Source organism: Ornithorhynchus anatinus, chromosome 14 (genome assembly GCF_004115215.2).
Source record: "Ornithorhynchus anatinus isolate Pmale09 chromosome 14, mOrnAna1.pri.v4, whole genome shotgun sequence".
Lineage (NCBI taxonomy): Eukaryota > Metazoa > Chordata > Mammalia > Monotremata > Ornithorhynchidae > Ornithorhynchus > Ornithorhynchus anatinus.
In genome coordinates, this window is record NC_041741.1 from 22503385 (window position 1) to 22575262 (window position 71878).

Genomic DNA, 71878 nt, shown 5'->3' on the forward strand with positions numbered 1-71878 from the left:
CAAACCTTTCTTTTAAAGAAAGGTTGCCACAGACCGTCAGCAAATCCTTCCAGCATTAGGGGTTCTAAAGTGGACAATCAGGGACCCGGCCCCGATCCCAATATCCGGCCCTGGCATTCCGACCGGGGGCAGTTAGGCGTACCCGTTGAAGGAGGAGGCAGAAAAGGCACTACTCGACCCACAGCGTGGGCTCAGGGATAGGTAGAAGCCAACAACTCAGGTCTCTGCTCTGGCACGAAACCCAATCAGAGATTTTCAGCCAATGAGGTGGAGGCATTCCTTTTTTTTTTCCTTAAAGTACTGCTATCCCCATGGTTAAATATAGATGTCAAACTTCCCTTACCTGGAAATGAGGATCCAAAGAGGCAAATTAACATATCCGACAAAAACGCAGGGGCCCTGTCGGGGAGGTAAAATGACCTATTGCGCCTCAAACCTCGGGTTAAAAAAAACAAACAAAACCAAAAAAGCAAACGGCTTTTCCCCTTCGGTGGACTCGCGTGGTCCTATCGCCTTCTATTTGGCAAACTGAGCACAGTTCAAAATCGGAAGCCTCTGTTGGCCGTAGCATTCCTCATCCTGCCCCCAAATGAGCCATCACATAGATGTGCTGCTTTTTCAGGTAATGCTTTCTGTGCCTCTGCTCCGTTCTGCCTCTCCCCCACCCACCCCATGGCGTGACCCGCAGGCGACCCAAGTGTCAGGCTGGGAAGGGAGAGCAGCTTGGTGATCCTTGCTTTGTTGACTTTTTTTAAAAACTCTAAAAACAGAATTTTCCAAAAATCATTCCAATATCTTGCCCTCAAACGTAATGCTATTTTTCAAAGGATGGGCTGACGTTCTGCGAGCTTCTGAAAGACAGAGAAGAATAAAAAGCACAGACAAACCCTTAAACTAAATCCATGCAGATAGGAAGTGAATCTTGGCCCCAGAGCATTCAACAACATCAACGGTTCCGTTTGCATCAAGATGTCTCTGTGCCGGGTAGTTTAACTCTCCTTTCCGTGTCCAACAGAAGTGTGTTTGTTCTGACACATCCTCTTTGAGAGTTTTCCAGAATCCCTCAATGATGGGGTGACAGCAGAAACTAAGCTCTGTTGTCTTCTCCAAATCAAATGTCCATTTAACTCTTCACTTCCGATTTTCAGGGTTTTGTTAACCTAGCATCAGAGAAGTCAATACGCCTTTTTATCAGGCAGAGACACCGACCGAACAGCGCGGACTCTCTAGGTACGAGCTAAGCGTTACGCAGCCTTCAAAATATTTACACAACTCAGATTTAGACTGGGAGATTCTTCAAATCCCTCCTTGGCTGATGTTTTGATGGGGAAATGGGATTTAAAGCAGAAATTCAGACACAAAAATATAACGATTCTTTTTTTTTTTTTACTATTTTTAGGAGACAAAATAGATACATTTTTTTTCATCGGCTACATGCCCACAAATCAAAATCGGAGAGCCTACGTTTTTTCGAACATCATGACATTTCGCTCCGGACTGGTCTCTTTCTCCCCGGGAAAAAATGGGCCGTAAGTGAAATCCGATAAGTCCGTCCTCCGACCGGGACTGTGCTCTAACAAATATTTTGAAATCAGATGACAACCCGACCCCTTCCCCACCGAAGCAGTTCCTCGAAGAGTGGAATTCTCACAAGGATTCCGAATCCTTTCCATAGGTTGTCCCCCAAATATAACTTCGGAGAAAAATCAAGGATCCGACGGATCGGTCGACACCGCAAGATATAAACTGTTCGATCCCCCATGTCAGGGAGTGACCACCCCCCCGCCCCCCGAAGCGGGTTTTCTAACATCTTCTTTTTTTTCTTTTCTCCTCCCTCCCCCCTCTCGTCCCTTTTTTCTGCTTAAAAGGCATCCGGGGGTGCTGATGAATCATTTGCTATGTGACCTTGGGGGGTTAAGGGCCTACATTCAGCAATGTCTGAAAACAAGCTTTTTAAAAAAAAAAAAAAAAAAAAGAGAGACACAAAATCCTAATAAATAATGGTACATGAAAATACATTAAAATAAGATTAGGCTGCACGCCCTGGAGGGTCCACCGTAGTAGAAGATCCATAAATAAAGGAGTTAAAGTCTGGGTGCCCGGGGGTCCCAAGTCCGGTGGGAGGAGGGTGCGGGGGCGGGAGGGAGGGCGCGGAGCGTGGGGCGCAGCCCCCCGCGCCTCGACATGCGGGCTAGGCGGGGTTGGAGGCGGTGCGGGGGAGGCGGGGGAGGCCGGGGCCGTGCGGGGGCGGCTGGCCGAGGTGCTGCTGCTTCTGGCGGGTGGACTTGACGGCCAGGATGGCCTGGCGGTTCTTGTACTGCACCATCTGCAGGGTGATCTCCGCGTTCCAGCCCTGGTCCTGCGGGCAGCGGAAATCGATCTCCTTGCCCTCGGCCATGACCACCGTGAAGTACATGTACTTGCCCTTGCGCTCCACGCAGTCGACCGTCTTCATGTTGGAGAAGTGCAGCTCCTTCAGCTTGGCCGGGGGCTCGGCGGCGGCGGCGGCGGGGGGCGGGCAGGGCCTGGGCGGCGGCGGGGGCGGCGGCAGGGGCGGCGGCAAGGACTGGTCGGGGGGTCCTGCGGCCGGCGGCGGGGGCGGCGGCGGGGGCTGGTGCTGCTGCTGCTGCTGCTGCTGCAGCTGCTGCTGCTTGGCCGGGATGAGCAGCAGGCCCTCCTCCGTGAGGATGCAGCACTTCTTCTTCCACAGCTGCAGCAGCCCGTCGCTGCGCTTCTCCAGCACGCCCTCCTTCACCGCCTTGCAGCCGCCGCCGCCGCTCTCCAGCATGGTGCCGGCCGCGCCCGGCGGAGGCGGAGGCGGAGGCGGAGGCGGAGGCAGCAGCAGCGCCCGCCCGCCGTCCTCCCGCCAGCCGCTCCCGCCCCAGCGGAGGAAGGCGACGGCGAGGGACCGCACAAACGCGCCGCGGGTCCGCGCTCCCGTCCCGCTGCCAAGCGCTCGCCGCAGCCGGCCGGGCGGGTCTGGCCCGCCGCGCCGTCCGCTCCGCTTTTCAAGGGGCCCGCCCCGCAGCGACCCCTAGCGGCCGCTCTGACGTCCGACCCGCAGCGACCCCTACCGGCCGAGCTCGCTCCGCCGCTCACCCACTCACTCATTCACTCATGCAATAGTATTCACTGAGCGCTTAGTACAGTGCTCTGCACAGACTCTGCAGAGCTCTGTACTAAGCGCTTGGAAGGTACAATTCGGTAGTAGATAGAGACAATCCCTGCCCGATGACGGTCCCGACCGCCCCGTCCCGTCCCGCCCCGCCCCGCCCCGCAGCGACCCCTACCGGCCGAGCTCGCTCCGCCGCTCACCCACTCACTCATTCATGCAATAGTATTCATTGAACACTTAGTACAGTGCTCTGCACAGACTCTGCAGATACTGTACTAAGCGCTTGGAAGGTACAATTCGGCAGTAGATAGAGACAATCCCTGCCCAATGACAGTCCCGGCCGCCCCCTGTCCCGCCCTGCAGCGACCCCTGCCGGCCGAGCTCGCTCCGCCGCTCACTCACTCACTCACTCATTCAGTAGTATTCATTGAGCGCTTACTCTGTGCAGAGCACTGTACTAAGCGCTTGAAAAGTACAATCGGGCAGAGACAATTCCTGCCTACTAACGGGCCCGGCCACCACGCCCCCCGCCTCGCAGCGACCCCTACCGGCCGAGGTCGCTCCGCCACTCACTCATTCATGCAATAGTATTCATTGAGCGCTTAGTACAGTGCTTTGCACAGACTCTGCAGAGCACTGTACTAAGCGCTTGGAAGGTACAATTCGGCAGTAGATAGAGACAATCCCTGCCCAATTGTCACTGTCATTGTCCCTGCCGCCTCCTGTCTCTCCCCGCCCCGCAGCGACCCCTACCGGCCGAGCTCGCTCCGCCACTCATTCACTCATTCACTCATTCATTCATTCATTCATGTTGGTTACTATGTGCAGAGCACTGTTCTAAGCGCTGGGGTAAACACAGGGGAATCAGGTTGTCCCACGTGGGGCTCACAGTCTGAATCCCCATTTTACAGATGAGGGAACTGAGGCCCCAGAGAAGTGAAGTGACTTGCCCACAGTCACACAGCTGACAAGTGGCAGAGCTGGGATTCGAACCCGTGACCTCTGACTCCAAAGCCCGTGCTCTTTCCACTGAGCCACACTGCTTCCTCTGTGCAGAGCACTGTACTAAGCGCTTGGAAGGTACAATTCGGCAACAGAGACAATTCCTGCCCACTGACGGGCCCGGCCACCGCCCTTCGTCCCGCAGCGACCCCTACCGGCCGAGCTCGCTCCGCCGCCCGCTCACTCACTCACTCACTCACTCACTCACTCACTCACTCACTCACTCACTCACTCACTCACTCATTCATTCATTCATTCATTAGTATTCATTAAGCGCTTAATCTGTGCAGAGCACTGTACTAAGCGCTTGGAAGGTACAATTCAGCAACAGAGACAATCTCTGCCCAGTGACGGGTCCGGCCCCCCCACTCCGTCCCGCAGCGACCCCTAGCGGCCGCTCTGGCACCAGCCCCGCAGTGACCCCTACCGGCCGAGCTCGTTCCGCCATTCATTCATTCATTCATATATATTCATTCATATATATTCATTGAGCGCTTACTCTGTGCAGAGCACTGTACTAAGCGCCTGGAAGGTACAATTCGGCAACAGATGGAGACAATCCCTACCCAATGACGGTCCCGGCCGCCCCTCCCGCCCCGCCCCGCCCCGCCCCACAGCGACCCCTACCGGCCGAGCTCGCTCCGCCACTCACTCACTCACTCACACACTCACTCACTCACTCACTCACTCACTCACTCACTCACTCACTCACTCATTCACTCATTCATTCAATAGTATTCATTGAGCGCTTACTATGTGCCGAGCATTGTACTAAGCGCTTGGAATATACAATTCGGCAACAGATGGAGACAAGCCCTGCCCAGTGACGTGCCCGGCCGCCCCCCTCCGCCCCGCAGCGACCCTTAGCGGCCGAGGTCGCTCCGCAGTTGGTTCATTCATTCAATAGTATTTATTGAGCGCTTACTCTGAGCAGAGCACTGTACTAAGCGCTTGAAAGGTACAATTCGGCAACAGATAGAGACAATCCCCGCCCAGTGACAGGCTCACAGTCTATACGGGGGAGACGGGCAGCAAAGCAAAAGAAAACAAACCAAAAACAAGACAACATCATCAAGATAAATAAAATCAAGGGGATGTACACCTCATTAACAAAATAAATAGGGTAATAAATGGTATATACAGATGAGCACAGTGCTGAGGGGAGGGGAAGGGGCAGGAGCAGAGGGTAGGGAGAGGGAAGGGGGAGCAGAGGGAAAGGGGAGGCTCAGTCTGGGAAGGCCTCCCGGAAGAGGTGAACTCTCAGTAGGGCTTTGAAGAGGGGAAGAGAGTTAGTTTGGCAGAGGTGAGGAGGGAGGGCATTCCAGGACAGCGGGAGGACGTGGCCCAGGGGTCGACGGTGGGATAGGTGCGAATGGGGGACAGTGAGGAGGTGGGCGGCAGAGGAGCCGAGTGTCCGGGGTGGGCAGTAGAAAGAGAGAAGGGAGGTGAGGTAGGAGGGAGCAAGGTGATGGAGACCTTTGAAGCCAAGAGTGAGGAGTTTTTGTTTCATGTGGAGGTTGATAGGCAACCACTGGAGATTTTTGAGGAGGAGAGTGACATGCCCAGAGTGTTTCTGTAAGAAGATGATCTGGGCAGTGGAATGAAGAATAGACTCGAGTAGGGAGAGACAGGAGGAAGGAAGATCAGAGAGAAGGCTGACACAATAATCCAGTTGGGATATTATGAAAGCCTGTACCAGCACGATAGCTGTTTGGATGGAGAGGAAAGGGCGGATTTTGACGATATTGTAAAGGTGAGACTGGCAGGCGTTGGTGACGGATTGGATGTGTGGGGTGAATGAGAGAGCTGAGTCAAGGATGACAACAAGGTTGCAGGCTTGTGAGACGGGAAGGATGGTGGTGCCGTCCACAGTGACAGGGAAGTCAGGGAGAGGACAGGGTTTGGGAGGGAAGATAAGGAGCCCAGTTTTGGACATGTTGAGTTTTAGGTGGCAGGCTGGAGGCAGGAGGAGATACGAGCCTGAAAGGAGGAGGAGAGAACAGGGGAGGAAATGTAGATTTGGGTGTCATCTGCATAGAGCTGGCTGTTGAAGCCGTGGGAGCGAATGAGTTCACCAAGGGAGTGAGTATAGATGGAGAACAGAAGAGGGCCAAGAACTGACCCTTGAGGAACCCCTACAGTTAGTGGATTAGAGGGGGAGGAGGTGCCCCCGAAGGAGACCGAGAATGTACGGCCAGAAAGATAAGAGGAGAACCAGGAGGGGACAGAGTTTGTGAAGCCAAGGTGAGATAAGGTGTGGAGAGGGGATGGTCGACAGTGTCAAAGGTGGCTCAGAGGTCAAGGAGGATTAGGATAGAGTAGGAGCCATTGGATTTAGCAAGAAGGAGGTCATGGGTGACCTTTGAGAGAGCAGTCTCGGTGGAGTGGAGGGGACGGAAGCCAGACTTGGGGGGGGGGCGTCCAGAAGAGAGTTGGAGTTGAGGAATTCAAGGCAGAGAGTGTAGATGACTCATTCTAGGAGTTTGGAAAGGAAGGGTAGGAGGGAGATAGGATGATAACTGGGAGGGAACAGCTGTGCCCTACCCCTACCCCGCCGCGCAGCGACCCTTAGCGGCTCCACCTGCCCTCGTCCCTGGCTGTAGGGGGCCTGGAGAGTCTTTTGGGGGGGGGGGGCTCTGCCCCTGGGACCCCCAGTGTGGGGGGGGCGCTGCAGCGCTGAGCGAAATTGTACATTCCAAGCGCTTAGTACAGTGTTCTGCACATAGTAAGCGCTCGGTAAATACGATTGGATGAATGAATGAATGAAATCCTCACGGCGATCACTACCAGTGTTTACCAGTACTTGCATTGTACTCTTCTAAGCACTCAGAACAGTCCTCAGGGCACAGTAAATACTAAGATATCATAGATAAATGATAAATGCAGGCAAGCTGTAGGGCCATCTGGGGCAGTTCAAACACACCCTGGCTTCCTCCAGCTTTCAGGGGGAGCAGACGGAGCTTCAGCAACCACATTCTCTATAAGCCAAACTCAAACTATGGTACGTATTGACTCTTTACTTTTTCCATGGGTTTTTTTTTAAGCACTATTATTATTATTATTATTGTTGGTATTTGTTAAGCGCTTACTATGTGCCGAGCACTGTTCTAAGCGCTGGGGTAGACACAGGGGAATCAGGTTGTCCCACGTGGGGCTCACAGTCTTAATCCCCCTTTTACGGATGAGGTAACTGAGGCACAGAGAAGTCAAGGGACTTGCCCAAGGTCACAAAGCGGACAAGTGGCAGAGTCACCATTCGAACACAGATCCTTCTGACTTCCTGGCCCAGGCTCCTTCCATAGCCCATGCTGCTTCTTTGCTTCCTTACTGTGAGCAAAGTGCTTGGAAAGGTACAATATAATAGAATTGAGAGACACGTTCCCTAATCACAAGGAGGTTACAGTTCGGAGGGGGAGTCTTGTTTTATGTTCTCGAGTGGTTTCCGGCCCATAGCGACTCCATGGACACATCTCTTCCAGAATGCCTCACCTCTTCATAGAGTTTTCTTGGTAAATATATAGAAGTGGTTTATCATCGCCTCCTTCCTCACAGAAAACTTGAGTCTCCGCCCTCCGGACTCTCTCCCGTGCCGCTGCTGCCCAGCACAGGTGAGTTTTGTAGCAGATTGCCTGCTGCTTGTTAGTGTCGAGTCCCCCCAAAATCACATCACAGCAGCATAACATAAGGGTTTTTTTTAATTGCAATATTTAATACTGATCTGTATGGGAGAGGACAGGCGGATTCTATTGTTTTAAAGGTGGGCTCAATCTCATCCCAAAGGGGCAGACAGACATTAAAAAAATTACAGATATATCCATGTGCTGTGGAGCTGAGCATAGGGTGAATGCCAAGTGCTTAAAGGGTACAGATCCCAGTGCATAGGCGATGCAGCAGGGAGGAGTGGGGAAATGAAGGCTTAGTAGGGGAGGACCTTTCAGAAATGGGATTTTAGTAAGGCTTTGAACGTAGGGAGCATAGTAGACTGGTCGGATAATAAGTGAGAGGAAGTTCCAAGTCAGAGGGAGGACGAGGGCAAGAGGTCGGGGGTGATGAGATCGAGATACAGAATGGAGGTTGGCATTAGAGGAGCAGAGTGTGTGGATTGGACTGTAGTAGATCAATGAGGTGAGATAGGAGAGATAGAGGCTTACAGCTGAAGGCAGTGAGTTTGATGAAGACATGGTTGGGCAACCATTTTTCAGAAAAATGAGAGGGGAGAGATGGGGAGAACAGTGGTTTAAGAGAGAGAGGGAGGTGGGGAGGTCAGTGAGGAGGCTGAGGCAGTAATCGAGGTGGGATAAGCATAGTGGCAGTTTGGGTGGACAGAATTATTTGTCAAATAGATATTATGTGCCAAGCACTAGGGTAGACACAAGATAATAAGATTTGACAGACCCTCCTCCTCATGGGACTCAGTCTGGGGGAAAGGGACTGGGAGAAGAGGAATTCAATCCCCATTTTACCGGTAAATTCTCCTTCCTACTTAGACTGTGAACCTCATGTAGGACAGGGATGGTGACTGACCTGCTTAACTCGTATCTACCCCAACAACTTAGAACAATGCTTGCCACGCAGAAAGCGTGTACCAAATACAACACTAAAAATGAGCCAACTGAGGCTCACAGTTCAGAGCCAGGATTAGAACCTATGTCTCCTGACTTTCAGTCCGGGTCCCTTCTTATTTGGTCACGTTGTTTTTCTAAACAACGGCTTGAGACTGCAATCAGGCCCTAGCCCCGGAGCCCTGCAGGGATTCCCAATCCCCTAGGCTACCGCAACTTCCAGCATCCTCATCCTCTGCCATCCAGGGAACGGCAGCAATGTGAAACTGGGGAGTCCGTGGCAGTGGCTTTGAGTAATGGACTCTGAACACCCTGTCCTGAGCTCCAAACAGCTCTGCACCACTGCTGCTCCTGAGCCACAATGCCCTATTGCAGGAGTTGCTGTCATGGATTTTGGTTTGCTTTTCCTTTTTTGTTTCAGCTCTCCTTATTATGTCCGTTGTCCACCTACTCTTCCCTCCTTATTTTAATACTGAGTCTCTTGGGGGCTAGGGGCTATTCCATTTTTTAAACAAGTATTTTTTCACGGTGTTCTGCACACAGAAGGCACTTGATAGAATGCTGTTGAATGAAAGAAGGAAGGAAGGAAGGAAGGAAGGGGATTCCGCGGCAGAATTTGCCCACTGAGCTGCCCACCCAGGGCCAATTGTTGGGCAGCGTGAACATTTTCAGAATATCTAAGATATTCAGATGGCTAAACGGTGAAGTGGAAGCACATGAGCTTGCTGATTTTGCAGCCAATTCTCATCACCTCGTCGGCCGTCTCGGAGGAGAAGAAACTTCACAGCAAATCCCCATGGTGCCGCAGTCCTGTCTTAAAACCGTGCTTCAAGAGCGAATGCAAAAGACCCTGACTCCAATCACAGCTGCTCAATTCTGAATGTTGCATGCCACCATAAGCTGTCCGTTTGCTGCGGTCACCCATCACCGTTATTATCAATGGCATTTATTGAGCGCTTATCCGTGTGCACAGCACTATACTTTGGGAGAATACAACAATTGGAAGATGCGTTCCTGGCCCTTAACGAGCTTAGTCACCCATTGATTCTGTAGTGGGGCAGGCAGCATGGAGGGATAAAGAACACATAGATCACCCAACCCACAGGCATCCAGGCAATATTACTTCCTCCTTCCTTTCCTGGAAAGAAGTCTTCTTTTTTTATTTCCCTTCCTTCTGAGCCAGAGCCTAAATATAGGAACATGGAACTACAGGAACATAACATCCCGTGGCTCTGACTTTTTTGTTTTTTAATTCACTTATTCAATCGTATTTATTGAGCTCTATTGTGTGCAAAGCACTGCACTAGATTCTTTAATGTACCAAGGCACTGTACTGAGCACCAGAGTAGATAACAAAAATAATAATAATGTTGATATTTGTTAAGAGCTTACTATGTGCTGAGCACCGTTCTAAGCACTGGGGTAGATACATGGTAATCAGGTTGTCCTACATGAGGCTCACAATCTTAATCCCCATTTTACAGAGAAGGTAACTGAGGCACAGAGAAATTAAGTGACTTGCCCAAAGTCGCACAGCTGACAGGTGGCGGAGCCGGGATTAGAACCCAAGACCTTTGACTCTAAGCCCGTGCTCTTTCCACTGAGTCACGCTGCTTCTCTAAGCTACGCAGGTTGGACATGGTCTATGTCCCACCTGGGACTCCCAGTCTTAATCCCCATTTTACAGGTGAGTAACTGAGGTACAGAGAACAATAACAGTAATAATAATAACGATGGTATTGGTTAAGCCATCGCTATGTGCCAGGCATTGTTCTAAGTGCTAGGGTTGATATGAGGTAATTGGGTTGGACACAGTCCCTGTCCCACACCAGGCTCACAGTCTTAATCCCCATTTTACAGGTGAGGGAACTGAGGCACAGAGAAGTTAAATGACTTGTCCAAGGTCACCCAGCAGCCAAATGGCAAAGCCAGTATTAGAACACAGGCCCTCCTACTCTCAGGCCCATGCTTTATCCACTAGGCCGTATGGCTTCCCTCCTTTACTCTTTCCCCCTGGGCTTGGTCCCTCAGCCAGTTCAAATTCTCCCTCTTTTTGCCCTGCATTTTTGCTTCTGCAAAAGGCAAAATTCACCCCCCGCCAAATATCTAAAAGGAGATTTGCTTCATTTTAACTGAACAGCTATTTGTTTACTAAAACCCCTTTCCTGATTTGAGACCATTTGATAAAGCAACATAAGGAATAAACTGAGCATGAAAACTTCTTTTATATATTTGTGAGGCTCCTTATAGTTCTTTGTGGGCAGAGAATATGTCCGTTTATTGTTGCACTGTACTCTCCCGAGTGCTTCGTAGCCAGGAAGCGCTCAACAAATACACCCATATGAATGAACCTGGGCCTTGTATTAGTTGGATGTTTGCAGGAGTTTCTTTTTGCTCATTTGTCCCTCTGACCCTGATATTTTCCCCTGGCCAGTTTGTTTTAAAAATGCTGATAACCCTCGTAGTTAGGTGCAGAATCACGTTTCTCAGGTGTTTTGGAGTGAAAGCATCTAAAATATTAACCTATTTACAAGTTTGATTTCAGGTATAGTATAGCTAATGTGCAGGCGCCCCCTTGTGACCAACTACAATTCCACAATGTAGGAGGGCAGAGGTAGCAAAGAGGTACGTTCTTTTATTCCACATTTAACACCTAGGAATGTATTTGAATTACAAGTTATTTCTCACTTTCTGCCTGTGAGGTAACTATAATGTAATCGACTTGAAAGGATGAAATTGGACTATTTTAAGCCTATAATCTTGTAGCTGAAATTAGACTAGGAAAGGAAAAATATGTAAATTAAGATCATGCAACACATTCGCACTCATTTCTTTTCGTATGAATTTAAATAAGGCAGGACAGTACAGAATGAATGTACAGAAACCGAAAGGAGACCAAATGGATTAATATAGATGGCCTTAAGAAAGCAAATTTTACAACATGCCAAAACCTTCATTCACCCCAAAGGTCAGGTGCAGTGTTTCAAAACCACCATCCTTGAGGAAATGGGTGGAATAACTGGAAAAGGTTCAAAGCAGAACTTGGAAGTGTCCTTTGAGAAAAAGGAAAAGGAAATGGGATTTCTTAGCTTAGCCCTTCAAGGGCTGTCTCCTTACCTATCTGCTATTCAAGCACTCCTCGCTCCCATGCTAAGCCCCTAATTCTTGTCCCCATCTCCAAGAGGAATTCCCTTGATTTTATCCCATATTCTTGGTCAAGTCATCCATCTGCTTACCCTGACACTCTTAAGTATTCAGTTTATTAATATCATTCATCTACCTGCTTATTATTTTTCTCTTTATCATATTTATGCTCTTTTTAGCTTATGCATATTGGCAATCTATGCCTCATCTCCACTAGAGTGTAAATACCTCAAGGCCAGAGATTGGGTCTTTCATTATCTTCAGGCACAAAATAAAATTATGGTATTTAAGCACTTACTATGTGCCAAGCACTGGGATAGATATACACTCATCAGGTGAGACACAGGAGAGAGAAGAGATAGTTAAATCCCAATTTTACAGATAAGGAAATCGAGGCCCAGAAGTTAAGTAACTTGTCCAAGGTCATAAATCAGGCAAGCAGTAGATCTGGGATTATCACCCAGATCCCCTAACTCCCAGGTTCAGCCTTGCTCCATCAGGCCATAAATTTTAAGGTTGGATCTTGACCAGGAGAAACCCGAGGACTCTTCCAGTTTTACTTAATAATAATAATAATAATGTTGGTATTTGTTAAGCGCTTACTATGTGCACAGCACTGTTCTAAGCGCTGGGGTAGACACGGGGAATCAGGTTGTCCCACGTGGGGCTAACAGTCTTAATCCCCATTTTACAGATGAGGGAACTGAGACACAGAGAAGTTAAATGACTTGCCCACAGTCACACAGCTGACAAGTGGCAGAGCTGGGATTCAAACTCATGAGCCCTGACTCCAAAGCCCATGCTCTTTCCACTGAGCCATGCTGCTTGAATGAGGAGCTGTAAGAATCATTACTTTGCATAGGGACTCTGAAGACTATTTTTCAGAGTTACTTTTAATTAAGCTTAGTTAAAAGAGTTGGGAATGCAGAGTTAAAAGATAAACAATATTGGCCAATAAGGGATTTACAATCCAATGAAGTGGGCATAAAAATTTCACATCAGAATGCAGGATTCAAGAGAACATTATAATAACTAGTGAATGATGTCCTAAATGAAAGCTGATATAAAGTTCCTGGCTCATTGAACCTCATTCACAGATTTGTCAGAAGCCAAAAGCTATGAAGATCTCAAAAAAGACTAGTAATGTGAGAAATAACTCTTGTACTCTTCCCAAGTGCTTAGTACAGTGCTTTACACATAGTAAGTACTCAATAAATATGATTGAATTGAATTGCAATTCAAATAAAAATGCGAAGCTCCTAGGAAAAGAGAAAAAAAATTTTTTTTTAACACTAGCGATTTCACCCAGGAAATCATAGGCCTGTCAATGTTCTTCCTGGAAGTCATAGAACCAATAAAAGATTCAAATTGTAAATAATCGAACAGTGGAAAAACCAAGAGGATTTGTAAGGAACACATTTGTTTTGAGGATACGGAGAATCAATTCTCATTGATTTTCATTGGAAGCATTAACTGTAGCCCAGTGAATATCAAAAATACTTTCATGGCATATGTCAGTTTCCAGATGCACACTGTTGTTCTTTAAGTGCTTAACAAATAACCTTCATTATTTATTTGAATAGATTGGATTGTTCTCTTGCCTTTCCCATATGCCATTCTGCATTTTTGTTTATGGTTTTTTCAATTAACCATTCTTTTGTGTCCTCCTGGTCCCTTAGACTCAAAACCAGCAGTCTTCCACACAGAAATAGTCAATTCTAACTCCCACAGGATGCCAACCTCCCGCTACTCTCAGCCGTGATCCTGTCCCCTGTCAACATGGACAATTTTTTGTATAGGCAAGAAGCGATTTTAAGCCGACTTGAGGTGTATTTCTAAAGTGGTGACGAAATGTATTTACTAAGCACTTAGTCTGTGCCAAGCAAAGTGCAAATTACAAGGAAATCACATGGCTCCCAATGCAAGAGGGAGGGAGACATGGTTGTTATCCTCACTCTACAGTTGGGGAACAAGTCCATGGACGTGACAAACAGCAGCAGGGACTTAAGCCTAGAGTCCTAGTCTTTTGTTTTTCCACTACGCAGGACATGAGATTTGAGGACATGTTCGCCTTCCATCTGTCCAAACCATACTGAAGAAAATAAAGGCATTTTTATTGTATCTATTTTTATTCTGTTTATTTGCACTTCTTCAAAGGTACTTACTGCACACTTACTGTGCGCAGAGCATGATTGGTTATATGTTTCCCAACGTCTCTGCTCTGTAAAACTGTGTCCCTCTTGACGTGTTTATCAGTTAATCTCTCGGCTGGGGTAACCTTTATCAAGCATTAACAAACTGGAGTGTAAGCAAAAACAGAAAAAACAAAAACAACTCAAGTGAACCCTCCCCCTAAAAGATCAGTGGGGGGTGGGGGCGGGCGGGGAGCAGTCCCTGAAAAATCGAGAGTCCATCAAGGCTTTTTATTAGAGCCTAAAACAAATACCGTTAGGAGATTATATGGGACTATATAGGGGTTTGGTTTTTTTTGTCTCAATGAGGGAAAAACTGGGCAAAGCAAGGTGGTGTGAGCCATAGGAAGGGTAAAGGGGATGGGGAGATTTGGCTCTAGTCCAGAAAATACTAGTTTTATTTCAGCACACGCCCACTCCTTAACAAGTCCCATGGGAGCCTATTAATTTCTTCAGCGCAGCAAAAAGGGGCAGCCCCATAAATTTTGCAAATATGAAAACTACAAAGCTACAGATGCTGGCAGGAAGGTCGGTGTGGATGAAGGTTGCCTGCTGGAAAAATCAGAAGAGGACGAAATGAGCTGGAAGAAAGAGAAAGGAGGAGCAGCTGGTCTCTAAGCACCTTTGAAAAATATAAGGGGGAAAGTTTGCCGTGGCAGAATGACCTTCATTCGTGGAAATGTGAGAAGATGCAAACTGAGGAGGAGTGGCGTCTGTTTCCCCCTCTAAGCGGGGAATGTGTCTGTTCATTGTTATATTGTACTCTCCCAAGTGCTTAGTACACAGTAATCGCTCAAAAAATACAACTGAAAGAATGGATCCTTTGACTGTATCTCAATCTTGTCTACCTTACCACAGATCCCACATCCTCCCTCTGGCCTGGAACTCCCTCCCCTCCTATATACACTCCTCCTCACCTTCAAAGCCTCATTATAATCACATCTCTTCCAAGAGGCCTTCCTGGTCTATGCCCTCATTTTTCCTACTCCCTTCCCTCTGTGTCCTACCCTTTAAGCATGTGCTAATGCACTCCACCCTCAAGGTCCACAGCACTTTCTGAATATCCATGGTTTATCTTAATGTCTGACTCCCCTCTAGACCGTAAACTCCTTGTGGGCAGAAAATGTGTCTATACCAATTCTCTTGTACTGTACAGCACTTAGTACAGTCTTCTGCATACAGTAAGTGGTCAATAAATACTATTTATCCTAAGACAGATGGCATCACTTTAGTCCACTGACCAGCATGATGGCAGACAAAAATTCAACATGACAAACTCTAGTTGTCAAAAAATACTCGAGAAGCACCTGAAGAACAAATCACATTGGGAAAAATAGTCACAAAAATGTCTACCATATCAGCCTTCACTCCTCTCCTAGTCTCTATACTTTGCTTTCCATAATCCATACATTTCTCCATTCCTCAATAACTTCAGAAAGTTGCCATTCCCCTTTTGATGAAGGTTCTCAAAACCATTGCTTCAGCGCACTCTTATCAGTTCTCTCCCTCCTACTTACTCACACCTCCCAGGCTTGTCGTTTGCTCCTTAAGGAAATCTACTCACCATGGCTCGTATTTGCCTCTCCTGCCCTCCCCAAGACTACAGCTCTCCCCATCTTCAAAGCGTCTGAGACCACATCTCCCCGAGGCTTTCCCTGAGTAATCTCTAATCTTTCCCAAATTTCTTCCCCTAACTACTTATTAGCCCTATTACTTCCCTCGTCTCAATTTAAGTGTCTGTCTAATCTGTGGGACTCAGGGAGCAAGTCTTCCGTTTGGTATTCACTCAAGTGATTAGTGCAGTGTTCTGGACTAGTGGATTAGTGCACAGTGGGTCCTTGAGAGATGCTACTGGTGATGGTGAAAACGACGTTGGAATTCTAGACATGTTGGAGGCACTAAACTTTTTTTAGTGGCATTTTTTAAGCACTTACTATGTTGTACTAAGCGCTGGGGCAGAATTCACTGCATATTCACTGTCCCACATAGGGCTCAGTTTAACTCCCCATTTTACAAATGAAGCACAGAGGGAAGTGACTTGCAGCATGGCTCAGTGGAAAGAGCACGGGCTTTGGAGTCAGAGGTCATGGGTTCGAATCCAGGCTCCACTGCTTGTCAGCTATGTGACTTTGGGCAAGTCACTTAACTTCTCTGTGCCTCACGTGGGACAACCTGATTACTCTGTATCTACCCAGCGCTTAGAACAGTGCTCTGCACATATTAAGCGCTTAACAAATAGCAACATTATTATTGCCCAAGGTCACAACACGCAGCAGATAAGTGACCGAGTTCCTTACGACTCCCAGGGCCTGGGCTCTTATGTTTTAAACTTTCCCATCAGTGCCTTAATCTCCTAAATCAGTCACTAATGACCAATACTCTGGAAATCTGTCAACATCATCTGACTCTCACTCAATCTTGGTACAGTGCCTTGCACACAGTAAGCGCTCAATAAATATGATTGAATGAATATTTATTGAAAGCTTACTGTGTGCAAAGCACTGTATTAAGCACATGCTCTTTGTAACTCAAAAGGCAAGTCACTCAGCTATACAGTATGATTAATATCATTTGGAGATTTAAAATGTTAACTGCTTAAGATTTTCCATGGCCATGTGCCACTCATACTTTTGTACCCATTTGCTAATTCTTTTGCATTGTACCTAATTCTGTTATAATGTACTCCCAAGTGCTTAGTACAGTGCTTTGCATAGTGAGAACTCATAAATACCACTGATTGATGGCAGATGTGTGTGGTCCCACTTTTTGCCTGCCCTTTCTTCCACTGCTTTACTACATTTCACCAGTCATATTTTTGAACGCTCCACCTCAAAAACTGGGTCATACCAGAATGTGTTTCTGTTCACAATCCTTGACTACCGTTCTTGCTGAGGGCTCACATGCTGTTTTCTCCTTTGGCCATCACTTCTATCTGGATCGCTTGGATTATTTCTCTCAGCCCACCCAGGACGACCAGCTTAAAGCTTTGAATCTCATCCCTCTAGTCCATCATAACTCCCCAATCCTGAATGGCAACTCACAGCTGTTCATTATGCCTTCAATGTAATTTACTGAACAACCCATTCATCAACATGATCAACACTAAAATGAATTTCAAGGTGTCATATCCTTATCACACAATGCATCATATGAATCGGTTCACTTTGGGAGGTCTCTCAGAGATGCATTTTTTATATCTGTATCATTCTATACACTACTACTCTGCATTTAAGTTAACGATAACTGCATTTCAGTGGCATTATCGGGGGAGATGTCACAGACAAAGCATCAAGGCTCATTTGGAAATCTAGAGGGCCGTCAAATCTGGGGATCGTGCCATTTTTCACGGTGCTGGCTGTCGTGGTGAATTCAAGGGTTGGGACCGGTGCTTCGGCTTGTTGGAAGGGCCTCATCTCCAATAATGGAACATCCCCTGAATCTGCTTGAGTTTGGTCTACCCAACCTGGTTTCGCAGGCTGACAATTGTAGAGCAAACCCAAATGGTGAGGCAGAGAAATTACTCCGAGTGTCACGCGCATTAAGGATTTCACCTGCCCCAGCTTGGGCAAGCTCGTGCTCGGTTCAAGTCTTCTGACATTCGAAGTGGCAGGAAGCTAGGCCGTTGCTGAATGTGGCCGGCATGCACAATTTTTCCCATGAAAAAATGTTAGCTCCAAGTATTCAAGGAATCTTCATTCTAAAAGATTATTTGGCAGACTAATAAGAGAATAAAAAGTCAAAACAAAAAGGAAACCAGGCATATTTGAACAGTACTGTAAATCAGTACTAAATAGGACCAAGAGGAAAACCTGGGTGGGCAGGAAAAAAAAATGTGTAGGTGAACTGAATATCCTTGGGCAGGTGAGAATTTTTGTTGGGTGAATAATCAAACCTACTTTTACCAAGCTGCAACAATGCTTAGGATCTCCAGGTAATTAAAAACAACCCAGGTGATCAGGCTTTGGTTCATGACTGAATTATTAATCTGCCTTTAATCAGCTACAATTTATGAAGGTCCAAAGACTTCCTCAAATTAAAATGCTACCTGTTTAATTGAGTCATTCTTTTAGAAAGTTGTGAATTTAGGACTTAGCAATAAAAAGGTGAATAAAACACAGGACCACTGCTTCAGATGAAATTTGGAATTGTCATAAAATCAAAGCCCATTTCTGAAGACCCTTAAGATCAAAACACACATTTGTTAAGTACGGAAAGCCACAAGACGGGGCTTTCCTGGCTCACTAGAATTTTCCAAACAAGAATGCTAGGCCAAGTCCTTGTCTTTTTCCCAGTGTAAATTTTAATAACTGGATGCTTCAATCAGGGTACAAAATTACCAATATGCATTTAAGATTGACTTCCCTTAGTGGGGTCTAGTTTACCAGTCGAGGGCAGAACACTGTTCTAGACAATGTTCTATAGTAACACATCACCTATAACTAGAAAATATATCAAAATTAGTATTCTAGCAGGACTGCATATTGATAAATTTCAGTGGGAATGAGAATCTGGAAATCTGCAATGCCTGTCAATTGGCAAATATATGGTAAATTGTCTTTCCCCTCAAATACATCCTTTTCTGAACCAAAAATACCTGTCTGTTCTACTCCTACTTGTAGTTATTCGGACTAGTTGCAATTATGCACACATTTCCACATCAAATTAAGAAGCTCCAATTTTGTTCAAAGTATATGGATCTACTGGCCTAAAAATGAACATAAAGGCAACATCCACCATTAATTAGGTCTTGATACCAGAGTTCAAAAAAAAGCCATGAAATACTTGCATATTAAATGTTTTAATATTTTACCTAAGTGAGTGTTTTGGGAATGTTTCCGCCAGTCATAGCTCAAAAGCTGTACTTACAGGTTTTGCTCACTGTCCATTTTGAACCAAGAAAAGCCCCATTTCATAGTCTCCTATAAGCAGCAGTTATGTAAACACTGGAAGTTTAATTGATTTTTAGTGCCCCTATAGTAACCACTGAACACTTGACCATTATCGTCATTTAGAGCTCAAGGATAAAGGATTCTACTGATTTTTTTTAAAGGAAACAGCTAATTTTCTAGAGCTAAGGGCAAGAATGGCATAGCAGAAATGAAACAGGAACAGTGAAGGAACACAGTATTCAGAAAAATGCAGAGAACCATGGAATACAATTAGCTTCACAGAAAAATGATGGCCGGGGGGGGGGGGGAGGGGGGGGGGAGGGGAGGAGAGAGAAAAATTTAAAATAAACACCTTCCAGTAGCAAAGCTAATACACAACTTCAGTATGAGCAGTTAGGGATTTCCAGAAGTCCTACTAAATTCTCTCAAATAGTAAACGGATGGCATGATGCAAATACCAATAATTTGACTCACTAAGATCGCGGGACTATGTAAAGTAAAGCATTATAACTCCTTGCTTTAAGACCCAGAATCAAACTGCTTCCCATCTCAAGAACTGACTGCAGGATAAGTTTGAAGTACATCACCAAGAAATGAACAGTAAGTAGCCTGAGGTATTTTTAGTGTGGCTCTGTTCTCCCAAATTAAAAAAAGGACCTAATATCTCAATCATTTATGTAATCACTCATTTGTACTGGTAAATATTCATCCAGAAGGGCTGGCAAGAAATGTGGATAGCTTTCAACTAGTCTCCAGAGACTCCGAGGAAGAGCCACAGGAAAATCTGGCATTGTAAAATAGTTCCGTGTGCACAGCTAGGAAGAGGTACTAGTTAGTCAGTGTTTTCCAGTCTGATTATTTAATAAGCTGCCAAATACAACTAGCACATGCACTGTGTAGTGGGTTCAAATTTCTAACCCTTTACCTCAAAGAGAAAGAACTACATAATGTAACCTAATCAGCCTCAACATTTCTGAGAGGTAGGTAAGTAAAAAGCACTACCCATTTAACAGATGGGCAAATAGAGGTATGGGTAAATGACATGCACATGTTCCCATATTAAGTAGGAGAACCCAGAGATTCTGGCCTTTCCACAGCTCCCTGCAGAAGATTATGTTCTAATCTTCTAAAGAACAGCGTAATTTCAAGTTTCCGGTCTCTTCCCTCTGCCACTCGTGTTATTGGTAGATGCAGGACTGCCTTCCAGGTGACACAGAAAATTGGTCACAGCCATTAAGAATTTATTTCAGTAAGTGAAAGCAAGACACGGTCATCCTTTGAGAAACAAAATAGTGCTTGACATTTAAGTTATTTAGTAGGTGGCCATTTTAAAAACTTGGAAATGGCTTCTCCAGGTGATGCCCAACCGACCACTTCCAGTGAAGGCTAATATGTGCCACCCCAAAGGAAAGACCTTAAATAACAGGGTTCCGTAGACATAGTACAATAAGATGAGGCTAACTTCTGAAAATACTAGGTTTTATTCACACCCCAGTGGTAAACAATATCCTTAATATGGTGACTGGGCTTTTTTGTAGAACACTATGTCACATAATACAAAAACCTATACCATAAACAAGTAGACAGTTATGAACGTTAGATGTGGTCTTACTGGAAATTCTTAACCGTATACTAGTTTCTTCTCAAGTAGTCAAATCCAAAAATTGTCTCCAAGTTAGTACAAGTCACTGCATTTCTATAACAAAGTAATGAAGGCACAGCTAGTGCAAGCAGACTTAAAACCCATTCAAACTATTGGGCTGGAAAAACAAAATACTTTGGTTGGTTCCTTAGGAGAGGATTTTTTCTAAACAAATATTGGTCTCGGTTGACGGTTCTGATCATTTCCACGGCTGCAATCTAATAGCTACGTGACAAAAGACATCACAAGAACCAAACTATGCAGCAATGAATGAACGTATTCATGCTTTAGGGGTTTACTGCATTCTACGTATCTGGCAGAAAATCAAACTATTAAAATGCTAGGTAGAATGAATCTATGTTTTGAACGGGTTCCTATACGTTCAATTTCATCTTTAACAAAAATTGTTTACTTGATTCTACCAAGAAATTACAAAACATAAGGCTGTAAGTAACTAATAGTTGTGTTTAGGCTATTACAGTGCAGGTTATCCTCAAGGCCACAGACACACTGCTTCACTGCTGCTTACACTCTGCTGGATTTTGATCTTTCTGTTAAGGAGAACACAAAAATAACCATTAGTACCTCTTTTAGGAATTCTTTAGCAACTTATAAAAAATTTCACTCTTTCACACCAAGTATTTCAACAACTTTTGTTGAGAATATGGACAGCCAAATCGGCTATCACAGCTTCATCACTGTGACTGGATGTAGCTTACTAATTTTTGGAAAGGTGTGATAAATACACGTAACACATTTTAACATGAGTAACCTACTTAAATGATGTAATAGTCCGAGCGTCGCCAATACCACTGGGAGCCAACAGACTCTAAGCTCCTTTAATCAATCAGTCAATGGTATTTATTGAGCGTTGACAGCACTGTGCTAAACCCTTGGGGGAGTACAATGTAGGAGAGTTGGTAGACATGGGCCCTGCCCACAAGAAGCTTACAGTCTAGAGGGGGAGATAGCCATTGAAATAAATTAGATATATACCTAAGTGCTGTGGGGCTGAGGGTTGGATGAAACAGGGTACAAATCCAAGTGTGCCCAAATGTACTTTCTAAGCGCTTAGTACAGTGGTTAGCACACAGTAGGCACTCAATAAATACGACTGAATGAAGTGCAAGGGAGTAGAGGAAATGAGGGCTTTGTGGGAGAAGGCCTCTTGGAGATGTGATTTTAATACGGTTTTAATGAAGGGGAGAGTGATCATGTCAGATATGAAGGGGTCGGAGGAAGGAAGGGGCTCCAGGCCAGAGGCAGGGGATGTGGGCGAGGGGTCGAAGGTGAGATAGACAAAATCAAGGTACAGTGAGTAGGTAGGTATTAGGAGATGGTAGGACTGTAGTAGGAAGTCAGCGAGATAAGATATGAAGAGGTAAATGTTCAAATGCTTTAAAGCCCATGGTAAGGAGTTTCTTTTTGATGCAAAGGTGGATGGGTGGGCAGGAATGATCTAACAATAGTTGTGATATTTGTTTACTGCTATGTGCCAAGCACTGCACTAAACAACGTGGTACATACAAGATGATCAGACAGATAATTGTTCTCCCCGACTTCAAAGGCTTATTGAAGATACATCTCCAGAAAGCCTTCCCTGACTGAGCCCACTTCTCTTCTTCCACTCTCTTCTGTGCCGCTCTTACTTGCTCCTTCATTCATCCTTTCTCCCTTCCCCACAGTATATATGTAATCTCAATATATCTGTAATTTATTTATTTTTATTAATGTCTGTCTCCCCCTCTAGACTGTGAGCTCGTTGTGGGCAGGGAATGTGTTTGACATTATATTGTACTCTTAAGCACTTAGTACAGTGCTTTGCACACAGTAAGTGTTCAGTAAATATGACTAAAAATAATAATTCTCTTGGGTAACAGGGTTTGATGCTTCACTCATATCTGCAACACTAAGGAATGCCCTTCTAAATAAACTTAGCCCTACTCAGACATTTAGATAAAGGGACTTTCACTGTGGAAATACTTTATCATTAGTTTCACCCTTAATGTTAAGAAATAACCCTTTGGATCCTCTGAAAAAGCAAGCAGCATCAGGCAGACGATGGAAAATTCAGGTCCTAGCTTACTTCATTGTGCAACTAAAGTGTTATTTCTCCAGGTGTCAAGTACTACCAGATGATTATATAATCATTTTTGCTTCTACAATGGGAAACTAGTCTTATAAAAAGGAACCAAATATGATGGAAACCTAACTGCAGAAACTTAAGATGGGTCCGAAGCACAAGGGAAAATACCCTAAATAGTTTGCAGAGTGGGATTTGGGGAATAAAATCACTTAGGATACGTAAGATATGTATGTATGCAAGAATAGTTCAAGATGAACCTATTATTGCACTTTGAAAACACGACTCTGGGCAACAGCTCAACTTTAAGTATTCTTAGGAAGAAGAATTATGTTAAAGGTGCCTATTTTTTCCACACACGATAAAGTTACTATTAATATCGCTCACCTTCGGGTCATAATCTGGATCGTTTTCCTCATCTGCTTCTTCTTCCCCTTCCTTTATTACAGAAGGTTAAAATTTAGCCATAGAAAGTAGACAAAAGAAATTCCTTAAAATAAATGTCAAAGAACATTGCTAATTTAAAGTACCATGCACATGAAAAACACTTAATTTTCTAAAGCATCTGTGTTATTGAATCACTTTGAAAATGAAACTTTCAATATGTGAGTGTTTATGAAAGTTTTTGAGGTAGATTATAAGCTCCTTGAGAACAGGAATTTTCTTTTGCCTCTACGGTAGTCTCCCAAACACTTAATGCCAAAATACTTTGCACACAGAAGGCACTTAAGAAACACTAATGACTGGTTTGGGACAGTCTAATGACATCATGTGAACACTGCCCCCTGTGGAACTTGTGAAATGTGGGCATAAGACTCCTTGTGTAACAGCCCACTGAGGAAGAAATCAAGACTGGCATCTCAACATTGGGCCTCCACCCCCCCAAACCCCACCCTCTTTCCCCTGCCCAAGCATCTGGTGGATTGTGGGTTGGTAGTTCAACAAGTGAGCCGTAGGGTACGGATCCATGGAAGTGGCGAGGCAGGTAACTGGAAGGTACCCCAGTGCTCAGGGTGCTCTTTCCATTTTATCCCCACTCCCATCTACCAGGTGGCATTTTCATGGGAGCTACATGCAAAATAATGCAGGAGCAGCCCAGCCTCTACTTACTGAATCATATGGACATGCGTTCCCACACGTACAGGTACACAAACACATCCACCCACTCCTCCACCCCACCCCCACAACCACTCTCTGTATTTGACCCCAAATTTTCTGTTTCAAATTCCCTTCACCAAACGAGCCTTATTTTCAAGATGAGCAAAAGAACACATACTCCACCGAAGATTCCAGCCCTTCATTTACAAGACACGGGCCAAATTTAACTGAGTAAAATGTTCAGATTTACACAGTCATTTGCCAAAAAGTACCTCATCATCTGCTTCTTCACCTTCTTCATCGTACTAAAAGAGAGAAGAGAGAAGTAATATTTTATGGCCATAATCAACTGTCATTCGCTCCCTAGCTTCTTGAACAGTATAAAGTAGGTGTATTACAAACACTTGTTAAATGACTGGGCTAATGATCCTAATTTTAAATAAGGCAATAAATAAGGAACAATCCTATTGTTAAAGGCCATGCAAAAATGATAGCAAATGTCAAGAGCAGCAATCTGTTACAAGAGATTCTTTCGATGGTTCTGTTCCCCTCCACACCTAACAGAACCTCCTAACTGCTAGCTTCAGTGTATGCGCTCTTACCTACCCACCCTCATCCTCAATTATACTCCAGCTTGCATTCTCCATTCCCCCCTAAATGACCTTCTCAATCTGCCTCATTTTCACAACTCGTCTGCCTCAAATTCCTCCTATTGTTTGGAACTCCCTCCCCCTTTCAATGTGAGCCCCATTTCAATGTGCCGGGCAGGGACTATGTCTGACCAGATTTTCATGTAGCTACCCCAGAGCTCAGTACAGTACTTAGCACATAGTAAGCGTTTAACAAATACCACAGTTATCATCAGACTCCAGCCCTCCCCTTAATCAATGATCTTCCAGACCCCCACCTCTCAAAAGAAGCTGGCCATTACTTATTTTTCTTCTCAAGTTACATTCTTGTTATAGTGTTACACTGTACTCTCCCAAACACATCGTATAGTGCTCTGCATAGTAAGCGCTCAATAAATATGGATTGATCCTCCTAAGTAGTTCAGCACTTCTGCCGGCCAATTTTATATTGTAATTTAGAACATACAGATTTAAACACGTCTTGCCATCTGTAAACTCCTTGAGGCAGAGATCACTTCACCTACTTTATTGTACTCTCCCATGAGCACAAAAGAGTGCTGTCACATTAGGGGTTCAGTATATTCTACTGATTGATACAATACAAAATTGGATCATGTATTTTAGTTTCATCACTAAATCAACTAACATAAAATAAGATTTGAATTCCCCAGTGAAATCCCCATTTGCTGTGAATATGCAACAATTTTATATTTCAGGAATTTTATAGCCTTTACTGTCCAGATCTACTGCAGTCAAAGCATACCAAATGGATTTGGATCAAAAGAAATTTCAGAAAATGACCTAAAATTGTCCCCAATTACTCTTTTGGAAGGACAGAACCTATAACAGATTCCAAACTCTTAAGTTAGAAGCTAGGAATTGCAGTTCACCAGAAAGCCTTAAACATCACCACTATGTCTTTAGGAATACAAGTCAACTTACATCATCATCATCGTCTTCAATAGCTTCTCCTGTGAAGTATAATACTGATCGTGGAACTATACGCTCGCGTAAAAAGTGACCAATTTCAAAGTCTGCAGCAAGGATAGCTTCGGCATCATCATCCTATATAAGATGACAGTACTTAATAAGTAAAAAAACACACAAACAAGAATAACTCAGTTAAGCAATTGCTTCATAAAACAGTATACCAATGGAGGTCAGCCATTTCACGGGTAAAAGTACCTGAAAGGTAGATAGAAGGTAAATCAGGCCCCTAAAGAGGGCTCGCAGTCTAACTAGGAGGGAGCACACACACTGAATCCCCATCTTTGCCAATGAGGTAATTGAGACAGAAATTTAAGTGGTTTGCCCAAGGATCACACAGCAGGCAAGTGGAGGATCCAGTATTAGAACCCAGGCTTTCCAACCCTCAGGTCCATTCTCTTCCCACTAGGCCGTGCTGGCATCAGAAGTGCAGTATCAAACATTATCCACAATCAATTACCTGTATTTATTGAGTGCTTACTATCTGCAGAGCATTGTTCTAAGTGCTTGGGAGAGTACAACAGGATTAGCAGATACATTCTCTGCCCATAAAATAGAATCCCCTATTTTACCTGAGTGCCTTCTTCCTCTCATGGGCATCTCAACAAGAAGACACACAATGCAGACCAGGATTGAAAAAAGCTAGCTTTTATACCCTCATTTGCCCTTGGTCTAACTAAGCCATAGTTAACTGGCCAACATCACTTCAGTTTGAGCACTCCTTCCTTCCACAGTGTAATCTGACAGCTTTTCCAGATTTAATATTTATTCAAAATGTGCATGATTACAAAAAAACAACCCACCTCTGTTGTACAGGGATACAAATGACTACCTTCATTTGGGAAAACGAATGCTACAACTCCTTTAAACTACCTATCAAATCACACTACTATACTGTGCAAGATCATAGCCTGTAAGCTAGTTGTGGGCAGGGAATGTGCCTATTAATTATATTGTGCTCTCCAAAGCACCTAGTACAGTGTTCTGCACACAGTAAGTGCCTAATACAGACTGAGTGAATGTACTGATGGACTCATTGGCAATTTGCTATCTCCTGCAGCACCTCCTCAAACCATCATCCACCAGAGAAGCAGCGTGGCTCAGTGGAAAGAGCACGGGCTTTGGAGTCAGAGGTCATAGGTTCGAATCCCGGCTCTGCCACTTGTCATCTGTGTGACTGTGGGCAAGTCACTTAACTTCTCTGTGCCTCAGTTACCTCATCTGTAAAATGGGGATTAAGACTGTGAGCCCCACGTGGGACATCCTGATTCCCCTATGTCTACCCCAGCGCTTACTATGTGCCGAGCACTGTTCTAAGCGCTTAACAAATACCAACATTATTATTATTATTATTATTATTATTATTATTAAAAAGACCAGCAGGCCGGCTGCCCGATGGATTTCCGTATTTACAGGCCTATAGTATAAGGGCTGTAGTCCAGCAAATCCCCATATTATCCAAAAACCATCACACCGACAAAAGTCTCAATGAGAAATAAGGGTGATGGTTCAGAAACAACTGACAAGTACAGGGCACCTACCACTCTGAGTGAAATTCAAAAAGGCAGAAGACAAAGAAGTCTTACAGCTCGTTCAAGACAAAAACTCTACTATGTCTCGTTTTTAACATTTCTGACCATTAGTTACTAGACAGCTGGCTTGTTATTGATAGCTAGGGCTGGAACAAGGAAGAAGAGGGGTAACATGAAGACACTATGATGGCAGGGGCTGGGTCTTCAGCAGCAATAATAATAATAATAATGTTGGTATTTGTTAAGCGCATACTATGTGCAGAGCACTGTTCTAAGCGCTGGGGTAGACACAGGGAAATCAGGTTGTCCCACGTGGGGCTCACAGTCTTCATCCCCATTTTACAGATGAGGGAACTGCGGCACAGAGAAGTTAAGTGACTTGCCCACAGTCACACAGCTGACAAGTGGCAGAGCTGGGATTCGAACTCATGACCTCTGACTCCAAATCCCGTGCTCTTTCCACTGAGCCACGAGCAATAACTACTGCTAGGATAGAAGTCTCATAAAAAAAAACTGGAGAAGGGACAGGGGAGATATAGAGGAAGAGAGAGTTTTGGGCCAGTGGGGAGGAGGGATTTAAAGTATAATATTTAATTTACCACTAGGTACAATCACACAATGCAATCACCTCTCTGAGGAATCTAAACCCCCAAATACCGAGCAGTAAATGTATATTTAGCCAAACAGCATGAAGCTTCTCCATCTAGCCCAACTTAATCAAACACACAATATCTGTCTTCCTACTGACGACCTCAAAAATATCATTTTAGGATTATTGTGACAAAGAAAACTACCACTCAACTTACCAGGTCTCCACTTTCAGGAACTGCAAGAGGGTGAGGGAGGGGGAAAGAGGGGTGGGGAGAGGGGGGAAAAAAACAGAGTGAGAAACAAGTTGAGTTTTTAAAATGTCAATAAAAACACCAAGATCCCAGCCCTCTCGTGAGGCACTATTCACCTTCAGGAGGACAAAAGAAGTTGAAGAAGGAATCATTGGAAACTGTTTTGGTTACAGTTCGAACAGTTCCTCGGCCCTTGTGTTTCTGCTTCTTTTTAATTGTCTTCAAGGTGACGTTCTTTCCTTTTTTCCAATCTATCTGGCACCTTCAGAAATAAGGAAAAAAGTTTTATCTACCTGTCAGTACACAGGATTCTACCTTTTTTATTGTATTAAGAAACTCAATTTTAAATTATAGCCACATGGTATATTTTTTTTAAGGACGACACTTACCCTGTGCAACCCATTATTTCTGGTCCATCAAAGGAGAAAGGATCAGAATCATCGGGTTCTGATCTCAGTCTATATGTCTTTGCCAAAACTTCATTTGTGAAATATTCATTTGATTCGAAGTGAAATTCTAATATAAAACTCTAAAATTGCAAAGATTAAGATTATTTGCAACAATTTTCAAATTAAGTTTCTAAAATTAAACCCCCAAATTCAGTAGAAATGAATAAGCATTAGGAATGTTGTGTGGTCAATTTTCCTAGGAGTTCAAAGGAGCTGAAAAATCTTCCTCAGTTTCCAGAGTTTTGAAGAACTTCTAGGTGTCGACAGATATCAACTAAGCACGAGTTCGTATTCACTTGACCGCAATACTTTTTCATTTCTGATTTCCACCACGCAGAACAAAAATACTTAAGTGTCTGTGATTCTGTTAAGCTTTAAATAAATGGGCTAAATAGTTCTGTGAAAAGAAGTTTTAGGTATGCCAGCATCAATTTAAACAGGCTTCAATACTGTTGTCAGTACACAGCAAACTGAAAAGCCAGGGCACACCTCAAAACAACTCCACTCTCTATATAGCCACTAGGACCAGAGGTGGAGCCAAGATGGCGGCTCCCACTCTTGTTCCCTGAGGGCAGGAGGACAAGGATGAGATTCCACCTCATGGGTCATGGGTCAAGACTTGAAGTTCTAGAGCGGTAGCGGAGGTAGCCACTGTCAGACCAGGCCTACGGATCCTGGCCCAGGAATGGAGAGAGCTGGGTGGGTTCGTGGGGCATGTCTTCCCATGGCAGTTGAGGCAGGGGTTCAGGCACATGCCCAGTGAGGCAAGACAGAATCTTGGTCCCTCTTTTTACCACTCTCCCTCCTTTCCTTCCTCTTTTTCATCCTTCCTTCTTCCCTCAGAGCGCCCAAGCTCAAAAGGAAAATTCTACATTTCTGTTCCAGGCTATTTAAGGGGGCAAGAGGAAATTAGGGTGTATAAATTTTGCCACAGTATCTTTTCTATGGCAAAATACAATTCTGAACACATGATTCAAGAGTAGCAGGAAAATTTAAAGCATAGTAATTTTCTCTCTCCAATAAATAGTATCTACAAAAGGGGGTGATCAACGGTTTAGTTGAAAAGTAGATTAAAATTTTAGAAAAACAACCAAAGTACAAGATAGGCTACATTTAAAACTCAATTTACCATAGGCTGGCCAGCTTCTGAGAACTTCACTTTAATATCCTTTAAATGCTTCAGAATAGGTTCATCATGTTCCTTTAAAAAAAAAAGTTAACCCAACAGCGATTTGGGTCAAGTTAGAGAACAATTTATAAAAAACAGCCATTCAGGACAGTGCTCTCTCTCTAGATTGTTCAATTTGTATCTATTCCAACACCTGCACTTAACAAGTGTCTCACACAAACACCATTATCATTCTGCTCTGATACTGCAGGATCGTAAACAGCCAAAAATGCAGCTCTTGAAAGAAAAACGTGCATTACTCAGTAAAGAAATCTAAATTAAAAAGCATTTTCAAAATGCAATTTCAACAGATGCCATTTAAACGTCTCTGACAACAGGCAAAAATTACCCATTACTGCCAGTTCAGTAGGGGGCAGAAATCAAATCAATTACTACTGAATGTCTTTAGTGTACACAACACTCTACTAAATTTTTAAGACAGCACACGGCAATTATTAGACTGGATCCCTGCCCAAGGAGTTTACAATCTACGGGGAAGAGTCAGAAGATTAAGAGCACCCTTACCAACCCAGTCTTCTTAGCCACCTAGGTACTTTCCTTCCCATTATTGACACCTAAACTCACTCCTCTCTATAAATCCCTACTCTTTTTTGTACCAGGAAGATAAGATGACCCAACTCCTGTTACTCAGCAGAGCCAAGCATATGCAGCTTTTTCCTCTCTTCCACTCACGGGTTGTTTTTTTTTCCACTTCTGTCAAAAAGGTGAGAAGGCAACAAGGCTCATTTCCTTCAAGAACCACCTGGGAATCTACCATAATCATAATTACTTCAACAAAATTAACATTTGCATAAAGCAACCTAAAAACCCAAAGTTTCTGCCACCATTAGAAATCATGACTTGAATGACATGAAACATTTGGCTGTTTAAGTCCGGATCAAAGGGCAAGAAATGAGTTGCAGTAATTATTCAGAATCAATTAATGAAGGTTTTGGTGTAAAAAACAAGAGTATCAAATAGATACCATTCAAAACAAACAAACCATCTACAGTTTCTGCTATACATATGTCTTCCTGTGATATGAGAGATACAGCCAACTCCCAAGTGCCCTCCTATATTCAGGACTGTTTTTCCCTACCTACCCAGCCATCAACTTTTTGGGATTTCCAACTTCTCATTACTATTTGAGCTCTTGGGAGTTCCCCTCACAAGATCCCCACACAGGCTACAGGACTGGCTCTCCACCACCATGCGTGGCTTTGGGCTGTCCCTTCATCCAGCTCTGCGTGGCCACGATAAAACACCCCTTCCAGGTGCCACAGGGAACTTTCTCCTGGGTCACACAGCCAAGGCAGGGGCCTCATCCTAGTAACCATCAAGATCGAATGGCATAGGTATTTTCTTATGTCTGTGACCATTTGACCATCTTTAGGCAGATGAAAGAAAATTTCAGGACCATTTCAGGACCTCTGCATTAGTGTGGATCACTAAGATTAAGATACCATCCCATATTTTGTTATGTCGAGCATTAGCTCTCTTACCTGGACCATATCACTGAGCAAATCAACATTCTTAAAAACAGTCAGCCAAAATTCAGGAATTCCCTTGGGATCTTCTTTCTCTTCGTCCTTTTTTTCTTCTTCAAGCTTTGCCTTTTCTTTCATTTCCTCCTTGATAAAATAGAAGCATTACTCTTTCTAGACTTTAAGGGTTCAAATTGTGCTAACCTATTAGAATGATATTAAGGAGAAGTGCTCTATGTACGGAGAGACTCACATGGGAGTTATCCTTCCTAAGCTTTATTCAGAGTCACCATATTGTCTCATAATAAAGAGGAAGAATGAAACCAGGCTTTCACTTTCAGAAACTCTAAAGAAACAACCCCACAGTATTATCGTCTCAGATGCTTTCTTTCATGTCTCCTACAGAGTTATTCCTTTTAATTTCAGAATGCTCTTTCTACTGCTAAGTTTCCAGATCACACTACTGACTGAACACATGCAGACATTGTGAAAATGACTTCAGAAAACACAAACACAAATTTGAATAATGGGTATTTCGTACCTTTGTCCACAAAATAAATAATAATGGTATTTGTTAAGCGCTTCCTATGTGTCAAGCACTATTGTACATGCTGGGGGAGATACAAGATTATCAGGTTGTCCCAGGTGGGGGCTCACTGTCTTAATTCCCAATTTATTGATGAAGTAACTGAGGCACAGAGATGTTAAGTGACTTGACCAAAGTCACAGCTGACAAGTGGTGGAGTTGGAATTAAAACCCACGACCTCTGAACCCCCAGCCCCTCCTTCTTTCCACTAAGCTGTGCTGCTATTCAAAAATGTCATGGCCTAGTGGGTAGAGTGCATGTCTGGGAACTAGAGGAGGGGTTCTAATCCCATCTCGGACACTTGCCTGCTGTGGCCTTAGGCAAGTCACTAAATTTCTTGATGTCTCAGTTTCCTCAACTGCAAAATGGGGATTCAATACCTGTTCACCCTCCTACTGCCAGTCCAATAGGGGGCAGAAATAATAATAATAATAATAATAATGATGATGGTATTTGTTAAGTGCTTACTATGTGCCAAGCACTGTTCTAAGCACTAGTCAAATCAGAGGTAATCGAGCAACATCAGTGTACACAACACTACTAAAAGAAGCAACGTGGCTTACTGGAAAGAGTATGGGCTTGGGAGACGTTCTAATTCTGGCTCTGCCACTTGTCTTCTTTGTGACCTTGGGCAAACCACTTAACATCTCTGTGCCTCAGTTACCTCATCTGTAAAAATGGGGTTTAAGACTGTGAGTCCCACGTGGAACAGGCTGATTATCTACCTCAGTGCTTAGAAGAGTGCTTGGCACATAGTAAGCGCCTGTAAATACCATAATTATTAAATCATTAAGAAAGTACAAAATACTCCTGTGGGACAGGGACTCTAGTTACCTTATATCTACCCCACTACTTAAAACAGTCCTTGACACATAGTAAGGACTTAACTACCATAAAAACACCCCCCCTCAGTTTCTACCCAATTCTACCTACTATACTTGGAAAACTGCTTGAACATGCCTGTCACTTGAGGTTTAAAGGCGATACTATATAAAAGAAAGTGAAGGTACTCACTGAAATTTCTTCTTCGTCATCTGCTTTCCATTCACATTCTTCCTCTGTTGGTTCATAAATAGCATTGATGATTTCACTTCTCTACAATGAACCATTAAGTATGTTAACACTTAAGAAAAGTATATTCGGCAGCACCAGATTTGAAGGACCACTCTTCGATTGGTTAGCGCTCTTTCCCCACCTATCACTGGGCTAATTAAATGCTCATCCAGGAGGTGACAATAAACTATCAATTGCTTCGCTTCTCATTTTAACCTTAGAGGGGAGAGTTCTTCCCTGCAAAATAAACACTTCAGCAAAAAACCTCCAGGCATCACCCATCCCCTGATTCCGATTAGGACAAGGGCATCAAATTCTCTCAGAAAGAAATGACCTTCTTCTTTAGGAAGCAACCCCAATGCCGTCTTTCAGCTTTCCGGGATTCTACAGAGGGCCGACAGTAAACGCCATTACCTTATCAAATAAAGGCTGGTAGAGGGCAGCATACTTTCTTTCCAGCTCATGAACTTCCTCATAGAACTTGGCTTCTACCTGGGCACATTTAACTTGAAGGTTTTTGAGGGCATTAACACGTCGCTTAACTACTTTAGGCAAGCTGAAAGAGAGAGAACCATGTTACTAATGTTCCATAAGTAGAAAGTCATTCTTTCTTAAAAGCTACTTCTCTTCCTCCTCACAACCTGAATCACTAGTCCTAAACAGTTGATAAAAATAAACTGAGCCAGAATTACAGGGAGGTGAGAGAACACGATAAAAGATTTCTTTCGAATCAACAATAGTATGCAAAGAACAGGACTCATCATCCCTCCAAAATTAAAATTCAAGGGCGCATTCATGTTTTAGCAGCGTATGTTGAATTAATCTCCATAATGAAAAATTGTGAGCTAAACTCTAGTTCTGCAAGAGGGAGCAGAATGTGTTGTCCTTCCATTTGGATTTCCACCCTTTATTCACCCCTCCCTCAGTCCACATTCCCCCTCTAGACTGCAAACTCATTATGGGCAGGGAACAGCTCTACCACCTCTGTTGTACTGTAATCTCCCAAGCGTTTAGTACAGTGCTCTGCACATAGTAAGCACTCAAATACCACTGAGCAATCGATACCCATAAATTTGTTTACATAAATGCCTCCCTCCCTCACTCTAGACTGGAAGCTCCTTGTGGGCAGGGAAGTGTCTACCAACTGTCGAACTGTCACTGAGAAGCAGCGTGGCTTAGTGGCTAGAGCACGGGCCCAGGAGTCAGAAGGACCTGGGTTCTAATCCCAGTTCCACCACTTTCCTGCTGTGTGACCCCGGGCAAGTCACTTAACTTCTCTGGGCCTCAGTTACCTCATCTGTGAAATGGAGATTAAGACTGTAAGCCCCATGTGGGAGAGGGCCTTTGTCTAACCTGAATCACTTGTATCTACTCCAGTGCTTAGCATATGGTAAGCGCTTAACAAGCACCATATTATTACTCTCCCAAGCATTTAGTTCAATGCTCCACGCACAGCCAGCACTCAACAAGTACCATCGATGGACAGATTAAAGTTTTACCATAGATTTAGGTGTTCTCATTGGCAAGTAGCCTGTACATGGTCTAAAACATAAGATTTACTAAAATATAAGAGCAGCCATTTCAAACCCAGAAGGCTCTTCGGGTCAAGTCCACCGGAACTCGGAGACGCCTGTGACCCTTCGTCAGAACGGTAAATCTGATAACTGGCTGAGCTATACCTTTCTATGTAACCTGTTGATGTTCCTACAAGGCCATCGAGTCTCTCCTGAAGCGCTGCAAGAATCTGAGGATTTTGCATCATCTGAACAGTCAGCTGACGAGCTAAACAGCCAGGAGATAAGACAGATATTTATGAAAGGAGCAGAACACTGACCCGTAGACAAATCTAGTCACAGTGGAGTGGAATCCGTGCTAGGCTACGTAGTAATTGAGCAGGAGACCCGAAACGGAAGCAGGCGGGGCCAAGACACCTGGTATGTCCATCGCTTCTGGGACGCTGCAGCTCTAGCAAGTGAGCAGAAGTCTGGGCACCTAGAGTGGTCCGCTCTCCCACCTACCACAGCCTGGTGCATTGGCAAAGTGAATGTACCCCAGAGTGAGAAAAGGGGGCGGGATGAGTTTGGCCATTTTGGCCTGAAGATAGCTGGCATGTTGGTAGATAAAGAAGACAGTGGGATGCTGATGGGGGCGATGAGTCTTTTGGGGAGGAATCTGGAACGTTCGGTAAGTTTTCAAGCTTTCTCCCAGCTAAGATCTCTACCCAAGAAGAGCTGTTGGCAGGAACTTGGTAGAACCTGAGCATGAGACTCCAAGTGTGATAATGGTGAATTTGGCGAATTTTCAGAACTGCAAGGAGCCATGAAAACTCCTTATTGAGTTTCAGGACTCCATCCAGCCCAATGTCCGCCACGAAACTAAACCCGCTCCTCAAAGCTGTCAACAAGGATTTCCAAATCAGACAGAAAAGCTAGCTTTGGGGGACTAAGGGGTAAAACAAAAAAGGAAGTTGAGAAGGTTCATCTAAGATAAGGATCTAATGGAATATAAAGCAACCGTGAAAAAGGATTAATCTTCTGATGTGCAGTATCGTTTCATTTGACTATAAAAGGTGAGAGCTGAGCCACCTATCTGGATTTAAGCACTCAACCCTGGGCCCTAAACCGGAGGATTAAATCAGAAGTTTTTTCGTTTTTCACCCTGCCTTTCCCATTTGAAAAAACACAGATTAGTAATGCTTTCAAAATATTCCACTCTGTTCTCAACTAATATGGGCCCAACTTCTATCTGTTTACCTTTACTGTTTGCATCTTCACCTGCTTCTTCCTCTTCCACATCTTCAACATCCTCCATATCTTGTTGATCAAGTTCAGTCTGCTCTTTGCTGTAATATTTCACAAATATCACACCAAATTCAATGTACTACTGACCAAGGAAAAGCTTCCCCCAAATCCCTTCCTTATTAAATCACATTTGTAAAGCAGCAGGTGACACGTGGGACTGTATGTGTTACAGATGCTATTAGTTCTCTTGGTGGCAAAGATTTCTATTGTGTGAGGCCCAGGTGCTTTCTGGTGCATTTTTGGTGATGTGACAAATAGCTCTTCTGAACAGCAATTTACACAGGAATGTCTAAAAAAACCAACCAATTAAAAACCCATTTATTGGTATATATTCACACTATTTGATCTTGAAATCATAGATGTCAATCAACTCCACGGGGACAAAGTGGTCTTTGGGTAGGTGGGCAGCACAGCCAACCTGACCCATTTCTTGGCATCAAAGGAAATCCTATCTATCTCTGGTAGCAGGAGAAGGAAGGGGGTGGTGGAGGAGGAGGAGACAGAGAGCAGAGTATGGACTGAAGTTGGGGAGAGCTGGAAGCAGGGAGACAGGCAAGGTGGCTGATTCGACAATACAACTATGATGATGATGAGCACGTCAACCAAGGTAGTGTCTGTCTGTGTGGCTGGAGGGCAAAGAGCAGATGCTTTCAGGAAAAAAAGAAGTCAGCAGGCTTTACCAGTAGGTTGGATGCGTGAGTGGGATGAGTGAGGAATTAAGGAGACGATGAATGTGGGCTATGGCCACAGGGAGGAGGGTGGTGTTGTCAGCTGAGATGGGGAATCTGGGAAGAATGTGGGATGTGGATTGTGTCCAACCTGATTAGCTTGTATCTACCCCAGTGCTTAGTTTCAGTGCTTAGCACAGGGTAAATCCTTAACAGATACCATAAAAAACTGGGGAGTCAGCCACAAAGAGATGGTAGCTGAAGCCATGCAAGTGGAAGAGGTCCCTAAGAGAATAACAAGAGGCAGAAGAGCAAGAGACTCAACTCAGCCTTGTGGGACAGCCAAAGTGAAAAGATGAGAGGTTGAAGGGGCCAGCAGAGCCAGACAGCCAAGGGAGTTCTACAGAGAAGGGGTGATCCATGATAGGAAAAGTAGCTGAGAGATCAAGGGGGATTAGGTCAGAGCAGGCTGAGTCCCCGTGACTTGGCCATGGGGAGTAGAAAGGGAGGAGGAAGGTGGGAGAAAGGATTTTTGAACATGAGGGGAACAAGACCGAGAAGGAGGAGCCATTCCAGACAGCAGTAAAGGAGTGGAAGAGGTTGGGAAGACCACAGGTGTTATAAGAAATGAGAGGAAATGGAGTGTAGAGGGAAGCACTACAGGAAAAAAGAATGGAGTCTGAAGTCATTCCCTCTGTGTTCAGGTGGGGAGGATGCAGATGGTAGAGGTAAACCACAGTTGGAGGTGGGGGGGGGGGGGGTAGGGGGGTGGGGAGAAGTGAGAGTGTCAGTGGGATAAGAGAGCAAAAGGGTTATGTTTTGTGGAGGGGGCAGAGGTGAGGGCCTGGACTTTAGTATCAAGGGAAGGGAGGGAGGGAAGGAGGGAGGGAGGGAGTGCTGGAAGGGAGTTGAGTATGGGAGTGAAAACCTGGGAAGGGTTGAAGAAGTCCAGAGTCCAGGTCATGGAGTTGGGTGAGAATAGAATTTGAAGTTAGAGGATTGGTTGTGGGTGAGGTGGGAGGTTGGAATTGGTGTGGTTAAAGTATGAACACTGTCTAGAGGTAAAAAAAAAATCAAATGTGCCCAACTTTATGCATGATGGAAGTGGGGTGGAGCAAGGATAACAGAGTAGAGTAGGGTAGAGAAGCAATGTGGCCTAGCTAATAGGCACAGACCTGGAGTCAGATGGACCTGGGGCCTAATCCTAGCTCTGCCATTTGTCTGCTGTGACCTTGGGCAAGTCACTTAACTTCTCTGGGGCTGTTCCCTCATCTGTAAAATGGGGACTGTGGGCCCCTTCTGGGGTATGGACAGTGTATAGTCTGATTAGCTTGTATCTACCACAATGCCTGATGAATCAATCGTGTCAAGCGCTTACTATATGCAGAGAACTGCATTAAGTGCCTGGGAAGGTACAATATAAAAGGCTTGGTAGACACGCTGCCTGCTCACAACAAGCTTAGAATCTAGAGGGGGAGGCAGGCATTAATATTAAAAGTGCTGTGAGGCTGGGGGAGGGGTGATTAAAAGGGAACTGAAGGGAATGAGAGAAAAGAAGATGAGGGTTTAGTCTGGGAAGTCCTCTTGGAGGATCTTCTGTAAGGTTTTGAAAGTGGGGAGAGTGAAATATGACAAGGGAGGGTGTTCCAGGCCAGAGGCAGGACATGGGTGAGAGGTTGGTGGTGAGATAAGCGAGATCTAGGTACAGTGAGTAGGCTGGCATTAATAGTGAAGGGAGCAAAATGGGTTGTAGAAGGAGCAGCAATGTGAGGTAGGAGGGGGCAAGGTGACCGAGGGCTTTAAAGTCAATGGTGAGGAGTTTGATATGGAGGTAGATGGGCCCCCACTGGAGGAGTGGGGAAACATGGACTGAACATTTCTACAGAAAAATGATCCAGGCAGCGGAGTGAAGTATGGACTGGAGTGGGGAGGGACAGGAGACACGAAAATCAGCAAGGAGGCTGCAAGTGAGTGCTTAAATACTATAAAAAAGAGAGGTGGTTTGGCTGGGGTCTAGTTGGGGGTAGAGACCAAAGTCCCCTAGAATCAGGATGGAAAAAGGGGATGCAAGTAGGAAGGATAGAAACATATCGAAAAATCATTCCGGAAAGGAGTAATGAGGAAGACAGTAAATGACAGCAACTAATAACTGTAAAGGAGAGACTAATGATGTGGAGATTCAAATGAAGAGAAAGAGAGGAAGGGAACAAGGAACAGACCACATACCGCCACTGCCCCCCATCTTCCTTTTAGCTTGTTCAAGTTCATCAACATCAAAAATAATAATACCCTGCAATGCGACATTCAGTAAGACTAAACATTAACAATTGGCCAATACTTGGTTCTTCCTGGGAGGTAAAATGGTCTAGTGGGAAGAGCAGAGCACTGGATGGGAGTTAGGAGACCTGGGTTCTTAAAAACCCAGCTCCACCATTTGTCTGCTGTAGGGTCCCCTAAATAAATCACTTCACTTCTCTGTGCCTCAGTTTCCCCACCAGTAAAACAGGGATAAATTTCCCAATCCCCACTAAGGGACAGGGACCATGACCAACTGGATGATCTTGCGTCTACCTAAAAGCACATTATCTTCTTAATCTCTGTAATGCACGTTCACTTAATTGTCTTGGTAATTTTCTTAATTTATTAATGCCTGCCTCCTACTCCAGGACTGTGAGTAGGGAACGTGCCTGTTATATTGTTATACTGTACTCTCCCAAGCGCTTTGTACAGTGCTCTGCACACGGTTAAGTGTTCAATAAATATGACTGACCAGTAGAACACAGTACCAGATATGGGGGAATATTTTCCTAACAACGCACACCTCGTCAGAATAGGATGTGGTACAATGGCGGAAAAAAACTGTTGTGAGCCTGTCCGGTCATGGTCAAGGTTGCTGTACTATAATCATTATGGTACTTGTTAAGCGCTTACTATGTTCCATGTCCTGGGGTAGACGCAAGTCAACCAGGTCAGACAAAATCCTGGTCCCAAATGGGGCTCACAGCTCAAGTAGGAGGGAGGAGGATTTAATGATGCACATGAGGTAACTGAGAATAGAGAAGTTAAGTGATTTGCCCATGGTCACACTGCAGACCCAGGGCAGAGCCAGGACTAGAACCCAGGTTGACTCCCAGGCCTGTGCTAGGCCACGCTGTTTTCCTCCAGACTGTTAGCTCGTTGTGGACAGGGAACACGTCTACCAACTCTGGTGTATTGTACTCTTCCAGGCGATTAGTACAGTGCTCAATCAATACCGCTGACTGATTTTCCTTAATGCCGAGTTCAAGAACACAGTTCCTGTACTTCAGATTCTTAGTCAACTGCATTTTCTTTTAAATGGTATTCGTTTAGCGCTAACTCTGTGCCAGGCCCTGTGTTAAGCACAAGGGTAGGTATAAGCTAATCAGGTCAGACACAGTCCATTCCTTAATCCCCATTTTTCAAATGAGGTAACTGAAGCACTGAGGTTAAGTGATTTACCCAAGGACACACAGGACAGAAGGGTCGGGGCCAGAATTAGAACCCATGTCCTCTAAAAACTCCCAGCCCCATGTTCTTTCCACTAGGCCACGCTGCACACTGTGTGCAGAGCAGGGCACTAAATGCTTGGGAGAGTACAATATAACAGATTTGGTAGACGCCTTCTCTGCCCACAATGAACTATTCTTACAACTCCAATTCTCTGAAATACTACTTAAAGCACCCTGAAACCCCACCCATCCAAAAAAAACCCCAAAAGACAATTTAGGCACAATTTCCAAAGATACAAAAAATCACTTTCACACTTACTTGTCAATGTTTGCCATGTTGTAAGAATTCAAAACACCTACAGGGAAGGAACAGGATTAGTGTTTTTTTTTTTTAAAACTTTTATCAACAAATGTTTAAAAACATTTATGAAGCTTGCAAACTCCCCAAATGTGGATTATGAAATACTGGCTCAACTAGTCTGACAGGGCTGGCTTAAACAACTACAAAGCAGAACCAAGTTCTATATTCCCCCTTTGAGCTGAGCGTCGTTATTTCCCATCCCAAACGACTCTAAGTAGGAAATCCAAATAAACCTTAAGCAATGCACAGGCAACACAAGATGGAACTGTACCTTCCAAGCACGTAGTACAGCGCTCTGTACACAGTAAGCGCTCAATACGATTGAATGAGTGAATAAGTGACCAATCAGCAGTCCATTACAAGCACCCTGGTCACAAAGTACCCCACAGTGGCCTTTGGAAGACATGGTCCCACCCGCATCGGGGAGGAAGGGTAGTTTGTTCCCACCCCTTGGGGCCAGATAGGGTAGTGGGGGAAACCAAGATGGCGAGGCACTCCTTGCTCCTCTGCCAACAGGAGAGGATACCAGGCCTGGCCCAGAGAGCTCGATCTCACCCGCCTGCAGAAGTGCCCCGACCACCCCACCAACAGCAGGTAGTGCCCGCCGGTGCTAACCAAGAGCCACCAAAGACGGGCAGCTCACCAGACGGGGGAGGCGACGGCCGGCCTGGGGGAGCAGGGGCCAGGCGTCACGCAAGCACACATTCAATGGGAGGGCCAGGGGTTGTGTCCCTCTAATGATGGAACCAGGCAGCTCCCCCGAGGGGACCAGGTCCAAGAGGAGATTAACCCAGCTGCCCAGGTGCAGAAGGAGGCTGTAACAGCAACGTCAGAAGTTAACTCACTGGGGAGTCTCTACTTATTGTGAACTGAATGCTACTTGAGGCACTTGGGAGATAATGATGATGATGTTCCAGTAATGATGGTGATTTCAGGACCAAGAAGCTGGGCAAAACAGCAGGTCATTTATTTCCGTCCTTTCTCCATTTTCCTCTCACTTTTCTTCCCCCACCCCCTCAAAGCCTCACCGCGTTCACCCCCACACACCGAATGAAAAGTTGGCACCCCTCACCGCCTATCGTGTCAGAGAGTGATCCAGCCACAAAACACAGAGTTGTTTCAGGGGCTTGGCTAACGGTTTAGAAAACTCATTTTTGTTAGTGTATGTAATGCACTTTAATCATAACCATTTCAACTAAAGTCAGTTTTTAGCCACTCAAACCAAGAACACTCTGGCGCAGCAGCATAGGCCTCAACTCTAGTTATCTATTTCTCAGAGGAGCGAATGGGCATGTGCAGCTCAGGCTGAGGGGATGTGAAAGTCTGAGGGTTATTTTTGAAGCTTCAGAGCTTATCTGCAAAGGGGCCTGGTATGTGACAAAGAGGAAACCATGTAGCAGACCTCAAGGCAAACAACTAATAGACACAAGTGGGGAAAACTTAGAGCACTAGAGTGAAGAATGGGGGTGGGGGCGGGAGGGAGAGCTAGAAGACACGAGCACAGGAACCAGAAAGTCAGGCTCAGTAGGCCTCAGTTGGGACCGGGATTAAATTTGGTCTTCCCCTTTGGCATTTTAGGCTCCCTCGACCTCTGGCTAAATAAAATGTACTGCTCTCACCTACATCTCAGGCTAGGTGGCTCCACTCAACCCCTTACTTTACCGCAGGGCACTGATTTTATTTGTTGTTGAAGCCAGGCCGGAAAGATACCCATGTGGGAGGGAAAAGGAGCAAGAATGTCTCACAGTGCTTCTCAAAGCAAGCTCTGCTATGGCTTCATTTAGGGGGAACACTTTATTATAACCTTTGCAGGGTTTCTCTTTCTCCCACTAGACAGAGTCAAGCTGACTCTGCTCTCTGTGCCTGAGAGGGGGATTTTGGCATCATATCCAATTGCCTAGGTTCAGTATGTAAACATATTCCTCCTGATAAGAGAAAAAAAACATATTGTATGTGCACATTTGAACACAGGTACAGTTTCCCTAGCATTCTACATGCCTTGCACAGTTCTCATCGAATTTCAAAATAAGCATGAACAAATGGAATTTCAGATGTGGCACAACTCAATGAAGCAGGAGTCCTGCAGAAATGGCACCCCGGGCTGTTGGGAGGTTTGCCTGGAGCTGGAGCCATCCTGGGAGAGAGAAGGCCTTGCCTTATGAACGTCGAGGAGAGCAGCTGCCCCAGATCCTCCGACCAGCCATCTGCCACAGTAGGCGATAGAACCCGAGTTTCTTGGTGGGGGAAATCAGGAAACGATCTCAGCTCGTTAGGAGGGAAAGATGCAGAAATACAATTGTGAAGAGCACAGTGGCCAGCCCCTAATTTGAAGTAAACAGATACAAAACTAGGCAAAGCACCATGTGAAGAGACCCAGAGGGCAAGGCAGGGCTCTTTAATTGCAAAGTGCCTGGCTAGTCATCTATCTAAGGCCAGGGCTGGCTGGAGGGCCCCAGCACCCTATACATGTTAGTTCCACAAAGAGTTGGCATACTTCTGTGCCAGAAAACAAAACCCTTCAAGATGGTGATAAATCGTGCACTTTCTAATGGCAAATGATTGATCTCATCAGAGTATAAATTACTAGGTGGCCTGATCTTCCACGCAGGGGCAGCGCCAGGAAAACAGGAGGCAGGACTTTCCTTGACACTCGGGAAGAAAAAATGCAAGCTGACTGCAGGGGCAAGCATTCTTTCCTCTGAAACCGAAGCAGGTGTGGGTGAACCTAGAGCTGATCCCCACGGCGGGGGGGGGGGGGGGGGGGGGGGGGGGAATCCCAATCTGGGCCATCGCAGCAGACGGAGAGTGGCCGATGCTACTGGGCCGGCAGGGCGTGAGGATGAAGGGAGACACGCGTAAAGCCAGCTTCCACAGGGGCACAGAGGCCATTTCCACAGGGACGGGGGGGGGGGGGGGGGGGGAGGGGGAACGGGGGACACACACTTCTCCCCTTCCCTCAAAGCAGTAAAGCGCATTCGTGCTGGTCGAGGTATGTCTTCCCACTTGTCAGTCTGGAGCAGGGAAAGCAGGAAAGTACCTGCAGGAAGGATTGCGTTTTCCTTTTAATTTAAACATAACTGAAAAATAAATCCTCTGGGGCTAGTAGGGGTCCAGAACAGAAGCGACCCCCAAACGGAGGACACCAGGATGGGTACCAGGCCAGATATGACCAGCCAGGTGAGATGGCACCATGAGCAGGGCTGCCCACTGAGGGCAGGCACCAGGCAAGCAGTATTTACTCATTCATTCCATCGTATTTATTGGGCGTTTACTGGGTGCAAAGCACTGTCCTAAGTGCTCGGGGAGAGTACAATATAATTAACAGACACATTCCCCACCCACAACAAGTTTACAGACTAGAGGGAGACACAGGCATTAAGATAAATGTTACAGATAGGGTCTTATGTACTGTGGGGCTGGGAGTGGGGATGAATGAAGGCGGTAAGTCAGGATGACACAGAAGGGAGAAGAGGAAAGGAGGGCTTAGTCGGAGAAGGCCTCTTAGAGGAAATGTGCCTTCAGTAAGGCTTTGAAGTGGGAGAGAGTAATTCTGTGTCACAGAGTTGGGTGGGGGAGGCAGCTCCACGTTGGCCATTCAACCCTTCTGCTTCCGGATTGGTGGAATTCACAAGACATCCAGACAAATTCACAAGCCAATCCAACAGCCCTTAGGCAGATCACACCACCACCGACCCACGTCAACACAGCAGCCACCCTGTTACATATACGGTTAGCTTATTTGGTTGTACACACGAATATGGCTATCTTCTTAGGATTTTCATTCACCTATTCAACTACTTGGTGTTACTTCATTCTGACTTGGCTGAACCACTCATCTCCCCTTTGACTTTTTTTTTTTTTTTGTCTCTGCCTGTAGATCATGGGCATCTTGGGGACAGGGAACAGGCCAACAGGCCTTGCTTCTGCTGTAATCTCAGTGCTTAATAGTGTTTCACACTTGTTGGGACCTCAATAAATAGCACTAATTGACTAGAAGGTCGTTTCAGCGGTTATTTGGGGATGAGGCAGTGTCCCTGTGCCATTTTAAATGGTGGGAAAAGGCGATATGAAGGTTTTACCTGATTTTCAGCTCATCCCTACACATACTGAATATATGCTCTTCTCTGGCTACAAGGTAGAGTTAAGGGGAGGTAGCAGATAGGGCCAAGTGGATTTTGATTCAACAGTGGTGCCACTGTAGGCCCCTGAGCGTTATGCTGGCCTTCATAACGGGTTTTTCTTCTACTACCGTTCTCTGTCCTCGCTTTCTAAAATAATCAGTAGTGAATGTTCCTCCAAGGTCACAGGACTTGAGTTTTGTATTGCTGATGTACATCTTCGGCTGCTGCACAGGGTATTCAGGTGCGGGTTGGTATACCATCTCTGCCTTCGGGAGACTTACTTTCGGTGCTCCCCCTAATCACAGGACCTCACTTCAGAAGGACCATGGTTCCCACAGACTTGGCTTCACGGAGGTGAAGCCATTAGCCATTAGCCTCGCCAACACCACTTTGGGGACCAAACTGGTCACCGCCTTGTAGGGCCAGAAAAGGGTCACAGGTGGGAATCAAGATGGTGGCTCTGCTCCTTACCTTCAGCTGGTGGGGGGCGGGGGGGCCTAATTGGGGCTTACCCCATCCCCTAGTGTCCACCTGCCCCACTCCCAGACGCTAACAGACAACCACCTGACTGGAGAACGGGCTGAGCTAAGCAGCACCAAAGAGGATGGGCAGGGCTCCCATTAGGTGAGGCCGGCTGTTTGGGAGCCAGGACTCAAGACCCACATTTTTAAGGACATCACAATTCTGTTGGAACGCCTTCATCTTCCAAAGGCCTTTGGATTACTATCACAGCCTGGATCAGTGACATCAACGAATAGCTGTCAAAGCTCAAGCTGTCTGTCCTAAGTGATAACTGATTGTTCTCTACACAAACCCTTTCCACACACTCCTTCAGTGACACCCGAGTCTAGCTTCTATCATCCCGGTCCACAAAACCTGGTCTCCAGGGTCACCAATGAAAGATTGGTCAACCCTCCCGAATCTTGTCTCCTTTCACCCTCCTGGACCCTCTGCCGCCTTCAGCCTAGTCGATTACTCACTCTCCTTTGTTGTCCTCGCAAATTCGACCTCCGTGGGAAGTGTGTGAAACAACCAGAAGTAGGACAGTTGCTTGTTGGGACTATGTCTTCAGTGGTGAAGGTTTTTGGAGGTTGGCACCATCTAGGGAGTCTCTCAGTTGGTGGGGTTCAGCAGGAATCCTGAAAATTGGTGGCTAACGTGGGCAGTGGCTACCAAAACAACCACCTGTTGGTTTACAGAGCTAGGGCTCGGAACTGTCGCTGGGCTGTCACTTTGGCTATAAAGGTTGTAAGCTCATTGTGGGCAGGGAACATTAACTCTGTTGTAGAGTACTCTCCCAAGTGCTTAATGCAATGTACAGCCCAATAAATTCCATTAATTGATTGTTAATAATGGTATTTACTGAGCACCTGCTACATGCCAAGTACTCTATGAAACACTGGGGTAGGTACAAGGTAATCAAATATAGGAGCCCCAATCCCAAAAGGGACTAACAGCTTAAGGAGGAAAGGAATAGGGAATTTTATCCCTATTGACCAAATGAAGGAACCAAGGCAGAGAGGTTTAAGTGATTTGTCCAAGATGACAAGGCAGGGAAGTGGCAGAGCCCAGCCTAAAGCTTGGGTCTCCACTCTCGGTCCTGTGCTCTCTTCGGTCCTGTGCTCTCTCCAAATTTTGCCACCCACTTCCCAATAGGCTGCCTCGATTTACTCCAGTGGGGACAGCTTTAGCTGGATTAGGTGGTACTGTCCAAACCACCAATATAATTGATTCCTTCGTGAAGGGTCTGAGCCCTAAAGTCGTGGTGATGGGGCGGAGACCCACCGGTCATTCACAACACGCGATTTCATCCTCAGTGTCATCATCGACCTAAAGAGCCTGAAGTGAAATGAGGCAAACGACATCCACGGAACCGTAGCATCCTTGCCCCAAATGCAGAAGTGAATTAGAATTCATCTCTTCTGAGTTCTTCCTCAATCCCCATCCTAAAAGTCTGACAATTATCTTGGCATAAGGTCCCAGAAGCAATCTCATGTAATTAGATTCCAAACGGCAATTTAAATTACCAACTCAACTACTGATTGTGTAGCATATTCTTTAATTCTTATGGGTTATAAGGCTTATTTCCCCCCAGGCTCTGCCCTTACTGCTGAAGGCCAACTTCTAAGCGACATTCCCCAGATAAATGTCATCTTCTCCCCAGGTCCCTCACATTCTCCCAGATGCTCCTGCCTCCCTTCCATTTATGCACTCACAGCCTTCCTCTCCAACAGACCCATTCTCCCCAGTTACAGAGCTCTTCTGAAATCACACCCAATTCAGGAGGCTTGTCCCCAATAATCTCTTATCTTCCCACCTTTCCTCCACCTAGCAACTTCAGGTACCACAGTTTCCATGGCTCTTATGTTCTCCTCTTATTTATCAATGACATTTATGGAGCACTTACTGTGAGCAGAACACTGCTAAATGCTTGGGAGAATACAATAGGACAGAGTTGGTAGACATGTTCCCTGCCCACAATAAACTTATAACCTCTATCATCCTATCTGCCTGTACTGCCAGTCTCATCCATTATCGTATTTATTGAAAACTTACCTTGTACAGAGCACGGTACTAAATTTTTGGGGCTGTACAATAATGATAATAATAATGATAATGTTAGTATTTGTTAAGCACTTACTATGTGCAGAGCACTGTTCTAAGCACTGGGGTAGATACAGGGTAATCAGGTTGTCCCACGTGAGGCTCACAGTCTTAATCACCATTTTACAGAAGAGGTAACTGAGGCACAGAGAAGTTATATGACTTGCCCACAGTCACACAGCTGCCAAGTGGCAGAGCCGCGATTCGAACCCATGATCTCTGACTCCCAAGTCCATGCTCTTTCCACTGAACTTTGCTGCTTCCCTAACAACAGAGTTGATGTCTGTTTATTGTTATATTGTACTCTTCTAAAGTGCTGAGTGCAGTGCTCTGCACACAGTAAGCACTCAATAAATGAATGAATGAATGACTTCCAAGCCCCAAGTCCAACAGTTTGCATGCAAATGCTATTGATGATGGTGATAGTGATGGAGAAGAAAGGAGCCAGTACAATCCCCAGGATGTCAGGAAGGTGGGGTTAGCTTAGACCAAAGAGAGAACTGCCTGGAGAGGGGAAGAGTCCAAAGAGCTCTCATACTGCGGAATTTTGTAGAATTTGTGGAATTCCACATTTTGTGGATTTTGTGGAATTCGCCATTGTCCTGTGATTCTTTTCTGATGCACGGGTCCTCCCAACAGACACCACACCCCGCAACTGTGAGGCCCAGGGACCAGGTGTGAATCAACATGCCACCATTCAGTACACTGTTTTGCACGGTGAGAGGATTTAACAAGTGCCACATCTAACCTACCTTTCTCCAAATTCCCATCGTGCAGATCAAGGGAATTAGTAGCCCGGATAACCGTTTAGCTGTCAAGTATATAATAAGTAAATGGACCGACATCGTATAGGCAATTTTGAACCAAAATTTTACACGTACCTAGATATTCTAGTTTTTCACTGGTCAAATGGAACACAGGGTATCCTAGTCTGGAGGCTAAAAGAAACAGAAGCCACAAATTACATTAGGAAAATACTTTAGAGCACTTTGCTTTCTGAATCAGAAAGCCTGGAGTCAGTCAAGTCCATCCACCTAATACTGGAAGACGAATTCATCAGGTTTTAATACTATCCATGAACTTTTTTACACATTTTATTACTGAATACTGCAGCATGGCCTAATGGAAAAGCATGGGCCTGGGAGTCAGGGGACCTGGGTTCTTACCCCAGCTCCACCATTTTGTCAGCTGTGTTCACCTTAGGCAAGCTAACTTCTCTGTATCCTAGTTTCCTTATTCGTAAGATTCCTGTTCTCCCTCCCGTTTAGATGGTGTCCAATCTGATTGTGTTGTACCTCCCCCAGCACTTAGCACAGTCTAACTAGGCACCCAGAAAACACTTAAATACCGATTATCATTAGTATCAGTAGCAGAATTCATTGCAATAACTAAGTTACCTAGTTCTAGAACAAACTTCCAGCTGCCTTCTTCCTCTCACTCAACTCCTCTGATCTTCCTGCTCCAACCCCACCTCACTCACTTACCAAATGGGCCACACACTTTCCCATCATCTCTACACGCCTGTTCCCCACTGAGATCTCCGATCTTTTGACCCCATCCAATTTTCTCAAGTCATCGTGCCCCAACTGGTCTCCATATCCATCCCACCTCCTCGACACACAAATCCACACCCTCAACATCCCACTGTCAACAAACTCGATTCCCTTGCTCCCCGGCCCTGCTCTTCCCTAAACGTGCCCCACACCAGCCTGTAGCCAAGTATCAGCTCCCCAGTAGGCTTCCTGTGCTCCTGAGCACGAGCTGCAGGGTGCTCCCCGTGGAAATCCAGACACCAGGCCGACCTTATCCCTCTTGAATTTATCCTCACTTGTTTTACTTCTGCCCTCTCATCCACCTGGCAAAAATACTTTTCCATCCTTATTGATTCAAATGTTCCCTGCCCATTAACAGCTGTTTCAGACTCCCTCCTCAAACCCTGTCCCCCCAACCCTGCTGCAGCTTGCCCCTAATAGCCTGACCATATACTTTGCAGACAAAAGTAATTAACAGTACTAACAATAGTATTTGTTAAGCGCTTACTATATTCCAGCCACTGTACTAAGCACTGGGGGGGATATAAGCAAATCGGGTTGGATACAGTCCCTGTCCCATATGGGGCTCACAGTCTTAATCCCCATTTTACAGATAAGGGAACTGAGGCCTAGAAGTGAAGTGACTTGCCCAAGGTGACAAAATAGACAATTGGCAGAGCTGGGATTAGAACCCAGGTCCTTCTGAGTCCCAGGCCCATGCTCTAGCCTACCCTGCTTTCCCCAACCATTAGGTGAGGTGTCCTTAAAATCTCCCCTGCTCCTCTTCAGCCCTCTTGACTCTCCCATCCTTCCCAGCGGTATTGAGCTATTCCATCTTCTCTCAAACTCTATACCCACCACTTGGCCTTCTGACCCCACCCCTTCTCCCCTCAAAGCAATCCCTTCCACCCCTGCTTCTCCCCTCCCTGACCGCAATCTTCAACTGCTCACTTTCCAATGGCTCCTTCGCCCATGCTGGGTACATGTCTGTGTACCCCTTATCCTAAAATAAAGCCCTCTCTTGACCCTCCAGTGATCACCCCGTCTCCTGCCTACCATTCCTCTCCAAACCCCTTGAGCAAACTGTCTACAATTGCTGCTGACCTCCTCTCTTGCACTTCCCAATTGTGACATTATAGCTGCATTATGAATGGTTGTACCATGGAGTCCATTTCCAGAAGCTCTGTTGTTAAATTATAAAATTCCTGAACTTGCTATAGACTGTAATGACTGACACGTACGACTGAATTCCATCTAGGGAGCACCTTTCCTCAGAAGCATTAAGGCTTGAGTGTGCCGGATAGCCAGGTTTGGAACTGAGCTTTGGGGCTGAGGCTGCCCCTGCCCTAAATTTCTTGGGGACTTCTCCTGCCCTTCCTCGAGGTGATCCAGGAACTGAAGATTAGTTCTGCCTCCTGACATGAGAAACAGCCTGTGGGAGAGTCCAGATGTGAGAGCCTGGACTGAACAAGAGCACTTGCCTCAAAGAGCTAACAATCACATAACCCCTAGCACTCACTACTTTGAGATAATCAAAGGTAGAACGGAGACAAGCTTATCAAAATTCAACAGGGGTTAGCGGACAGTGCATATTCAGCACCTACTGTACTAAGCCATAATAAGGGCAGAACACTAGAGTTAGATGACACAGTCCCAGCCCTCAAGGATCTTACTATCCAGGGGATGAGATGAACACTGACAGGAGGAAAAAGACAAGGGAAAGACAGACGTGGGGATGAGTGAAGAACTAAAATCCCCGGGTCCAGAATTACCGAGTGACTGTGAGTAGTGCCCGAGTACGGAGGGGGTGCAAAGTAGTACTTGGGGAGAGACAAGAATGAGGCTCAGTGTCGTTGCCTTTAAAAGAACAAAGAACTGGATCAAGTAATTGACCAAGCAAAGGGGAAAAGGCTAATGGAAGCAATATGGCCTAGAGGAAACAGCACAGGCCTGGGAAGCAGAAGACCTGGGTTCTAATCCCAGCTGTCACTTGTCTGCTGTCTGACCTTGGGCAAATCATCTAACTTTTCTTGGGCCTCAGTTACCTAAACTGAAAAATGGGGATTGAATCCTCCTCCCTCTGATTTAGCCTGTGAGCCCTAAGTTGGACTGGGACTACGCTCATCCTGATTATCTTGAACCCCAGCGCTTAGAACAGAGCTTGAAACTCAGTAAGCACTTACATACCATATAAAAGGCTGCCTGAAAGCCAGGCCTCTAGAGATTCTGCTCAAAAGAATTGAAGCTTTTGAGTAGAGGGGAAAATATGGGCAGAACGATATTTCTGAAAAGTGATCCGAGTAACATAAAATGAACTACGAACTGGACAGGAGAAAGACCGAAGGAGTGAGGCAGGCAAGTATGAACTTGGGTCCGTGGCCCCTGGAATCCTTTCTCCACCCCTATAGCACCCACATACAGATCCTTATACTCTGCTGCTTCCCCTCACTGAATTACATTTTAAATGTCTGTGTCTCACTAGACTGTAAGCTCAATTTTACTGCACTGACTGTACTTTCCCATGTACTTAATGCAGTTCTGCGCCCACAGTAAGCATTCAATAGATACTACTCATTGAAAGTCAGGCTTTGATGGGTGTCCAACTCAAGATGGTGAAGGGTCAGATCCCTCAATGCTGTTGTGAAGGAAACAAAAAAAACAGTTAAGAATGAGGCCTCTAGACCTCAGAGATGGCGGTTATCATTCACTATCATCGATAACTGGGAGGAAGAGTGAATTTCTTATAGAGAAGGAGTTGGATGCCAGCAAGACAGACAGTGGAGATGTCCTGGAAACATGAGGAAATTTGAGAGGCAGTGTCAATGGCAGCTGAGGAGGGGGAGTATCAGGATAAATCCGTTAGTTTTAGGAAGGTGGTCTCTAGTGGCTCAGACAATTAAGGCTCAGACGAGTGAAGAAAGCAGAAACCAGACTGTAGCGGGTCTAAGTGGAGGCAGCAGATTCGTACAACCTCTTGGAGTGGTAGGGACAGGAATGGGAGGTAGCCAGAAGATGGAGGAGGAATTGGAGAAGGTCCTTTTAGAATGGGGAAAAGATGTAAACGTGCTGTGCCGGAAGGTAGAGAGAGAGGAGCCATCAAAGAGGAAAGCAGGTTATGAGGGTTGACCAGGGGAAGTTTAAGAGGGTTGACCAGCGAGCAAAGAGTGGAAGTGGGTATTTTTAGAAAGTGAGAGGGGATGGGATCAGAGAGACTGGGAAACGGGGGTACAGAACTGGGGAGATTTGAGGGAACTCAGGCCTGATGGTGTCTAAGAAGTCCCAGGGAAAGTTATCAGGGCGAGAGCGGGGGAGAAGTCGGGGCAATAGGCCTTCGGAGGGAAGTTACAGATCTGGAATAACTAGTGGAGTCAAAAGGCGTGGAAGCAGAGATAAGAGAAGTAATTCTGCTGAGCGGAAGTGTAGCAAGTGAGTATTTTTCACATCTTACACATCACTAAATAAAATAAAATTTTCAAAAGTGAAACTGATCTTTGGGACCGATTCCCTTGTTCTGTCACCACACCAATTTCCACATTGCTTTACTACATTTCTGATGAACATGCCTTAGCATTATGCACCCACTCAAATGCCACTGGCGAAATAAATGCAGCCACCCACTAACTTGAGGAGAAATTATGTGAAAAATAATTGAACTGCTACCCATAAGACTAGGACAATAGTGAGAAATATCATTGGATTTTCAAAGATCCCAAGCATCCAGGTCCTGCAACCACAAAGAACAAAACTGACAGTCCCTTAAGCTTGCAATATTTTTTCTAATTTCAGCTACGAAAAGCTCCATGTAGCGCTCTTTACGTCTTCATTTATTTTGTTCAAGCTGCAAAGCTCACGAAACCACTGAGCTTCAGTATTTAATATTGGACCAAACAAGACTACAAATAGAAAAAAACTGGTGACAGGGCATTTATTTTCCAAGAAAAGACAGAAAAGTTAGTTAGACTCTCAGGGCAGGCCGCTGTGTGGTTCAGAACGGTCTTCTCTATGACTCCTTGTCCTGAGCAAACAATGGAGAGGAATTCACCCCGTTACAAGGGGGGCTTTGGGGAGTATTTTACCTACCACTGACGTTTCAGCTGAGACACCTCAGATCTATACGTTATAATCAGGCCTTGACTAATATGAATAAATTAAATCTAACTATAGCCCAAGTCTTAAAAACCAAGAAGCACAAATAAAAACTTGATGGCGAGCTGGGGGGGGGGGGGTGCTGTGGTGGTAAATCCACACATACTTACTGAAAACCAATCTGGAGACACTATTCCTACTGGGCCGTTGGACTTTATCTACCCACTGGTAGGCCCCGCTGAGAAATAGCATGGCCTAGTGGAAAGACCAGGGGCCAAAGAGTCAGAGGGCTTGTGTTCTAATATCTGGACTCTGCCACTTGCCTGCTGTGTGACCTCGGTCAAGTCACGGGAGTTCGAATCCCGGCTCTGTCACTTGTCAGCCGTGTGACTGTGGGCAAGTCACTTAACTTCTCTGTGCCTCAGTTCCCTCATCTGTAAAATGGGGATTAAGACTGTGAGCCCCATATGGGACAACCTGATTACCCTGTATCTACCCCAGTGCTTAGAACAGTGCTCGGCACAAAGTAAGCGCTTAACAAATACCAACATTATTACTTCACCTCCCCAGACCTCAGTTTTCTCCTTCTGTAAAATGGGGATTCGATATCTGTTCTCCCACCTAGCCTATGGCCCCTGTAAAGGAACAGGTGTCTACCTACTCCAATTCTTATTTTCATGTTTTGCACAGAGTATGCACATGGCAAATACCATAATTTTTATCCTCAGCAGCCAACTGGGAGAGATGGATCCAGTGTGCAAAACAAGATTCAAATCCCTTGGAATTCTGTGACAAGTCCCAAATCGTCTACACTAAAACTCAGCATCAGCCCATCGTGGTCTACTCTGGAAATGGCAATCCACAGGTTAAAGTAAATTAAGGCATGCTGGGCTGATGGGTTTGGCCAAAAGAGGGCCATTTCTAGGACATCTGTGAACTTAGCTAAAACTGCCCAGGAGGATCCAACATTCAATGTTGTTCTGGCTAAATTGGAACACGTGGTGAGCCTAGAGAAGAAGGGTGCCCTAATGCAGGGCCGTGCGTCAGAGGATCTGGGCTCTAATCCCGGTTCTGCTCTGTACCTGCTGTATGACCCTGGGCCAGTCCCTATACTTCTCTGTGCCTCAGTGACTTCATCTGTAAAATGGGGATAAAGACCGTGAGCCCCACCTAGGCCAAGGACCTTATCCAACCCGGTTATTGTGTATTTAGCCCCAAGCTTAGTACTGTGTCTAGCACCCAGTATTTTATAAATACTGTAACAGAAATTTTAAAAAATAAGCTAACTTGACACCCATGGTGGCCTAGTGGAAAGAGCTGGGTTCTAATCTGCCTTCAGCCATTTGCCTTCTGTGTGGCACCGGAAGTCCCTGAAGGTCTCTGTGCCTCATTTTCCCTCATTTTCCAGGAAATGCAGACTGAATATCTGTTCTCTCTCCTAATTAGCCTGAGGAGTGGCAGTCTCTATCCTGATTATCTTGAATCCAGTGTTTGGTACAGTGCTTGGCGCAAGAGTCAGCACTCAAATACCACAAACCATTAATAATAATGGCATTTAAGTGCTTACTACCTGCAAAGTACTGTTCTAAGCGCTGGGGGGGATACAAGGTCATCAGGTTGTCCCACGTGGGGCTCACAGTTTTAATCCCCATTTTACAGACGAGGTAACTGAGGCCCAGAGAAGTGAAGTGACTCGCCCAAAGCCCCACAGCTGACAAGTGGCGGGGGCCGGGATTAGAACCCATGACCTCCGACGCCCAAGCCCGGGCTCTCTCCACTGAGCCCCGCTGCTTCTCTCACTACCAGCTTCCTCACATTTTATTTTAGAAAACCCACTACATAATACATAAAAACTGATAGGTGCCACTCTGATTTAGCCCTGCCCCCCACTATCCCATGTCCAGTTTGACCCAGTCCTGACTTTCTAAAAATACACTGTATCATCTTCTATATTTAAGCATTCGATGGCTCAAGTCCACCCCCGCCCCGCCCCCCCCAGCCGATTTCCACGCACATATAACTTGAATATTTGGAAAGCGTCGAAGTCCGGCCACCCAATGTCTTTCAAGTGCCCGGTGGGTCGGCTGAGAGATTGAATATTTGAGAAACGGTTTTCTCTGCCCTGATAGTATTGGGAATCAGAGAGGGTAGGGGGAAGCACCGGAGGGGAGAGCGACACAAAATGTCCTTCCAGGCCGCAGGAGCGCACGGGGCGAAGTCTGGGCGGCCAGTTTTGAGGACTGAGCCTTTTCAAGCCCGGGGCCGGGGCGCGTCGGGCCCCATCTTTTGTTCCGTCGGTTGCTCTTTCCGGCGACCGCCTCCGTCCCGGAGAGGGCCGAGGAGCACTTTGGGGACGGTAAAGATGGGGGCTGCCTGAAATCGGCGGGGCCGGGGCCGCCCCTGTCGGAAGGGGGGGGGGGGGATGAACCCGAGCCGGAGCCGGAGCCGGAGCCGGAGCCGGGCCGCGGGCCTCCCTGGGGCTCCGTGAAATGCCCTCTGTTGAGCGCTGGCCGCGGGCCCGACACTGTGATGAGCGCTGCGGGCGGATCGCGGCTCAAGAGGCTGGGCCCGGCCGTGGCGCCCCTCGCCCGTTTTCGGAGGAGGGCAACGACCGGCCCAAGGTCACGGGGCGGCCGCGGGATTGGAACCCCCATGGCCCGGGCCTCCCAGGCCCGTGCGCTCCGCCCCGGGCCCTCCCGCCCTTGCCCGTCCTTCCCGGAGGCCCGCCCGGAGGCGGCGGCGGCGGCGGCGGCGGCCACGCAGCCGCTTACCACGTGTGGCGAGCGGCCACCACGCGCTCCCTCCGCCGGGGCCTCCCGCCGCTCCGCGCCAACGGCGGCGGCTCCTCGGCGGGCGGGGGCGCGGCACGGACGGCCCCCCTCCCAACAGTCCCCAACCGCCGCCCCGCCGCGGGGAAGGACGGACGGACGGAAAGGAGGAGGGGACCCGAGGCGGCCATGGGGCCCGTCCCCGCGGCCCGCTCCAGCCGCGGAAAGGCGGGGCGAGGACCGGCAGCGCCCGCATCTCCCCCCAACCCCCGGCCCGGCCCGGCCTGGCCCGGAACCTCGGCCCCCGATCCCTCATCCTCGGCCTGGCCCGGCCCGGCCCGGCCCGGCCCGGCCCGGCCCGGCCCGGCCCGGCGCTCTCCCGCCAGCGGCCTCCTCCTCCTCCTCCTCCTCCTCCTCCCCGCCCTCTCTCCCTCCCTCCTTCCCTCCCTCGCTCCCTCCCGCCGTTACCGGTGTCCGAGGCCCGGGGCTGAGGCCGGGGCGGCGCAGTGACTCAGGACGGCTGAGGCGGGAGGAGGAGGAGGAGGAGGAGGAGACGATGGAGGCGTCGTCGTCAGCAGCGGCGGCGGCGGCGCCCCTCGCAGATGGCGCTAAAAAGACCCGAGCTCCCGCCGCTCGCGCTCATATACAATTAGCGTCAGCACGTCGCCGCCCGCCCGTCGCCACGGCAACGCGGAGGAGGCGGGCGCTGGAGGCCGGGTTGCCGGGCAACGGCGCCTGCGCGCGCTCTGCCGTCCTCCCCCCGCCGCCGCCGCCGCCGCCACCGCCCTCTCTCCCCCACTCCCCCTTCATTCATTCATTCATTCATTCGTTCGTTCGTTCGTTCGTTCGTTCGTCAATCATTCAGTCATTCATTCAGTCATCCAGTCATTCATTCACTCATCCAGTCATTCATTCAGTCATTCATTCACTCAGTCACTCAGTCATTCAGTCATTCATTAGAGAAGCAGCGTGGCTCCGTGGAAAGAGCCCGAGCTTGGGAGGCAGAGGTCTGGGTTCGAATCCCAGCTCTGCCACTGGTCAGCTGTGTGACTGCGGGCAAGTCACTTCTCTGGGCCTCAGTTCCCTCATCTGTAAAATGGGGATGAAGACTGGGAGCCCCACGTGGGACAACCTGATTCCCCTGTGTTTACCCCAGCGCTTAGAACAGTGCTCTGCACATAGTAAGCGCTTAACAAATACCAACATTATTACTTCTCTGTGCCTCAGTTCCCTCATCTGTAAAATGGGGATGAAGACTGTGAGCCTCACGAGGGACAACCTGATTCCCCTGTGTCTACCCCAGCGCTTAGAACAGTGCTCTGCACATAGTAAGCGCTGAACAAATACCAACATTATTATTCATTCATTCACTCACTCATTCATTCATTCATTCATTCAAATCACAGCAGGTAGAAACTTGAGTGTCAAGGCAAAGCATATTTATCCTCACTACCCAGAGCTGAAACAGAACAAAGAGATGAAGACACAATGATAGCAGAGGCACTAAATCTTTCCAAGGACTCATATAGGAAATTTGGGATGGGAACTTCCACTTATGAGGAGGAGAAGGGAGCTGAAGGGGATAGAAAAAGTATGTTTTATGTTCTTCATATCTAAAATGTGATCTGGAAAAATGAAGAAAGCTAAGAATCAATCATCTATACATGCTGATTGAAGCATCATGACCTAGTTGAAAGAGTCCAGGCCTAGGAGTTAGAGACTTGGGTTTTTAATTCAAGCTCCACTACTTCTCGGCTATCAGCTTGTTGTAGGTAGTGAATCGTGGCTTAGTGGAAAGAGCTCGGGCTTGGGAGTCAGAGGTCATGGGTTCTGATCCCTGCCCCACCACTTCTCAGCTGTGAGACTTTGGGCAAGTCATTTAACTTCTATGTGCGTCAGTTACCTCATCTGTAAAATAGGGATTAAGATTAAAATAGGGATTCAATCATTCATTCAGTCATTCATTCACTCATTCATTCATTCATTCATTCCTATTTATTGAGTGCCTGCTGCGGGTGCAGCGCTGGCCTCAAGCGCTTGGGAAAGTACAAGAGAGCGCTAAAGAGAAGCAGCACGGCTCAGTGGAATGAGCATGGGCTTGGGAGTCAGAAAATAATATTGTTGGTATTTGTTAAGCGCTTACTATGTGCAGAGGACTGTTCTAAGCACTGGGGTAGACACAGGGGAATCAGGTTGTCCCACGTGGGGCTCACAGTCTTAATCCCCATTTGACAGATGAGGGAACTGAGACACAGAGAAGTGAAGTGACTTGCCCACAGTCACACAGCTGACAAGTGGCAGAGCTGGGATTCAAACTCATGACCTCTGACTCCAAAGCCCATGCTCTTTCCACTGAGCCACGCTGCTTCACTGATGTCGTGGGTTCGAGTCCCGCCCCTGCCACACGTCCGCTGGGTGACTTTGGGCCGGTCACTTTGTCTACCCCAGCGCTTAGAACAGTGCTCTGCACATAGTAAGCACTTAACAAATACCAACATTATTACTTCACTTCTCTGGGCCTCAGTGACCTCATCTGTAAAATGGGGATGAAGACTGGGAGCCCCACGTGGGGCAACCTGATGACCTTGTATCAACCCCAGCACTTAGAACAGTGCTTGGCACATAGTAGGCACTTAACACATAATAATCAGCGTGGCTCAGTGGAAAGAGCATGGGCTTTGGAGTCAGGGCTCATGAGTTCGAATCCCAGCTCTGCCACTTGTCAGCTGTGTGACTGTGGACAAGTCACTTAACTTCTCTGTGCCTCAGTTCCCTCATCTGTAAAATGGGGATTAAGATTGTGAGCCCCACATGGGACAACCTGATTCCCCTGTGTCTACCCCAGCGCTTAGAACAGTGCTCGGCACATAGTAAGCGCTTAACAAATACCAACATTATTATTATTAATCATAATAAAGAGACACAATCCCCTGCCCCCAAAGATCTCACAGTCTAAAAGCGGGGAGACGGACATCGATACAAGTGAACAGACATCAATATAAATCAATAAAATCATAGCACTAAACCTAAGTGCTGTGGAGCAGGCAGAGGGAGGCCCAGGCCTGTGCTCTATTCACTAGGAAAGGCTATCTATACCAGTGCTTAGTACAGTGCTTGGCACATAGTAAGTGCTTAACAAATATTATTATTATATTAGATGAAAATCAAAGATTCCCTTCTTCCATGGCAGAATCCTACTAAAATTAGAGGCAGAGGCAGAGGGAGGAAGAGCGAAAGGAACGAGGCAGGGGGAGATGAAGAAAAGTGGGCCTTCGTCCTCCTCTTCCTCCTCTTCCCCCTCAGCCAGCAGCCAGGACTGCCTTTGCCCCCCTCGGCCACCGCTCTGAAGCTCTGTGACCTTGGGCAGCTCACCTCACCTCTCTGCTCCTCAGTCTTCTCAGATGCAAAATGGGAATTAAATACCCCATCTCCCTGCCCCTTAGACTGGGGGCCACGTGTTGGACAAGGATCGTTCCCTCTACCCTGGTATCCAGCACAGTGCTGAGCACAGAGTACGTGCCCGATAAATACTACAACTAATTTTAGGGGTTCATTCATTCAGTCGTATTTAGTGAGCCCTCACTGTGCGCAGAGCACTGTACTAGTGGAAAGACCACTGGCTTGGGAGTCAGAAGAGGTAGTCAGACCGCCACCTGTCTGCTGTGTGACCTTGGGCAAGGCATTTGCAAGCCACTCCTCTGTGCTTCAATTCCCTCATCTGGGGATTAAGATTATGAGCCCCACATGGGACAACCTGATGACCTTGTATTACCCCAACACTTAGAACAGTGCTTAGCACAGAGTAAGCAGAGAAACAGTGTGGCTCAGCGGAACGAGCACAGGCTTGGGAGTCAGAGGTTGTAGGTTTTAATCCCGCCTCCACTACTTGTCAGCTGTGCGACTAGGGGCAAGTCACTTCACTTCTCTGTGCCTCAGTTACTTCATCTGGAAAATAGGGATGAAGACTGTGAGCCCAAGTGGGACAACCTGTTTACCTTGTATCTCCCCCAGTACTTAGAACAGTGCTTGGCACATAGTAAGCATTTAACAATTACCACGATTATTATTATTATTGTTAATAAGTACTTGGGAAAGTAACATTCCCTGCTCACAATGAACTTACAGTTCAGAAGCAGCGTGGCTCAGTGGAAAGGCCTGGACTTAGGAGTCAGAGGTCGTGGGTTCTAATCCCACCACCGCCATTTGTCAGCTATGTGACTTTGGGAAAGTCACTTTACTTCTCTGGGCCTACCTCAATTACCTCATCTGGAAAATGGGGATTAAGACTGTGAGCCCCACGTGGGACAACCTGATCACCTTGTATCTTCCCCAGGGCTTAGAACAGAGCTTTGCACATAGTAAATGCTTAACAAATACCATTATTATTATTATCACCATCATTGTCATCAGTGGTATTTATTGAGCCCTTATTGTGTGCAGAGCACTGAATTAAGCACTTGGAAGAGTACAACTCTGGTTGACAGTCACATTCATTCAATAGTATTTATTGAGTGCTTACTATGTGCAGAGCATTCTCTGCCCACGATGTGTTTACAGTCTAGGGGAGTTTACAACCTAGCATTGTGTCTTGCCTAGTCCCTGTGTTTTCCTAGCGCCCCCAGGAACTTTTCCTTTCCTCCATCTCCTTTCCCCCCCTTCCCTGCTAAATCTCCCAATGGCTCTTTACAAACTTCCCCATTCCCAGCTGCCTCTCTGGAACGTGTCTACCTATCTTCTGCGGCAGCTGCTGCTTTTTTCCTCTTTCATTCTGTGAGGTGGTACTCCTCGTGGATGAAAAAGGCTCACTTGAATGTGCGGTAAACATAAGTACTAAAAAGAAGAACTGATTTAATCTATTAATGTGCTCATTTTAACCAGCCTTACTGCTCTTACTTTCAGGCAAATAAATAAATAATGATAATGGCATTTGCTACATGCTTACTGTGTGCCAAGCAGTGTACTAAGTGTCAGGGTGGATACAAGCAAATCTGTCCCATGTAGGGCTCACACTCTCAATTCCCATTTTACAGCTGAGGTAATTGAGGCACAGAGAAGTGACTTACCCAAGGTCACAGAGCAGACACGTGGCAGAGCCTGGAATAGAACCCATGATCTTCCGACTCCCAGACCCATACTTTATCCAAGGACACACAGCAAGTGAGTGGTAGAGCTCAGTTTAGAACCCAGGTCCTTCTGACTCCCAGGTCTGTGGTCTATCCATTAGGCCACACTGCTTCTCTTAAGCCAAACCCTGTGTTCCGATGGACACCCCAGGCTGATGCATATGCAGGATGGAACAAAGAGAAAAATGGAAATTTCTTGTGTATAACAACTAAGCTTAGAGGTTTAAGAATCTCCTGGGAAAGGTTTTCCCAAAGCCCACAATTAAGAGCACATACTATATGTCCAATTTACACCCACTCCCTTAAGCCAATTTTGATTTTTCTCTGACCAATAATCTAAGTTTTCTTGTCAGAAATATTTAAGTTCTACGATTAGATGACCTAAGTATATTGAATTTAAATTACCAGCCAATTCATCCTCAAAATTACTTGGCAAATACTTTCTTCAAAAAGGTAAGTTGCCATATCTTTCAATAAAGTGTTCATTTACTTATGTATGCATACATATTTATATACAAATGTCTACAGTCTACTGTTTCCTCTATTCCTAATTTATTTTACTGTCTGTCTCTGTAGTTTATGAGCTCCTTGTGGGTGGGGATCATGTCTACCAACCTGGTTGTATTGCGCTTTCTCAAGAGCTTAGTACGATGCTCAGCACTCAGTAGGTGCTCAATAAATATCACTGACTGATCAAAAAATTTAACTGCATAACCATACCTGAAAGCCCAACATAAAATGGCTTTTATCACTTGATTTTGAGTAGCAGTGGGGTCTAGTGGACAGAATGTGGGCCCAAAAGTCAGGAGACCTGGGTTCTAATCTCGAGTTTCATTCATTCAATAGTATTTATTGAGCGCTTACTATGTGCAGAGCACTGTACTAAGTGCTTGGAGTGTACAAATCGGCAACAGATAGAGACAGTCCCTGCCGTTTGATGGGCTTACAGTCTAATCAGGGGAGACAGGCAGACAAGAACAATGGCAATAAATAGAGTCAAGGGGAAGAACATCTCATAAAAACAATGGCAAATAAATAGAATCAGGGTGATGTACATCTCATTAAACAAAATAAACAAAATAAATAGGGTGATGAAGATATATACAGTTGAGCGGACGAGTACAGTGCTGAAGGGGTGGGACGGGAGAGGGGGAGGAGAGGGAAGGGGGGAGAAGAGGGTTTAGCTGCGGAGAGGTGAAGGGGGCATAGAGGGAGCAGAGGGTTGTGTGACCTTGGTCAAGTCACTACTTCTCTGTGTCTCAGTTTCATCGTCTGTAAAGTGGGGATTGAATACCTCCCCTCCCCTGCCTTAGACCTAGAGTGCTATATAGCATGGGGACTGCTCATATAGTACCTATCTTAACACTTGGCATGTTGTAACTCTTTGAACAATTTATCTACATACACTGCCTTACTTCCTCTCCTCCAATTCTCTCCTTGGCCCCCCTCCCATCAATCCACAGAAACTGTCCTCTCTAAGGTCACCAGTCACCTCCATCTTGCCAAACCCAGTGGCCTCTACCCTACCCCAGTCCTCCTTCTTTGACACTGTGGACCACTCCCTTTTTCTGGAAACGTTATCTAGCCATGGCTTCACTGACACTGTCCTCTCTTGGTTCTCCTCCTATCTCTCTGATGGCTCCTTCTCAGTCTCCTTCACAACTCCTCCTCTGCCTCTTACCATCTAACTGTGGAGGTCCCTCAAGGCTCACTTTGGGGGCTCACTTTGGGGTCCTTTTCTATTCTCCATCCACACTATCCCCCTTTAGGCTGTGAGCTCATTGTGGGCAGGGAACGTGTTGGTTATACTTGTTACGTTGTACTCTTTCAAGTGCTTAATACAGTGCTCTGCACACAGTAAGCACTCAATAAATAGGATCGACTGACTGACTGGAGAACTCATTTGCTCCCACAGCTTCAATTCCCACCTCTATGTGGATGATTCCCAAATCTACCTCTCCAACCTTTGACCACTCTCCTCTGCAGTCTCACATTTCCTCTTGCCTTCAGGGCACCTCAAGCTCAACATGTCCAGACTGGAACTCATCTCCAGCCCGACCCAAACCCTGTCCTCCCAGTGACTTTCCCATCGCTGTAGGCAACACTCTCTTGGCTGTTTTATCAGTCATAACCTCGGCATTACACTCGACTCATCTCCTTCAACCCACATATTCGGTCTGTCAAAGAATCTTGTCAGTGCTAACTTCTTCACATCTCAAGAAACAGCTCCTTCCCCTCTATTCAAACTGCTATTATGCTGATCCAAGCACTTTTAATAGTCCGTCTTCTTGATTACTTAACTACTGCATCAGCCTCTTCAGGGACCTTTTGGCATCTTGTCTCTCCCTTCTCCAGTCCTTACTTCACTCTGCTGCCTGGTTCATTTTTCTAAAATAAAAAGTTTAGACCACATCTCCCAAAAAGCCCCAGTGGTTGCCCATCCACCTCTACATCAAACAAATACTTCTTACCATCAGCTTTAAAACAACTCAATCACCTTGACCCCTCCTATCTTACCTCACTCATTTCCTACTTACAAAACGAGCCTGCACACTTCACTCCTCTAACACCAACCTACTCACCGTACCTTGAACTCATCTATCTAGCTGCCAACCCCTTGCCCATGTCCTCCTTCTGGCCTGGAACTCCCTCCCCTTCCTTATGCAACAAATCATCACTCTCTCCACTGCCAAAGCCTTATTAAAATCACATCTCCTCTAAGAGGCCTTCCCTTAACTAAGTCCTCATTTCCCCTACTCCCTCAGCCTCCATCTTGCCTGTGCACTTGAATGTCTGCCCTTTAGACATTTGCTATTCACACCACCCTCAGTGCTTCAGCAATCAAGCAAGCAAGCGAGCCAGCTAGCAGTCATATTTTCGAGCCCTTACCGTACATATCCATAACTAATTTTAATTTTAATGTTCTAAACTGTAAGCTCTCTGTGGTAAGGGAAGGGGTCCACCAACTCTGTTGTATTGTAAGGGTTTAGTACAGCATTATGCACGCGGTAATAGTGTTCAATAAATATCACTGATGGATTGATTAAATGATTTTCACTAAATACACCTTCTTTCTCCCAGAGAAGAGGGGGAGAAAAAGGTGAAAAGAGATTGGGAAGAAAAGGGAGAGGTACGAAAGGGAGAAAGCAGGGTGGAAAAGAGGGGCAAAGGGCAAGAAGAATAATTTATAACCACGTCATCCAGGGCGGACCACTTCATTTAAGATCTCATCCAGAATGGGCCCCTTCATTTAAGACCAGTGACTGTGCTCGGGCAGTGGCACTGAGCCCCATAGAACAATCACATCCAGGGTGGTGCCTTCAGCAGGATCATTGCAGTCTGGAGGTGGAAAACAACTATTTTAGGGGCAAAAATCTGTCCTGAAGAACAAGGAAGAGACCGTATCAACCACCCTTTCCCCACCCTAAAATTTGGGACTGTCTCTTTATGACACCTGGTCCCCTACACCTTATCATCACCATCATTAATGGTACGTATTGGGCACTTACTGTGTGCAGAACACTGTACTAAGCCCCCAGAAGAGTAGAACTTACTTACACTAACCCTATTCTCTACTCCTACACCTGACACTCCCCCTCAGAATCATTGCCCAGACCTCTCCCCTCCCTAGGGAGCCCTCTTCTTCCATTTATCCACACACATCCTTCCTCCTGCTCCCCTCCTCCCTGGAAACAGTCCAACCTCTCCCAGGGACTACAATTTCCAGAGGACATTTTCTTACACTCCTGGCCTACCCATAAATCCTGGAGCTGTCTTTTTACAAGGGGCTTGTTCCTCTTTCCACTTAGTTCCTGGGGGGGGGGGGGGGGGAACGGTGTCGGCTGTGAACAGAGGAAACCACATGAGTAATTCCTTTAAACATCGCGTACCATTTATGGCTTTTGTGGGAGCTTAGATAAAGCAGTAGGAGAGGCGGCACTTTCCGTTAGTTTCCCATTTTTCTGGTTTTTATTTTCGAATTTAAACCCCTGTGTGTGGGTGTGTGAACTCTGTGACTCCTTTTAAAGACGCGCACTGGAGCCCTCAATGCTTTCCAGTGCTAATGCAATCATTCGTGACATTCGTTGAGCACTTGCTATACGCAGAACTCTTTACTAAGCACTAGGGAGAACACGTAGTAGGACACATCCCCTGTCTACAACAAGCTTACAGTCCATTAATATAAAATTAGTTACTTGGACTGCAACTGTGACTGACTCACAAAGACCGTGAGACCCATGTGGGAACTGATTGACTTTTATCTACCCCAGCACTTAACAGATACCATGATGGTGATGTGATGATTTTAGTAGGATTCTGCCATAGAGGAAGGGAATTTTTGATTTTCATCTAATGTAATAATGCTAATAATATTTGTTAAGTGCTTACTATGTGCCAAGCACTATATTAAGCACTGATATAGATAACATTGCCTAATGAATAGAGCACGGGCCTGGAAATCAGAAGGTCTGCACACGGGTCTGCTACTTGACTTGCTGTGGGACCTTGAGCAAATCACTTAACTTCTCTGTGCCTCAGTTACCTCAACTGTCAAATGTGGATTAATATCGTGAGCCCCATGTGGGACAGGGATTGTGTCCAACCTGATTAGCTCCTATCTACGTCATAGCTTAGTAGAGTACTACTAGTAAGTGCTGAACAAGTATCATAATTATCATAATTGAGAAGCAGCATAGCTTAGTAGTTAGAGCAAGCGCCTGGGAGTCAGAAGGACCTGGGTTCTAATCCCAGCTCTGCCACATGTCTGCTGTGTGATCTTGAGCAAGTCACTTCATTTCTCTGGGCCTCAGTTACCTCATTTGTAAAACTGGGATTAAGACTCTCAGCCTCATGTGGGAGAGGAACAGTGTCCAATCTGATTGACATATCTACCCCAGTGCTTGGCGTATAGTAGGTGCTTAATAAATACCATAATAATAATTATTATTATTATTAACAGTAATAATAATAACTCAGGTCCCCTGACTCCCAACAAGACCCAGTTTGGGGGTCTTCCTGTCATTCTTGCCATTCCTCCCTTTCAGAAGCAGAGAGAAGGTGCCATTAGGGTAAGGCTAAAGTAGCGGCACTGAAGAAATGGGAGGATGAGGGAGGCAGCAGGGAAACCGTGAACTGGACCCATTGGAAAGAGCACAGGCTTGGGAGTCAGAGGATGTGGGTTCTAAGCCTGGCTCCGCCACATGTCTGCTGTGTGATCTCGATCAAGTCACTTCACTACTTTGTGCCTCAGTTAACTCATCTGTAAAATGGAGATTAAGACTCTGAGCCCCATGTGGGACAGGGACTGTTTCCAACATGAAACTTGAATTAACATTTAGAAGGGTGCTTGGCATATAGTAAGTGCTTAAGTACCACAATTATTAGTAGTAGAATATTCTCTCTAAAATGTATTAGAGCATGACCACACGGGGAGTTCAGAGGAATGACACCCAGTTCAGGGGGAATAACTGTGTCCTGGGCAGAAGCACTGTCTGACCACTTCTCCCGGCAAAGGCAACTCTCAGTGTCCAGAGGTAGAGAAGCTATTCCTGCTGTAAGTCTTTGGGACACATCTCCCTCTAGACTGTAAGCTCCCTGAAGACAGGGAACTTGTCTACCAACTCATTCATTCATTCAATCGTATTTATGGAGCACTTACTGTGTGCAAAGTGCTGTACCAAGCACATAGGAAAGTACAATACCAACTCTGTTGAATTGTATGTTCCCACGTGGTTAGTACAGTGCACACAATCAGCGCTCAGTGAATACCACTGATTGATTTTGATCTGGTCAAACCTAACAGTAAGCGCTCAGTACATATGATTGAAATTTTTAAAAAATGCTTGGAAGAGATCATAGGGCCTCACATCTCAGAAATAGGAGGAGGAGGGAGAGAAGAAGGAGAGAAGGGGAGTTGGAGGTGATAGTGCAGCTGTCCTGAAGACCCTGAGGCCATGGGCCAGGCAGGAACTACTAGCTCCAGGCTCTACCGGGCCAGAACTGTTTATGTCACATCTACAGATTGAGGTTTGTGGGTCTCGTCCTGTGTCATTGCCTCATGGAAGGAACTACAGGGTCATGTTCAGCAACTCTAACAAAGACGTGGCTCAGGACAGGCTCCTGCTCCCTCAGTCCAAGTAGAATCAACAGAGCAGGCCATCCTGATTGACTGATTGATCCTCTGGTGGATCCTGGGATCACTAAATGAAAGCAGTGAACCAGGCTTCCTCTCCACTATCCTCCATCTCTTTGTATTTCTGTGGAGCTGTATCGGTATGCAGAGACACACAGAGACAGTAGTATAGTAATAGAGTGCTCTGCACACTGTAAGCGCTCAATAAATACGATTGAATGAGTGACTGAATGAATAGTAATAGTAGATATTAGGCTCTACTATGTTCAGAGCACTCTACTGAGCAGTGGGAAAGAGTTTACAACTGGGAATAATAATAAGGATAATAATGATGATCGTTTTTGCTAAGCACTTACTATGTGCCAGGCACTGTACTAAGCATTGGGGTGGATACAAACCAGTGGAGTTGGACACAGTTCCTGTCCCACATGGGGCTCACAGTCTCAATCCCCATTTTACAAATGAGGTAACTGAGGCACAGGGAAATGAAGTGACTTGCCCAAGGCCACACAGCAAAGTGTGGGATTACACATGGATTCTGTCTCTTGAGGGGCTCACAATCTATTGTGTCTGCCTGTCTTTCTCTTTCCCCTATCCCTACTCATTCAATTTTGTATTTATCGAGCGTTTACCGTATACAGAGTACTAAGCACATGGTACTTAATACTAAGTACTAAGCATACTAGGCGCTTGGGAGAGTACAGTATAACAAAGTTGATAGATATGTTCCCTACTCACCAAGGAGTTTAGTGTTCAAGCACTTAGTACAGTGCTTTGCACAGAGTAAATGCAATTGAATGAATGAATCTAGATGGGGAGATTGTAATGTCTGTGTACCCCCCACTCCCAGTAGGCTGAAAGATCCTTGTGGGCAGGGTTGTGTCTACCAACTCTTGTTATATTGTGCTTTCCCAAGTGCTTAGTACAGTGCTCCGCACACAGTAAGTGCCCAATAAATACCACTATGAAGGGATGTGTCTGCCTCTGTCTGCCCGAATCTGTGTGTTTATGTCTTCATCCCTTCTCCTCTCCTGCTTTCCTTGATCCTTTTCCTCTCACCCCTTTCCTTCTTCTTCCTCATTCATTTATTCATTCAATAGTATTTAGTGAGCACTTACTATGTGCAGAGCACTGTACTAAGTGCTTGGAAGGTACAATTGAGCAACAGATAGAGACAATCCCTGCCCAATGACAGGCTCACAGTCTAAACGGGGGAGACAGACAGCAAAGCAAAACAGAACAAAACAAAAACAAGACAACATCATCAAGATAAATAGAATCAAGGGAATGTACACCTCATTAACAAAATAAATAAGGTAATAAATCATATATACAAATGAGCACAGTGCTGAGGGGATGGGAAGGGGCAGGAGCAGAGGGTGGGGGGGAGGGCAGGGAACGGGGAGCAGAGGAAAAGGGGGGCTCAGTCTGGGAAGGCCTCCTGGAGGAGGTGAGCTCCCAGTAGGGCTTTGAAGAGGGGAAGAGAGTTAATTTAGCAGAGTTGAGGAGGGAGGGCATTCCAGGACAGCGGTAGGACCTGGGCTGGGGTCGACGACGGCAGGTAAGGACCAAACAGGGGACCGTGAGGAGGTGAGCGGCGGAGGAGCAGAGCGTGTGGGGTGGGCAGTAGAAAGAGAGAAGGGAGGAGAGGTAGGAGGGGGCAATGTGATGGAGAGCCTTGAAGCCCAGAGTGAGAAGTTTTTGTTTTGTCTAAAGGTTGATAGGCAACCACTGGAGCTTTTTGAGGAGGGGAGAGACAGGCCCAGAGCATTTCTGTAGGAAGATAATCCGGGTAGCGCAGCTGAATGAAGAATAGACTGGAGTGGGGAGAGAAGGAGGAAGGGAGATCAGAGAGGAGGTTGACACATTTACTAAACACTCACTATATGCAGAGCACCATACTAAATGCTTGGGAGGATACAATAAACAAAGTGGCCAGACATGTTCCCTGCCCACAATAAGCTTACTGTCAGGTGCTTAGAACAGTGTCTGGCATATAGTATGTGCTTAACAAATACCATTATAATAATTATTATTATTAGAGGGGGAGACAGGTATTATTATAAATTAGTAATTGATAATATATAGTTAAAGATATGTGCATAAATGCTATGGGGCAAATATCAAATACCCTGAGGTCACAGATCCTCTCCCCATTCCTTCGTTTCAATTCTTTCCCTTCTTCCCTTTTTCCTCTACTATCCTTTCCTTTTTACCTCCCTGGAAAGAGCCTGGGTTTGGGAGTCAGAGGTCATGGGTTCCAATCCCGGCTCCGCCACTTGTCAACTGTGTGACTTTGGGTAAGTCCCTTAACTTCTCTGTGCCTCAGTTACTTCATCTGTAAAATTGGGATTGAAAGCGTGAGCCCCACGTGGGACAACCTGATTACCTTGTACCTCCCTGCGTTTAGAACAGTGCTTGGCACATAGTAAGTGCTTAACAAATGCCATTATTATTACGTGCCACCATGGATGGTCACCTTTGGCTACTTGAGCATCTCCAATGGCCCCAAGCTGGCTTCAGCCTACTCCCGTGCCACCGGGCTGAGTAGGGTGGATGAAGAAGGTACGGAGCTGGCCTCCCACTTCAGCACTGACTAAGCCTCATCTCCTGCCTGTCTCCAACCACCGCGCAAATATGCCCAGCTCCATTTGCCAGTCATTGATGTGTATCAAGTGCCTACTCTGTGCCAGGGCGCTGGGGACCGTGCAGGGGTAAAAGAGGACATGAACCCTGACCTCAAGGAGTTCACATTTGGCTGGGAAATCATCAAAAAAGAAATGCCCATGAGTTTTTGAGTAGTTATGAACAGCATACAGGATACCCTGGACTCTGTAACTCTCATTCCACCAGAAATCCCTCAGGCCTTTTCACTGCGATGCCCAAGGATTCCTGCTCCCAGCCACCATGCACGTGCTGGACCACAGAGGATTGTTTTCCTAATAGTAGTACTAATGAGAAGCAGCATGACTTTTTGGATAGTGCACGGGCCTGGGAGTCAGAAGGACATGGGTTCTAATCCTGGGTCTGCCACATGTCTGCTGTGTGACCTTGGGCAAATCACTTCACTTATCTGTGCCTCAGTTAACTCATCTGTAAAATGGGGATAAGCGTGTGAGCCCCATATAGGACAGAGACCCTGTTCAACCCAATTAATTTGTATCTACCCCACGCTTAGAACAGTGTTTGCTACATAGTAAGTGCTTAATCAGTGCCATAATTATTATTTATTATTAGTAGTAGTCATAGTAGTAATTTTATTTACTAAATGCTTTCTGTATGCAGAGCACTGTACTAAGTACTGGAAGAAAGTACACAGGTGGAAACACTGTGCCTCGTTCTCGCTGTCCCGCTGTCAACCCCTGGTCCAAGTCCTACCTCTGGCCTGGAATGCCCTCCCTCCTCAAATCCACCAAACTAGCACACTACCTCCCTTCAAAGCCCTACTGAAAGCTCACCTCCTCCAAGAGGCCTTCCCAGACTAAAGCCCCACCCCCCTTTTCTTCTACCTCCTTTCAAAGCCCTACTGAAAGCTCACCTCCTTCAGGAGGCTTTCCCAGACTAAAGCCCCCTCCTTTCCTCTGCTCTCCCTCCCCTCCCCATCGCCCCAACTTGCTCCCTTTGCTCTACCTATCTCCCTGCCCCACAGCACTTGTGCATATATGTACATATTTGTACTTATAATTCTATTTATATTTTATTAATGATGTGTATATATCTATAATTCTATATTTTTATAATGACTCTGTTGATGCCTGTTTACTTGTTTTGATGTCTATCTCCCCGCTTCTAGACTGTGAGCCTGCTGTGGGCAGGGATCGTATCTATTGGTTGCCGAATTGTACTTTCCCAGCATTTAGTATGGTGCTGTGCACACAGTAAGCTCTCAATAAATACGATTGAATGATTGAAAACTGAATTCAGTCCTTGTCCCTCATGGGGCCTCCATTCTAAAACTGTAAGGCCCGGCAGCAAGTACTTCTGGAAGCTGTGGATGTGACCGTGTTCTTGACAACTTGCTTGGCGGCATCTTGAGGATCTTGTAGGTCCCTTTTACCACCAAACTGTCCCACGCTGTCTCTTATGATGTTTTGCATTCATGTTATTTCATCTTCCCTATTATGTTTTGCTAACTCATTCCCCATCTTATTTTTAGATTGTGACCCCCTAGAGATTTTTTTTTCTTATCCTCAGTGCTTAGTTCCTTGAAATATCAACTTGATTACTCTCTCCTTTTCCTCACTGCCCCAAAGTCACCCCCCCACCCAACTTGCTCCACACCAAATTAAAGGTAGATGTTTCCCCTTCTCTGACCCCACTGACAACTGCAGTTGTCTTCATTCTGAACTCTTTCCAGGTTGTCCAGTTTTTTAGGGGCATGACTGAGAGATCTCCTGACCTCCCTGTAATTGATACCAGGTCTATTTTTTATTCTGTTCTCTTAAGGAGTGAATGTGCTGGCTGTCATAGGCAAAGTCTAAAATGTAATTTTGTATCCAGTTGAAATTAATGGATGAAATTACCTATAATAGTCATATCTACCATTTGAGGAAAATATTCTAATGGTATTTCACACTAAATTGAACATTAGCAGGTATACTCGGGGTGAAATTTATTTATTCAATTTATTTTAGTTTATTTCTTTATTTTTCCATGGTGTCTAAGTTTCTAACGCAGCAATATTAAGAAAGTGTTCAACTTTCTGCCTCAAATAATATTTTCCTTTTTGGTGGGGGTTTTAATTTTAGCATTCAGTAATTGACATGAAAATTAAAAAGCTTGGACACTGGAAAATGTGGATGATTGGAGCCAGTGAGAAATAGAATCATTTCAGTGGGTGTCAGCTTGGAAGTAAGGATTACTGAAACTACTTTACAAAATAAATGTCCCATAATCTATATTTCAGTGTTTGAAGACCATGGCTAAATCAATATGTGAATTTCTGAAAGACTGCAATGCTGACAGATTACAGAAGTGGGTGAACCCAAACGTGTTCAGTCTACAAGTCCTATTGTTTGTTAGAGCCCTGTTGCACAGCAGTGATTTAGGCAAGGAAGGGGAATTTATCTGGACACGATGTAGAAATTATTTTCCCAGTAGCAGAGTCTCCAACTGGGAATGGTGGGTGACTCTTGGTCCTGAGTCTTCAGGACTGACAATCTGCTGGGAGGACCTGATTGTAGTGCTAGTGATTTGCTTGGCACCACTCACAATCTCTCATGTCTGCCTTTGATTTTTTTTGTGCGATCGTGTGACAGACTAGTAGATGGAGAGAGGTGTAGCACACTCTCCAGGGCACACAAAGATTGTTTTACACAGAGGACCCATTTGTGACCAAAGTAACTGCAGCACTTTGCCAGCATTGCTCTATAGGGTCATGGCTGGGAAGATGGTTTCCTTTGTACTTGCTGTGGTCTTTGACCACCACCATTAGCTGGGGGTTCTTTGGTCAGAAGTCTTCATCACCAATGGAGAGGTCCAGCAAGTAGAACTGGAACCAGAATCCCGGTCTTCTGACCCCCCAAAAGATCCCCTGGGCCAACAACAGGCCTGCTAATCCCTCAATCCAATCCAGGCGGTAAAAGGTAAAAAGCATCTAACTCCCACTCATTGTTAAAGGAGCATTTCACAACTTAGTTTTGTACTGGTTTTCCTCCTTCCTCCTATCTACAGGGAATGTTTTTAGTTGGTGTTATAGGGAAGTAAAGGTATGTGGAAACTCTGAAATGCTTTAATAAAAGACAAAAGAAAAT

General features: G+C 46.0%; 2 protein-coding genes across 7 annotated transcripts in view; both read right to left on the reverse strand.

Annotated features, from left to right (window-relative positions):
- The window catches only part of PHLDA1 (pleckstrin homology like domain family A member 1), a 5236-nt gene extending 2261 nt beyond the window's left edge, over positions 1 to 2975 (reverse strand). Inside the window, exon 1 of the mRNA XM_029079232.2 lies at positions 1 to 2975. This exon is cut by the window's left edge and continues 2261 nt beyond it. Within this exon, the coding sequence (XP_028935065.1) occupies positions 2192 to 2788 (597 nt within the window). The 5' untranslated portion in view covers positions 2789 to 2975 and the 3' untranslated portion in view covers positions 1 to 2191.
- Positions 2976 to 20128: 17153 nt separating this feature from the next.
- On the reverse strand, positions 20129 to 55528 carry NAP1L1 (nucleosome assembly protein 1 like 1). 6 transcript variants are annotated; one of them, XM_029078663.2, is made up of 16 exons: positions 55338 to 55528; positions 47365 to 47421; positions 39717 to 39753; positions 35212 to 35300; positions 34138 to 34240; positions 32873 to 33014; positions 32420 to 32500; positions 30837 to 30962; positions 29296 to 29367; positions 28107 to 28246; positions 27834 to 27979; positions 27682 to 27701; positions 25299 to 25421; positions 24000 to 24032; positions 23017 to 23067; positions 20129 to 21097 (listed from the first exon to the last, which is right to left on the reverse strand). In XM_029078663.2, exons 3-16 carry the CDS (start codon positions 39731 to 39733, stop codon positions 21062 to 21064), a joined length of 1179 nt encoding a protein of 392 aa, XP_028934496.1. In that variant the 5' UTR covers positions 39734 to 39753; positions 47365 to 47421; positions 55338 to 55528; the 3' UTR covers positions 20129 to 21061. The 6 variants fall into 6 exon arrangements, with proteins under 6 accessions (XP_028934496.1, XP_028934494.1, XP_028934495.1 ...); XM_029078661.2 differs by having other exon boundaries at positions 30837 to 30965; XM_029078662.2 differs by lacking the exon at positions 47365 to 47421 and having other exon boundaries at positions 30837 to 30965; positions 55338 to 55425.
- Positions 55529 to 71878: the final 16350 nt, after the last annotated feature.

Coding starts and splice junctions, on each gene's coding strand:
- NAP1L1 (XM_029078661.2), bottom strand. Junction 33,015..34,137: donor TCAACAGGTTACATAGAAAG/GTATAGCTCAGC, acceptor TCTCTCTTTCAG/CTTGCCTAAAGTAGTTAAGC. Junction 25,422..27,681: donor TTCCTGAAAGTGGAGACCTG/GTAAGTTGAGTG, acceptor CATCTTATATAG/GATGATGATGCCGAAGCTAT.